The sequence below is a fragment of the Panthera leo genome, chromosome A1 (assembly GCF_018350215.1).
Source record: "Panthera leo isolate Ple1 chromosome A1, P.leo_Ple1_pat1.1, whole genome shotgun sequence".
Classification (NCBI taxonomy): Eukaryota; Metazoa; Chordata; class Mammalia; order Carnivora; family Felidae; genus Panthera; species Panthera leo.
In genome coordinates, this window is record NC_056679.1 from 229132336 (window position 1) to 229204424 (window position 72089).

Here is a 72089-nt window from a genome sequence, read left to right on the forward strand (position 1 = left end):
TGGGCACTCAACCAACTGAGCCACCCAGGCACCCTGAAATTCCTACTCTTTTAACCTGAATCAAAAACACGATGTGCCCGCTTGGAATACAGGTTGCCATTTGTTACTGAAGGATATCTGTAAGGGAAGGCACCACTAAGCAGAGGCAAGAAGCGGGTGGCTTGGAGACGGATAAAATTGGACCACATCCTGACTTCGTCACTTAAAATGTACAGAAAATCTTCATGTTGCAGAGCTTCAGTTTACTCATTTTTAAATATACTGATGATTATAATATCCATCTCAAGCGATTTCTATATTTAAAGACTGAAAACTGCTTTGCCAAGTGCCTGACCCACAACAGATGCTCAAATACATTAATTCTCCTCCCCCATTGAAATCAGGATAGAACCTGACTATCCACTTGCTATATATATTTTTTTTTAATTCAACAAAATTCTTGGGGACCACTGTGATAGGTATTATAGGAGATATAGGGATGAAACTGATAATGACCGTGGCCTTCTAGAACCTTAACAATTTGAGATGAGAACCAATCACATCATGTATATATAACTTCAAGAGAAGGTGAGCCATGGTAAGTGTAACGTTAAAGTGCAGGAAGCTGATGGAGAGTGAGATTAATCTAAGCTGGCTGAATCTCCAAAGGTATCTCTGAGAATATGTAGGGCATACACAGCCTGAAGCTTTGCATCTTATAGTAAGGTTTCCCTGGCCAGTGCAATCACTAGGGAAATTTCTCCTTTTTTTTTTTATCGTTTCATGTGTAGTGGACTTAACTCATTTACTGGACACACACACACACACACACACACACACACACACACACACAAATCTTAAAGTTAGTGACTTCATCACAGTGGTGAGGCCAGTGTTGATTCACACCATGGTATAAGTGTGTCAAGGGGGAAAGGGAGACAAATTCGTTTGGAATAAAAAGACCAGAAATTCAAAGAGTTGGTATGATGGGTTAACAAGATAGTATCTTTAGGACAGCATCCTAACTGCTAACTGTCAAACACAATAAAATGGAAATTATTTATATTATAAGTAGTAACTGTTGATTGGTTAAAACTTGTAATTATACTGCTTAGAAAAGGATTTTCTATTCTCTAAGTGAATCACTGAGACGTTTCATGGAGGGCATCTGAATGAATTTTTAACTTCCTGTTTAAAATCAGTCAACCACACAAGTGATATATCCAGACAATTCCTAGAGTTTATTGGACATATTAATATTTTCATATTAGTGTTAATAATATCTCAACTTTTGCTGTCGTAAAATGATGCAAAGCTTTGGTAGAATAAGAATGACAATCATATCTTAAATACTGTAGAAAAAAACTAAATTGAAAATTTTGAAAATGCAAGTTTTGATTGTCAAAGTAAACTGCGTTTCAGATTTTAGGGCGATAGCCTTGCAAATAAGCACAATTACTTTTTTTTCCCTATCGTTCCCTTATTCCTCTTAAGAAACACCACATCTGCTGTTCCTTCAGTTGGAAAATTTACAGTATCTCCATTAAAAATAATCTCATTTACTAATTGAGTTTTCTTTGATTTCACAGGTTTACTTTATTTAGACAAAGACAAACTCTACTTGAACAGGTGTACTTGAAATCTAGGCATATCACTACTAGACTATATTATCTGGGACATTTACACAATCATTCTGATTTCGATTGCTTTATCTTGAAAATGAAACTTAGTAATGGCATTTTTGTAGAAATTTCAAGTGTCAATGAGATTATATATTTTATACCATATTTTAAGTGTTCATTAAAAGGTATTATTTATATTTGGGATACCAAATTTTCAAGCTCCTTAAAAATTTGCATTCACATACAATTTTATATTAATGTTGGCCAAGAAAAACTACTTACATCTGTCTATTAATTTGCAAAATATGAAATATTTCTTTATTAAAACAAGACCTACCACAAAAGCCGTATTTAAAAACAATAAAAATTAGGTTTTAAAGTGTATTTTTGAAGCCCAACTTTGTGCTAAAACAAGCCTCTGCTAACTCATGGCTATTAATTTAAAAATAATTCATATTTTGGGGGGGCACCTGGGTGGCTCAGTCAGTTAAGCATCCGACTTCGGCTCAGATCATGATCTCGCATTTCATGAATTCAAGCCCCACATCGGGCTCTGTGCTGACATCTTAGAGGCTGGAGCGGGCTTCCCATTCTGTGTCTCCCTCTTTCTCTGCCCCACCCCACTCATGTGCTCTGTCTCTCTCTCAATAATAAATAAACATTTAAAATTTTTTAATTAAAAAATAAAAATTATTCATATTTTTGGGGTGCCTGGGTGGCTCAGTCGGTTAAGCATCCGACTCTTGATTTTGGCTCGTGTCAGGATCTCACAATTCCTGAGTTCGAGCCCCACATTGGGCTCTGCACTTACAGTGCAGAGCCTGCTTGAGATTCTCTCTCTCTCCTTCTCTCTCTGCCCCTCTCCACTTGTGTGTGAATGAGGATGCTCTCTCTCTCTCAAAATAAACACATAAACTTAATTTTTTTTTCATTTATATTTTTGTACTATTTCAGAATGCTTTCACAGCTATGTTCAACCTTTAAAATCTCAGGGGAAATGCCAAGTGTCTTCCTAAAAGAATGGCTACGTAAGAAATAAGTAAGAACCTCCATCAGGAACACAACAACCCTGGCTGTCTTCTCAATTCTGTCCTCCGCTCTGACACAGTCAACTGGAAACTTCAGGGTGACAGCCACCAGCCCTCTTCCAGAAAGCTCCTTTCCTCTATAAACATGACTTGATCGAACTAGATGATCTCTACATTTTGTCAGAGCTCAAAACCTTATTTCTTTAATTAACCAAGAAGGAATGATAATAAGGAAATAAGCCTTTATATATCAAATATAATTCAGTAGTAACAATTCCCAAGCATTCAAAATAAATTAATATAAAAACAATCAGGTGATTTTTGGAGCCCAATATTACATAGATAATTTTTAAAAAATGAGAATAAGTAATATTCACTTGAAAATATTATCATTTTAATTTAAAATAAATTTAATTAAAAATAAACCTTCCCTTATTTGGGTGGGGTGGGGGGGACTTTCCTACAGTATATGAAGTAAAAGATTGGAATTCACTTATTCTGTGCCTAGACAATGTTTCTACATCTTTCAAAGCTGTTTCACTTCTATAAATCCAATGTTTTCGCACATAAAATTCTAATATATATTCCATCATTTAATAATTCATAGCATACTTCCTTATATTTATCTCTAACAGCATTCTTTAAATATTTTGATGACACAGAAACCACTGAGATTAGAAAGGTGAGGCTGAATTATGCACATTGTTCACAAAGAAAGAAAAATTAGAGAATGTAATAGTAGACAGTGAAAAAATGCTAACTCTTGTAAGGATAGCTTTAAAATGTAAATCTACAAAGCTGTATATATGATTCCTTTCTTTCATGTCATTAAATACAGGATGTAGAAAATAACACTGTACAGATGCTAGAGAAAAATCCTGTCACACAGTCTGCACCCCTGAAAAGTTTTTGTCACATATTATAAATCTTATTTTTTGCATACGAAAGTGCAATAAGCTTTGTTTTTTTTTAATTTTTTTTTTAATGTTTATTTATTTTTGACAAAGAGAGAGGCAGAGCATGAGCGGGGAAGGGGCAGAGAGAGAGGGAGACACAGAATCTGAAACAGGCTCCAGGCTCTGAGCTGTCAGCACAGAGCCCAACACGGGGCTCGAACTCACCGACCGCGAGATCATGACCTGAGCCGAAGTCAGATGCTCAAACGACTGAGCCACCCAAGTGCCTCTCTATAAACTTTGTTTATTAAACGAGTTTATTTCCTATGTTGTTTATGCACCTATTTAAATTACACAAAAACAAAAGTTTAAATATTCTTTTAAAAACAAGAAAACAATGTCCACAAAAAAGAAAACCACGTCTAAGACCCCAATAGAATAGATACAAGTCATGAAGTAAACCCCTATTACTTAATTTTCTATTCATCTGTAATTATAAAATACATGGTTACATGGTTTTGTAACCAACAACATTGACCCCGAGTTATTGTGAGATCTTTAAAGATTTTAAAATCACATTAAGACCAGTGGGTATTATTTGAGTTATTTTTTATGTCTGTGAATTGAGTATTGCATTTATCAAGGTCCTACTCTGTGCTCAGGGATTCTATCCACACAACATTGTCTACAGATCCCTACTCCAGATTTACATCACTGCACCAGCCTCCCTCCCTCCTTGCCTATGGATCCTTACTAGTATACTCATAAGCACAGTGATCTTCACAAAATCCCAAACTGATCATTCAGATTCCCTGCTGACCACCCTTTATGGCTTCCTGCTATCAAGATAAAATAGGAGTGCCTGGGTGGCTTAGTCAGTTGGGCATCCAACTCTTGGTTTTGGCTCAGGTCATGATCTCACGGTTTGTGAGATCGAGCCCCATGTCCGGTTCTGCTCTGACAGCATGGAGCCTGCTTGGGATTCCCTCTCTCCCTCTCTCTCTGCCCTCCCCTGTTCATGCACTCTAGCTTGCTCTCTCTCTCTCTCTCTGTCTCAAAAATAAATCAACTTCAAAAAAAAAGATAAAATAAAATGTTCTCAACATTTCATGCAAACCCTTTTCCCCTGACTACTTAACCAACCTCATTTCTTCATATGCACACCCTAAACTCTGATGTTAACTACCTATTATTTCCTAAGCACAAATTCATTCTCACCTTTTGGCCTCTGTACATATACTTTGTAGTAAGGAAGGATCTGTGATTTTCTCTACTATTAAGCTGTGGTTTTTAGGGGTTTTTGTTTGTTTACTTTTTGTTTTAATCACAAAGGCTGTTGGATTTTGCTTCCTGTCTTTTCTGCATCAGTGGGGATGATCCTGTATTTTCCTCCTTAGGCTCTATCAATACGGTAAACTGCACTTTTACGTTTCCTAATGTTGAAACCACATTTTTACCCTTGGAGTAGTTTCCATCTGGTCCTGATGTCTTCTATTTTGAATGAACTGCTGAATCCTGTTTGCTAGTGTTTTAGACAAGACTTCTGAATTAACATTCAATTAAGGTCAGCATGTAGCTTTGCTGTTCAGTGCAATTTTTGTTGGGATTAAGAATCCAAGTTATTCTAGTTTCATAAATGATATTTTGATATTTGCCTTCCTAAGTCTTTACTCTGGGTCAATTGATGTTGCGTTATAATTATTTTCTCTTTGCTAGATTTGCTCCATGAGCTTTTCTGGGCTCGGAACTTGTTTGGAGGGGGTTCATAGAACATTTTATGGGGGAGCTCTGTAACCACTTCCTCTCTAGTATGCATTAACTTCTTTATTTCTTCTATGAAACTAGTCTATTTTGTTCTTGGATTTGAATTTAAAATTTTCTTAACTGTTATTCTATTTGGTTGTATTTTTTTTCATGACTCCCGAGGGATCATTTCGAAGCCACTGCTTGAAAGTTGAAGCTCTCTAATAAGTCCTTTTATTATTTTTTAATGTAATTTATTTATTCTAAGACAGAGAGAGAGAAAGCACGAGTGGGGGAGGGACAGAGAGAGAGGGAGAGAGAGAGAGAGAGAGAGAGAATCCCAAGGGGGGGGTGGGCTCGAACTCACAAACCATGAGGTCATGACCTGAGCTGAAGTCAGACACTTAACCCACTGAGCGACCCTAGGTGCTCCACAAGTAAAGTACTTTTCAATTGATAGTTAGATAAAAAAGAAAGGTTTCACACAGTCTCACCACAAAGTAGAACATTAAACAATATCAACACCATTCCAAAGCAAATAACTACCATTCAACTTTCCTCCGGTTCCATCCAGACCTATGTAACTAATTCTTCTTCTGATCTGGAGTCAGCAGCTCACCTCCTGAAATCCTCTGCTGCAGCAATAACCCTGACTCAGTCCCCATATGTGGGGTGTCCGCTCCAGAAGCAGTGCCATCTGGCGCTGGCCCTACTTCGGGTATCAATTGTCCAGAGTGCTTGCTACAACCCTTTCTGCCAACATTCGGAGAAACTGGTCTTATTTATCGTGTCTCCCAGGAGGTTTAATATTTGCTCCGTAACTTGTAGCAGGAGCTTAAGAAATAACAGGAGAATAATGCTGACACACTATTGAGAGACAATATAAGATCAGAATGGAGGAAGATAGAATTCCTTAGTGGGGCATAAAATATAACTATACCACATGGAGTCAGTTAACGCTTACTCTGAGGGTAAGACGACATTACAACCAGTGAGGGTATTTGCATACCTTCCAGACTTTCGAACCTATCCTACGAAGCATATGTTAAGATTTTCAACAGTGACAAGTATATTTTATTCCTAGAAACAAACTTTTCTTAAAAATAAGTTTGTTAACAAATACTGTGCTAGAGTTTTCACATGACTTATCAGAATATTCTTATATATTAGCTGTAAACGTAATATACAGGATATATATATTTATATTAAAATTATGGTCTTGGGGCACCTGGGTGGCTCAGTCGGTTGAGCATCTCACTCTTGATTTCAGCTCAGGTCATGATCTCTTGTCATGTGAGTTCAAGCCCCAAATCGGGCTCTGTGCTGACAGTGTGGAGCCTGCTTGGGATTCTCTCTCTCCCTCTATTTCTCTCTGCCCCTTTCCCACTCGCTCCCATGCATGTGCTCTCTCTCTTTCTCTCTCTCAAAATAAACATTAAAAAAATAAATAATAAATAAATATTTAAAAATAAAATAAAATAAAATATAATAAAATATAATAAAATAAAAATAAAATGATGGTCTTGATAAAAATACTTCTCAGGTGCCTGGGTGGCTTAGTTGGTAAGCCCCGACTCTTGAACTGGCTCAGGTCGTGATCTCATGGTTCATGGGATCGAGCACCAAGTAGGGCTCCACACTGACAGCCCAAAGCCTGCTTGGGATTCTTTCTCCCTCTCTCTCGGCCTCTCCCCACCCTCTCTCTAAAAAAAATAAATAAACATTTTAAAATATTACTTCTCATTGCCTTATTGAGCTCATTAAAAATATGGAAAATATCAATGTTTTCCAGACCTGCTGAATTCACTGTCCCTCCGTACTCATGCATACCTTCCCTCATGGTTACAAATTACTAGAGTGAGACTTTGGTGTTACCTCACAGCCACTTTTAATTTGGGACCTGATTTTAGAAAGCCAAATCAAAAAGGACTATCAGAGAAGAGTTATTATTACATCAATAGATGAGTATAAGTCAGAGGAACCTCAGGACAAGAAACCATTGCTGCCTTGTCCATACAATTAATATGTTAGACAATATTCTTCAAATTAAACAAACCCCCAATTATTATAGATTTGATTTTTCATGGAAGTCAGAACTTTTGTTCAAAACAATTCAAGAACATGATAAAATTAATATCAAAAGCACAATAAGTCAACAGTTGCTCAGGACATGAGAGTGTTCTGCTGAGAACCTCTGTTTTCTGGACAAATATAAGAACACTGATATTTGCTGTGTTTAAGAACAATTTTCTCCCGAAGGTTTTATTCCTTTCCCTTATTTATCAGTTACTTTGATTAATAATGACAATATACATATGCACATTCTTAAAATACATACACATGTAATAAAACATAACAGTAGCTTGAAGCATAGCAACTTTAAGCATATTATGAGTAACTCGTATAGCACACAGAATTTATCACTTTATTTATAATATACTATGTTTTTAAAGACAAGAAAAATACGCAAAACATTGCTTTGTGACTACTTTGATTTTCTCTCTTTATAGGCCTTAACCTCCCTTAGAAAATATCCAAACAATCAAAACTTAATCGATTTAAAACAATACAAAATGGGGGCACCTGGGTGGCTCAGTCAGTTAAGCCACCGACTTCAGCTCAGGTCATGATCTCACGGTCTGTGAGTTCGAGCCCCGCATCGGGCTCTGTGCTGACAGCCCAGAGCCCGGAGCCTGCTTCAGATTCTGTGTCTCCCTCTCTCTCTGCTCCTCCCCCACTCACGCACTCTCTCTCTCTTTCAAAAATGAATAAACGTTACAAAAAATTTAAAGCAATCCAAAATGGTGGAAATTCTATGTATTTTTTGATATCTCAGAGTAACACAATCACTGTTTGTAAAACGGCTGTCAGAGGGAGAAAACACTTACCGATCTTGCCTGGTCACTGACTTCCTCCAAAGGCCGATGAACATAGAGGATCAAGCAGTTTATTTGGGAGGTGAAGGAAACAGGGACAGAGGGTGGAGGAGGGACACCTGTTAGAGGAAGTCATCTGAGGGTCGTGACCACCCGCTGACCCACCAGCTGGGCCTGGGCAACGGGGCTTCCTCACCCCCTCCTTGTCCTTGGAATGCACGCTTGCTGGCTCTTCCCACGGTGGGAGCCCTTTTCCAGGATGCAGCCTTGAGAGAGCAGTGCGGGGTGGAGACCGTCTGGTGCAGGTTCCAAACTCTCTCCGGAGCTTTCTGTGTGAAATCTCCCATAGCTGGAGGGCAGGGAGAGAGGCAGGGCCTCCAGGCTGGTCGGTGGCAATTTTAATCAGCAAAGGAAACTTACAAATAAGGCTTGGGGGGGGGGGGGGGGGAGGGGGGAGGGCAGCAAGAGGAGTGGTTCCCCACACCTGCCCTCCAAACCTTAAAAGCTTGTAGAAAGGCCTTAACTGGGTGCGGTCACATATACCAAGCAGGTGTTCTCAGCATCACAAGGCTGTCTCGAGGCTGTGTCCTTGGAGCAGCCTCTGAGAGCAAGAAAGGCAAGCCGGAACTAAGTTCCAAAGATGGGGGGTTGGGGGGAGAAGCCTCCCGGTGCCGGGGTCCAGCCCAAGGGTCATCCCCTGGTTGTGTGGTTTCAGTGACCTTTCCCAACGTGCAACATGTGACTGAACTCTGCTAAAGCTTCTACACAGGGGCACCTGGGTGGCTCAGTCGGTTAAGCGTCCGACTTTGCTCAGGTCACGATCTCACAGTTTGTGAGTTCGCCCTTGGTCAGGCTTTGTGCTGACAGCTCAGAGCCTGGAGCCTGCTTCAGATTCTGTCTCCCCCTTCTCTGCTTCTCCCCCATTCTCTCTCTCTCTCTCTCTCTCTCTCTCTCTCTCTCTCTCTCTCAAAAATAAGTAAACATTAAAACATATTTTTAAAAGCTTCTATGTAAACTTTGAAAATTCTATCTGGCAGGTGCGGGGACCTACTTGTCTTGCAGCGGAAGGACACAAGCCTTGTAAATAGATCCCCTTGCTTGTTAAACTTGCCTACCTACCCATCTAGGGTGGCCTGCCTCTGTCTTCCCTCTCTCCTTGCCCTCTGTGTACTGGGCAGTTGCAGATTCCTCCTGAGAACCACCAAGGTTGCAAGCCAACAAAAGAGGGAAGGTAAGACAATTAACAAACTGCTTTATCAAGCCAGGTATCACCCTGGCTCAATGCAGCTTAAATTCTGCATATTAATTTCTGGGAGTCGGTGGAGAGCACATACCTCTGTGTTACCACACCCAAAGGGTATTAAGTCATATCTAGTGGGTGAATTACGTGTGGCTGATCTTGGTGGGATCTCCAAGTTTTCTATAAGAAAAAAAGGAATAACAAGAAGTTAAATCTCTACTTACAATAAGATATAGGAGTGAGTCCAATTTAAAGAACCATGAGCTTCCAGAATAGAAAAGGAAGGCAAATTATCTTAATTCAGATTATTGTATGGTAGTTGAAATTTTTGACTGGGTAATACTGGTTTCATTAAAAAGCAGACTGTTTTGGAGGGGTGCCTGGGTGACTCAGTTGGTTGAGCCTCTGACTTCTAGTCAAGCCGTGATCTCACGATTGGTGAGTTCGAGACCAGCATCGGGCTCTTTGCTGACAGTTCAGAGCCTGGAGCCTGCTTCAGATTCTGTGCCTCCCTCTCTCTCTGCCCCTCCTCTGCTCATGCTCTGACTCTCTCTCCTTCAAAAATAAATTAACATTTAAAAAAATGAAAAAAAAGGAAACCTATCATGGTATATTTCAAAATGCACAGCTTTCAGGATGCTGCTGTTATTCAGACTTTCAGAAAACTCTTGTTACTTGTGACTTAGTGTATCTCAGAATGCAAAGTTTTTAGAAATATGTTTTCTGAATTACAATATATACTAATAGTGTCCAAATGGCTGGGGGAAAGGAAAATATATTAATTTTTCTCTACTATTTTCTTAATGATGACAATATTTTCAAATGAGAAAATATAGTAATTGACATGTAATAGAAAATATTTACATGCTCTAATCTTCTGTCACAGCATATATTTTTAAATATTTCAAGTATGATGAAAGATTAACATTTAGGTCAATATGTAATGCTGAAATGGCAATATCCATGAAAATAACTCATTCGGGTGATTACAGGATGAACAAATAATATTTATAAAAAGCTACTTTGCTTGTGGCTAAATTAGCTCGTGCACGAGCCCTGAGAAGTATTGGCAAATAACTATTCCTCTGTCTGCTAAATAATAAATGTATTTTGCAATTACAAGAGTACACTGGATTTAAGATAAAGTAAAATGTTAAAGAGAAAAATAAAACAAAAATGTACTCAGGAAAAATCTAGAAAACATGCTTCCCAATGCACCAAGAATATTTAAATTCTAGGTTTCACACACAGTGATTCCCTAGGTACTGTATTATCTTCCAAGTCCTCAGATGGTCTCAAAAATTTTACTACACGTAGGTTTCTTAACTATAAGCAGTAAAAAAGGGATTAACTCCAATGTCAGGCCTGCTCTTGTTTTGGTAAATTAATTTTTATGGGAACACATCCATACCCATTCACTAATGTTTGCCTATGACTGCTTTTGTGATACAATGGCAGGCTTGAGTAGTTGTGATAAGGACTGCAAGCCCAGAAACCTAAAATATTTCCCATATGGCCCATTACAGAAAAAGCTTTCTGATTCCAATTCCGTGTTAATGATAACAATTTTAAAACTGGTATAGACCATAGTAGGGCTGATTGAGAATGTCTAAGAAAAACTCATCCTCAGCTATTTATTTATTTACTTACTTACTTTTCTTCTCTGAAGGTCAAACAATATTACTTTATTTATACACTAAGATTTATGTTGCATAGGAGCCAGACTTTAAACTTTAATACCAACTGTTGTTCCAATGAGCTATTTTGATTATATATGAAATTACTTCTAAGTTTTAATATAGACGTATTAATTAGCTATTGCTGTGTAATAAACCCCCTGAAAACTCAGTGGCATACAAACATAAGCATAGTTAGGGGTCTGTAGGTCAGATGGCAGGGGTGCACATTGGGGTACATCTATGGATCTTTGGTGAATTTATGCATGTACTCGTAGGCAGGTGCAGGTCAGCTGGGTAATGGGTAGGCGAGGATGACCCCACCTTCTCCTGAGTATGGGCTCTCATCCCATCGCTTCTCATTGTTTGGCAGAGATCCCAGAGGCAACAGACACGTGAAAAGCCTCTTGATACCTTAGTTCAGAATTGAGGGTAAATTAGAGAATTGGAGAACTTTTGCAATCAATCTACCATACATGTTAACCATTACAACTAAAAGATTTTTGTAACATTCTGGGGGGGAGCAAAAAATGTACAAAATGTACAAAGTACGTGCCAGGCAAAGAGTGTTAGAGAATTTGGACCATTTTTGTAATCAACCTACTACCAATGTCATAACTTACACCTGAATAATTTTATATCACTTTTTTTCTGGAGTAAGTAAATGTTTCACATTTCCTCATGACCTTGTTTCCCTTGAAATACTATGGTATTTTTGGAAATTCTGAACTAAATGTTTAGGATATTTGTTAATGGTTTTAATTCATAGATTTATTTTTTCCTTCTGTGATTTGAAAGGTAAGATTTTTATGCCACAGGTGAAACTTTTTAGAATTCAAGCTGCAGATAAAATTTGTCAAAACCATAGCTATCCACACCTTCAATCAAAATCTATCCCTTTAGCATGCTTAGGAAGCTGGGGTATTTCTAAAACAAGCAGATTATTGGGTTCTAGCCATGGAATTTTTATTTATTATGTCTAAAATGGAATCCTGCTTTTGCTTAAGAGCCATGACTCTAGAAGTCTAATATGTCTGAGTACTTCATTTAGTTCAGAATAAAACTGTATTCAAGAAACATAAAACTTATTAGAGAACTTGCTGGTGGTACTCTGCTTTATATAAACCATTTCAAATCAGGGTCACTGTGTCAACCAAAAAACATCAACCGCAGAAATCATGGGGGTATATCTAGAAACCACAGCAATTTATTTTGGAGCACTGCCTCTTTAATTAATATGGCATTGATATTAAAATGCAATCAGACTTATCCCTAGGTGGCAGTGCAGAAGATACTCTTTTCTATCGGAGACAGAAGGTAGTATTTTCTATCAGAGAAAGCTAGTGTCAGGGGCCAGAGCTCAGCAGGCAATGGGCGAACAGGAAGGGAACTTTGCCTAAATAACAGGATAATGGAATATGACAGCATGAGCAACAAAATTTGAATAGGATTTTATATTTCATTTAAAAGTTATTTCCTCATTTGTTCTTTTAAGTTTGCCTTATTTATTTATTTTGAGAGAGAGAGAGAGAGAGAGAGAGAGAGAGAGAGAGAGAGACACAGAGCAAAAGAGAATCCCAAGCAGGCTGCACATTGTCAGTACATAGCCCAACATGGGGCTCAAACCCAGGAACCACGGGATTATGACCTAAGCTAAAATCAAGAGTCAGACACTCAACTGATTGAGTCACCCAGGCACCCCAAAAATTGTCTTCACATTTGATACTCAAAACAACACAAATGAAATAGTTGCTATTGTATTTTCACATAACAGATGGGGACTCTAAGATCACAGTGTTTCCAGTAAGTGCTTGCCCAAGGTTCCACAGTAGGAAAAAAATGCTCAAGACAACACTCATCTTCAGATTCTGATTGGCTGAATTATATTGTGCCTGTAGTAAAAACCATAAGTGAACACATAAACAAAGTCAGGTTTATTTATTTAGCTTCGGCAAGGTTGAACACAATCCAGTGGAAATTGGAGCATCTCAGTAAGAGGGACTGAGAAAGGCATTCATAGAGGGTTGTCTGCCTAGCTCAGTTGATGGAGCTTGCAAATCTTGGTCTCAGGGTTGTGGGTTTGAGCCCCATGTTGGGTATAGAGATTACTTTAAAAAATCTTCAAAAAAAAAAGGCATTTGTAATAAATTTGGGCCTATGCTAGATAATTCTATGGAAAGTGGTTTAAGGAAGCAGGAGCCAGTCCTGGACTAAAGTTATCAAAAGGAGAAGCAGGGTTACAGTAATAATAACACAAATAATGATGCAATCAGTTATGTGTCATAGAATTGATATATTACTACACATACATATGCCATAAATGTATGTATGATTCTATAAATAAAATTATATATTCATTATATATTTTAATGTGTATTTTCTATAAATGATGTACACTACATAAAATATGTCACTATTATAGAATATATTATGCATATTATAACATATAATATTAAAGTAGTATCATGGTTAATATGTTATTATTACTAACATAATTTTTACTAATATTTATCCCGGATGCTGAAGGAATAAAGTGAGGCTAGCAAGGTCATTGGTAACAAAACAAACATCATTCATGTCAGACAGAAGAAGGAGATATTTGGGCATCTCTGTGGTTATGAAATGACCTCTTTGTCTCATTCCGTGTACTCGCAGAGTCATTTCTGTCTGCCTTGTTGATGCTGTGTTCAAGATCACTTGAGGAATATAAAGGTTTAGCTGCCATTTAATGCAAGCTGAGTAGTTTTTACAGATTCTTAATGGGTAAAGTACTTAAAGAGCTTTCTAACAATAAACAAATGCAATAATAGAACCATTTTTATAAGGTAACAAAATACACCGGTTAACAGAACTCAATCAGATACAAATTATTTCGAGGAAGAAAAATTCTATGTACTACCTATCTTTTTTTGTTATCCGAGTGTAATTAACATATAGTGTGACATTAGTTTCAGGCGTATGATACAGTGATTCAACAATTCTATACATTATTCAGTGCTCATCATGATAAGGATACTCTTAATCGCATTCACCCATTTAACCCATTCTCCATATGCACCTCCCATCCAGTAACCACTAGTTCTCCATATTTAAGAGTCTGTTTGTTTTTTGTTTGTCTCTCTTTTTCTTTGTTTTGTTTCTTAAATTTCATGTATGCGTGAAATCATACGGCATTTACCTTTGACTGACTTACTTCATCTAGCATTATACCCTCTACATCCATCCATGTTCCTTGCAAATGGCAAGATCTCATTTTTTTTATGGCTGAGTAATATTCTGAGAGAGAGAGAGAGAGGGAGAGACATAGATATATACATAGATAGATCACATCTTCTTCACCCATTCTTCTACAGATGTACACTTGGGTTGCTTCCATATCTTGGCTATTATAAATAACACTGCAATAAACATAAGGGTGCATGTATCTTTTCAAATTAGTATTTTGTTTCTCTTTGTGTAAATGCCCAGTAGTGGAATTACTAGATCATAGGTAGTTCTGTTTTTAACTTTTTGAGGAAACTGCCTACTGTTTTCCACAGTGGTTGCACCAAACTGTATTCCCAACAGTGCATGGGGGTTTCTTTTCCTCCATATCCTCACCAACCCTCTTACTTCTTGTGTTTTTTATTTTAGCCATTATAACAGGTGTGAGGTAATATCTCATTGTGGTTTTGATTCGCATTTCCCTGATGATGAGTGATGTTGAACATCTTTTCATGTATGTTTGTCATCTCTGTGTCTTCTTTGGAAAAATGTCTTTTCATGTCCTCTACCCATTTTTAAGTGGCTTATCTGGGTTTTTTTTATGTTGACTTGTAGAATTTATTTATATATTTTGCATATTAACCCTTTATGGGTTATATCATTTGCAAATATCTCCTCCCATTTTGTGGATTCGGGTCTCCCATTTAGGTCTTTAATCTATTTTTAGTTTATTTTTGTGAATGGTGAGAAAAAGTGATCCAGTTCATTCTTTTGCGTGTAGTTGTCCAGTTTTCCCAACAGCATTTGTTGTTTGCCTCCTTTATCATAGATTAATTGGCCATAAAAGCATGGATTTACCTCTTGACTCCATTCTGTTCCTTTGAACTATGTGTCTATTTTTGTGCCATGTACTACTTATCTTTAATGAAAGCATAGTAGTTTATATAGTTAGACCAAAACTTAATTGATTTTCATTGTAGCCAAGTACTTTGTGTTGTTGTTTTTGTCGTTTTATTGACACACATAGTCAAAGCAGATGCAAAGATGTCAGGGCCTGGATACCGGAAATAAGTAAATAAATCAAGGCTCTGTGGGGATGCCAATAAATTGTGAAGTTAAGAGTTTTTAAAAGGATGTTGTTAATGTTATCAAAGAGAGCAACATGACAGATACAAGTCAGAAAATCAGGAGCTTAAAATGAATGAACACTAAGCTAAGGCAAACAACATATGATGAGATGTTTCTTAAATTTAAAATTAACCATCTCACACTGAACATGATCAAAAAACAAAAACAATTATTATTTATAAAGACAAGCAAGAAAGTTGGCAACTGTACAAGAGAAACACGGTTCATAAAGAAGAAATTAATCTAATCAAAAGATCACCCACAAACACTCCTCATTCTTTGTATTATTCAACATACTAGACAGTTTGGAAAATTCTATTGTAATATCCAGATGTAAGATATTCTAGTGTTTCATGTCCCTGAAAGCTAGACTTTACTTTTTGATATCCTTCATCTTGCTCAGTTTCACACAAACTTTGATTTCTCTAAATAAAAACATTATAACGCATCAAATTAATCAAATCAAATAATTGAATCACTCAGAACTCTAATTACTTTGATTAGACCCTTAAATTATAAGGTAGCTTTTCATTATCTAATCAATTAATGTCACCTGTCTACAAAAACAAATAAATATGGAAGGGCGTTTTAGTAAGTTCATTTTACTAAATGTATTATTGTATATTCATTAAATGATAATTAGAAAATTTCCTACGAAAACAACATTATGTTTAAAGTCTAGAATTTTTGTGGAAAATGATCTTTCTTATTCTCTTTGGCCCAATACATTTTTGCTGACACTTGAAGAATCCGCATTTAGAAATAGTAACACCTAAGATAAAAACAAATGCTTAGGAGGCCAGTATTCCTTTATTTTAAGGAAAATAATATTGAAACATCCTGAAGCAAGTCTTGATGGTCTATGTTACAGGATATTTGACTTGTATACAAGAATAAAATTTGTAAGATGTGTTCTGTAGAATATAGAATAGCCTGATCTGCTACATCATCACAATATGAAATGCTTTTCAATTAAAAAAAGTCTCTATATTTTTACCAAAGAACATATGAAAGTTGCAACTAATAAAGAGTGGCTCACAGCCCTAGCTTCACATAAGATCCACCTGTAATAATACTAATGCCCCACCCCACACACACACACAAAAAAATGTTCCCAGGGGAACTCTGTCCCTTCCTAATTAATTTTGAAGAATGGAAGTGCATGTTATTCCTGATTTCCTGGTATTGACAATGGAGGGTTAGAAGCTGAGTTCTAAGGCATTAATTAGTCCATATTCTAATGTCAAAGGATCAGCTAGTGTGGCACCTGACAGCAGTCCAGGGGCTGTTGATACTTGTCATTTCAAGCAGGACCAGAGATAAAAACCCCACGTCACCCTCCTCACCTCTGCCAACCTCTGTATCAATCGACTGTTGTTCAACCTTGCTGTTTCTCCTTTACTTTTTGGGGTATCATATGCTATATTTCTTTATATTTTCTCCACCTATTTAATGCACATATTATTAAAATGTAATTTAAATCAAATTATGGCTTTATCCATCACTTTTGCTCTTGCTTCTATTCAATCAATGTTAGCTGAGTCTTACTCTATATTTTAGAAATGTCTTTGTTTACCCTTCCTCCTTTTTATTGGAAACTATCCATTTTCCCTCCTGTCTGGGGAGGGTAGTTAGTGGTAAATTCTATTCTGTTATCTAAAAATGTCCTTATCTTCCTTCTTTCCTAAAAGATCTTTTATCGGGAATAGAATTCTAGATAAACAGATATTTTTTTCGCTAATTCAATATAGATGTAATTCTATTATGTTCTACCTTCCCCGTTGCTATTGAGAGGCTGTTAGTCTATCCATACTCTGAAAATGACCACATCTCCAAACTTATCCACCAGCTTAACATCTTCTCTTTGGCTTTGCTCCTCTACAGTTTCTCTGGGATGTATCTAGGCTAAGATTTGTCTGTGTATGTGTGTGTGTGTGTGTGTGTGTGTGTGTGTGTGTGTGTGTGTGTGTGATTCTGAAGTTTTAGCTTCTTCATTCCTTTAATTTTCTAGATCGTTCTAGATGTCCAGAGATCCAGATCACCCTGCTTCTTTTTCACCTTATTTGCTTCACTATATTAAGCAAACTCTAAATGTTATCACTGCCATATATGGTACAATTGACCATAACGTCAGAATTCAAGGTTTCTGGAGTGTGGCAGAAACCCTCTGAGTGAAAGTTAGTTCTGGCACTTGCTTTCCTCCCAGGGATTTTGCTTTCACTGTGTTTTGGATCTGAAAATTTCTTATTTTAATGCCCACTGATCAGTACACTCTTCTTCTTTAAATGTATTTTATCCCATATATTACTTGTTTTAATTTTCAGGGTCACTGAAAATATCAAATACAACAATGCATAGATATTTGAGAACCAGGAGACCTGACTCTTTATAAAGAGGATTATGATAAAGAGGAAGTTAGGGACTCCCTATGTGAGGAGGCAGAGCTTGCAGGGTGTTTAAAGCTCCCTTCCCCTTTGCTCCTATTTCCCTCCATGGGCAGATAAGAGACAGGGCAAGGTGCTGTGTTAGACTTGTTCTCCTTCATTCAAAGTCCTGACTTAACGATGTTAAGTCTCCTGTAGGATAACGATGGTTCAGAACAAAACCAACAAGAAGGAATGTTCAATCACACCATATAAGTAGAGTCCATTGTTTTCATTTTTCCCTTCCCAAAATACAACCCTAGGAGAAGTCAACAGAGAAGAAGCCTGTGTGTGAGATACATGAATCCACATCCCCACCTCTACTGCATCACAGTCTCTCCAAACCATGAATCACAGAGGCACCTTTGAATTAAAAGTGAGACTGAATAAAAATGCATTAAAATTGAATCAAAAGTAAAATGGAATCTCCTAATAATTAAACTACCTAAAACTGTGAGATTGAACTGAGCTGTTGCCTCCTATCATTTGGTTTCTCAGAGTTCATTTCATATTTCTGTGTGCACATCATCGGGCTGACTTGGATTAGGTGCCTATCCCATGGTCAAGGTGCAGCGAGCATTGACACTGATTCTCCTACCAGGAGTACATGATGTGGGGAAGGGGTATTTCAGTAAGGGGATAGCACCATAGCCACAAAAGACAAAGGGAAAGAGATCATGGCAGACAGGAGCACCACATGTCCATGACAGATCACATTAAATTAAGATGTTACTGGAATATGGAAAAGGACGGTAAAGTTTGTTATATAGAAACAAATATAGATATAGATATGATATGATGGGGGAGTAATATGGCTGTACACAAAAGGGACTCCAAGATACTAGGGACTTATAAATTTAAACATGAAAGTAACTTGGACAAAATTGTGAATAGACTAGTTTGAAAAAAGGCAAAGTCCAGATTTTTTAATTTATTTATATTTTTTAATGTTTAATTATTTAGAGAGAGAGAGAGAGAGAGAGAGAGAGAGAAATCCCAAGTAGGTTCTGCGCTGTCAGCGCAGAGCCTAACGCGAGGTTGGAACCTGTGAACTGTGAGATCATGACCTGAGCCACAACTCTCAAAGGTGCCCCTCAAAGGTCCAGATTTTATATGGGATGTTAAATTTGTGATGAGTACATTAAGAAAAAGAAACAAATGCATCTTTGGGGATAAAAAATGCAAAAGTTGGGACACCTAGGTGGCTCAGTCAGTTAGACTTGGTACTGGCTCGGGTCATGATCTCACGGGCTCATGAGTTCCAGCCCTGCGTCAGGCTCTGGAATGACAGTGCAGAGCTTGCTTGGGATTCTGTCTCTCCCTCTTTTTCTGCTCCTCCCCCACTCATTTTCTCTCTTCTCTCTCTCTCTCTCTCTCTCTCTCTCTCAAAATAAATAAACTTTAAAAATGCAAAAATTAAAATGGCTATCTATCTTACTGTCTTTAAAATCACATAAATAATGACAGTAGTTTGGTTTTTTTAATATGACATTTATTGTCAAATTGACTTCCATACAACGCCCAGTGCTCATCCCAACAGGTGTCCTCTTCAATGCCCATCACAAATGCCAGTAGTTTGAATAACTATATTATACACAGGCATATACACAAATGTGTGTTTCTGTGTTTTTAAGTTAGGATTACACATTTCCTATGATAAAATACAACTTTCTTAGAAGCAAAGAAATTATTTATCCTGAATAAGTAAATAAATATTTCAATGCCATAGCTATTAATAAATAAATTGATTAATTAACGTTAAATTGTGTAGGAGTTCTGATTTGACCTTTTTAAGCAGGTATGATCAGTGTTCTAGAAAACTGGTCATTGGTAAATAACCAGAAAATAGAAAAGAGTACTTTGAAACCCATTGTATTTTGTTTATTTTATTTGATTGTCTCCTTCCCACTCTTCTAAGGCAGAACGGAAGAGCTCTTTCCCAATGTCAGCCAATAGCAGGCATTTTGCCAGACAGGCAAAGTGGAGGTAATATCATAAAGGGTAATGACTAAATTTATTCTAGAGCCTCTGCTTCTATAGCTTTGGAAAGAAAGTGATTCATAGCTGAGAAATCAGAATAATGCAATCAAAAATCCCTGTGGTACCATTCTTGACCTTTAAAGCCAGTACACATTTGCAGAATGGAAAATTGAGCAGGAAGCATGCTATCAAACACTTGCCTAGTGGTGGTTGGTGCTTCACCAGCTAGACAGTGTTCCTTATTAATATTTCAGAACCTGATGGAGCAGGTGCCCTTTGTAACCAAAGATCATATCAAGAACAAGAAAACAGAGTGCCTTGAAGGAAGTCAACCCAAAAGTACTCACCTAGTTACCACAGAATATTTTTTAAAAAACCCAACTTGGAAATATTTTTGAGAAACGTTTCAGAAAAAAACTTTTCAAATGGTGGATTTAACTCAGAAGCTTCAAAAGCTATCATGTATTAGGTATTGAACTGCAAGAACAGAAAGACATTGATGCTGATATATGTACAGAAGTTTCTTTTGTGCAGATAGATGATCTTACGAATACTTGAGAAACTAGAAAACATGCTCTTCCAAGGTGCACGCATCTGGAACTAGAAAGTTAGAAACCGAAGCCATCCTTTCTTTCAATTTCTACTTCTCACTGGATCATCTAATGAACTCTCCTAATTCTCGCCAAACACAAACTTGATGAGCTTTGCCTTTGCTTATCTCCAATGTTTCAGCAGGCCATCACATCCACTCTGGCTTTGTATCTAAAAGACCCTCAACACTTAATATAACCTAATTAGCCTAGACTCTAAGGTTTCTAGCCCGAATCCTTGCAGAGTCAGAAAGATTCACCCATCATACCATATAGATTAGGTTTCTTGGGTCAAAACTCCACTCCTATTATGCTGTTAAAAGAGTTACATGCTTTAAAAAAGTGGTAAAAATAGGTGCAATTTCATTTGGCTACAGATTATATACTACAAAGGGAGTATAGATAGGGAAGCACTTGTCAGCTTCTCTGCTAAGCTTAGCAAAGTAAAGTAGATTTAGGGTAGAAAAGAGATGACTGGTTTACCAGTCTAAATCCAGTGAGGTAATTTATTTTACAAATCAATGAGGAGGTATGTTGTGATCTCCAAAGTAAACACTCTGAAAATTTGTATAGAAGAAGTATACTCCCTTGACTTTTTGTCTTTTTTAAGGATTATGAAAAAGAAAAGGAAAAAAGGTGGAAGGTGGCCCAATCACTTTCGTAGAGTCCCTAGTCAAATTAGCAAATCCTTTGGAGAAAGGAAAAGCATCGTGGATCATCAGGAAAGACATGCTTTCTGAATGTAGATACAAGTAACAAGACCTTCAAAAGCAGAGTCTGATTGTCTTAGAGATCCACAGATTTTAATAATTCTCACAAACTAAGTCAATATTCCTGAGTGGGCCTCCAAAGTCCTCCCCACCATCTGGCCTCCACGAACTTTCCAACTTCAACCTCAGCCTTCTCCTCCTGACTGCCTGCTACACTGACTCGTTGTTGGTCCCTGTACGTAACATGTTCTTCATGCCTCCCTGGCCTGGAACACCCTGCCCTTCCCCTTCTATGTGATGAACCCCTGCTCATCTGGTCAACAGAAGATCAAACCTTCCTTTCTATAGGAAACATTCCCTGACTCCCACAGAAAAGCCTAGATGTTTCTTCATCCATGATTGCCACAGTGCATTTCACATAGCATTTATAAAACAACGATGTATTTCTTTCTTTTGTCTTTATGTCTCCCTATAAAAAAATTTCAAAGTCATTGTATAATTTACAGCCGACCATAATAACCAAAAATAATGAAAATATTAAAATAATGGTTCAGGTCTTCATCATTCCCCAAAATAGCTGTCTTTTTAAAAAACGTCTTCTCAATTCTTGAACAACTTGTTATCAAATAAATAAATAGAGCATACAGTATGTGTTCAACTGATGTCAAAACAGTGACCCCTGTTCTTTATCCCTACCCATGCCCTCTCACCCTGAGCAACCTGACTTTAGAATGACCCTGTGACCTGCCTTAGCCCTTAGTGTTCATTTCTGCTGTCTCTCTTGGACCCCTGCCTGTAATGAGAAATAAACCGGGGCTAACTTTCTAGGGCCTGAGGAACCATATGGAGCTGAGCAAAGGGAAGTAGGCCCAGCCTAGGTACTCCCAGACCAGTGAGCTCCTACGAATCCAGGCACAGACTCATGACAAGCCCAGCCCAATCATAAAACCATCAAACCAAAGTAGGCACATGTGTGATACTAACTTTTTATGTTTGGAGCCCCTAAATTGGGGGGTGATTTATTGCTCAAAATAACTGACACAAAACACTGCAGAATTTTAAAAAGAAAACTATCCCCTTACCTTACGATAGGGAACACATGCAGCAAAGATCAAAATTGTATTTAAATATTTTATATAGAATAACAGATAAAAGAATCAATATAAACCGGTATCTAAACTAGGTTAAAAATCATATATTCTTTTTTATGGAAATATTTTTGTCACATTATTTCGTGAAAAACAGTTATCACTACATCGGGGTTTTACGTTCACATAAAAATAATCAAGTGTCATAATAAAAGTACTTTCTTCATAAGAGCGTAAACACTTATATCAATATCCCATTTTTTTATACTGCCATCCAGAATCCAATTTTCTTGTAAAGTTATATTTAGGCTCACAAAAATGATTGAAAATGTATCTTCCTCATTTGATTGCCTGGCTTTGCCATTTCTAAAAATGAAAACTAAAACATTAGCATTGTTCTGCTCCTTTATCCTATTTTTTCTTTTCAATCTCTTGGATGAAGGACTTATTCAGATCAATATCCATGATTTATAAAGCTATTTCATTATCTGTAGTATTATTTGAAGATTAATAATCCTTCTCTTAAAATATTACTATCTAGAAACAAAGGTGAGGAAAAATCTGTTTATCTTATAATAGTAAATGTCACCACGCATAGCTAAAAAGAGTTCATTTGAATCATGCTTTCTATTTCAGAGACTATAAAAGTCACATTTACTTTGTACTGTATGGGGACTTCAGTATTAATTTGATTAACTCCCTGCATTAGTCTTTTGTTTTTTAAATAAATCATAATGCATCTCCTTTTTCCTAAAGGAAAAGGGCAGAGATTCAAGGGCCTTGGCAAGTTTTTTAAGATTGGAAAGTTTAGGGGCGCCTGGGTGGCTCAGTCGGTTAAGCGGCCGACTTCGACTCAGGTCATGATCTCACGGTCCATGAGTTCGAGCCCCGCATCGGGCTCTGTGCTGACAGCTCAGAGCCTGGAGCCTGTTTCCGATTCTGTGTCTCCCTCTCTCTCTGGCCCTCCCCCGTTCATGCTCTGTCTCTCTCTGTCTCAAAAATAAATAAAATGTTAAAAAAAAATTAAAAAAAAAGATTGGAAAGTTTTAAAGTGTAAGGACGTCAAACTAGATATTTCTGAATAATAATATTTATGTAGTAGGTGGAATTTGGAAAACTCAGAGCCAGGTATGAAAGAAAAAATGTGTAACTATAGAAGGTTTTACACTGCACTTAACTTATCCTTAAGGCTTCAATCACAGACTGCAATGATTATCACTTATCCATGGGATCTAAAAAAGCCAAACTCAGAAACAGAGAGTGCAATGGTGGTAACCAGTAGGCAGGGGTAGGAGAACTGGGGAGATGAGTACAAACTTGTGGGCGCATGGATGGCTCAGTCACTTAAGCGATCGACCCTAGATTTCGGCTCAGGTCATGATCTCACAGTTGGTGAGTTCAAGCCCCGCACTGGGCTCCACATCGACAGTACAGTCTGCTTGGCTCTCTCTCCTCCTGTCACTGCTCCTGTTTGTGTTCTCTCCCCCTGCCCCCCGCTCTCTCAAAATAAATAAATAAACTTTTTAAAAATCACGTAACTTAAAAAGAGCACAAATTTGTAACTACTAGATAAATAAGTCTGGAGATCGAGGCACAGCTTGGTGATTATAATCAATAATACTGTATTATAAACTTCAGAGTCACTAAGAGACTAGGTCTTCATGGTTCTCACCAGAAAAAAAGAAACGATAATTATTGATGTCATAAAGGTGTTCTCTAATGCTAAGGTAGTAATCACCTTGCGATATGTAAATATCAAATCAAAACCTTGTACACCTTAAACTTACTCAATGTTTTATGTCTATTATATCTCAATTTTAAAAATTGTCAGTCCAGCTCTGATCTCTTTACTGAGCTTTAAACCCAAGCATCTAATTATCCACCAATCATGAGTACACCAATTTGAGTACACTACAGATCAAACAAACCAAACCTTCCTCTTCCCCACAAGCCTTAATTCTGTGAGCAACATCGTGATTCTGTTCAAACACTCTGTTCATACCACAAACCTGGGAAGTAGCCTTGACTGTTGTTTTCATCAGCGTCTACCTCCTCTGTTTGAAGTCCTGCTATGTGTATCTCATAATTACTTCTCAAACTTGTTTGCTTCGCAATTTCATTGATCTAATTTAGGCTAAAATCATATCACCGAAATTCAAGCCACAGTTCTCCAAATGACCACTTGACTTTTATTGTAACCAAATCTGAATTCCACCATTTCCAGACCAGTGGATTTGGTGTTTTAACAAAATCCACCAGGGCCTGCATATTCCATGTCCTGATAACTCTCCATGTCCTTAACTCTCAGGGCACTGTGTTAAGCTACTCGCAAGTTCCATAATTCTGTCTCCTATGCGGGACTTTGCAAATTCAGTTTCTTCTTACTGGAACACTCTCACATACTCCTTCGTTCCTTGGAAAAATCCTACTTGGTTCCAGATACCACGTCCTCCCGGAAGTCTTCCTTCATGCATGAGATTGCATACGGACCTTCGCATTGTCCCCAGAGCGTCCTGTGTTTCTCTCACATCACATCCCCACTCTCTTGCTTCCTTAACTGTATCTCCAATTAAGTCTTAGAGACTACAACTTTTTATCATCCAGCATATTAATAGCATGGTAATATCTCTAATGCTCGGCAAAGTTCCTGGCTCATAATGAAAGAAAAAGTCAAGTTGGATAAATCAAATAATGAATAAAAAATATAATAATTTAAGTGGATAACCCTGATTTGTCCACTGAGTATTACATTCCCTGTGTCAGTTTGTTACACTGAGTATTTTTCTTAATAAACCCTACAAGATTAAGTATACTGGGTGAACCAATAAGACAGATTGTTATAGTAGAAAGAATCCTGAATCAAGTCAGGATAGAGGAGATCCAGTTTTGAGATATGTTTACAGCTGTGAAACCATCACCATAATCAAGACAGTGAACTTGCCCAAACCTTATCAAATTGTACACTTAAAGTAGTGTAGTTTAACGTATATCATACATACTTCAATAAGGTGTTTTTTAAGAATACCATTAAATTGGTCAACGGAAAACAGTGAATACATGGGAGCTTTAAATATGATACATCAATATATAACATGCATTCATTCATAGAGACAATCAGATGGCAACGGCATAACAGAAGAGTTGAATTGTTAAAAATACCACTCACCTTGATTGAGTACACGGTATGTTTCTTTCCACCATATACTCTTCTGTCCATCCTCTCCTGTAAAAGGTATCATAGCAATGCAGAGAAAGACACTTAATGTTTTCTTTGCTACCAAAGAACATGTTGTAAGCCACTCCATGTGGTCAATCATGTATTCCATTAAAATTAATTAAAAATAAGGAAATAGTGAAATTGCACTTTAGACTTTTGGAGCCGAAGAGAACCTCACAGACAATCTGGTTCAGAGTCCTAATGTCACAGATGAGCAATCTGAGATCCGGAAATTGCCTCAGCTCTAAAAGGCCACACAGTGGGCAGTTGGAAATAACATTCATATCACCCATTTCAGAATTCCCCTGTAGAAGGGCTCCTGGCTGACTCAGTAAAGCATGTGACTCTTGACCTTGTGGTTGTAAATTCGAGCTCCAAACTGGGTGTAGAGATTACTTAAAGAAATAAAATCTTTTAAAAAATAACAAATTCACCAGTAGAACACATTGTCAGAGTTCTTTTTTTGTCGTTCTGAGTAGTTTTTTGATACAATTCCTTTTAGGGGGGAGCAGGCAAGGGCAGAGGGAGAGAGAAAGTCTTAAGTAGGCTCCACACCCAGCACAGAGCCCAACATGGGGCCCGATCCCAGGACCCTGGGATCATGACCTGAGATGAAATCAAAAGTCGGTCACCTAACCGACTGAGCCACCCAGGTGCTCCTCAATACTGTTTACCATTTAATCAAATTCTGTATCGGCCATCTTCTCCAAAAAAAGAATACAAATAATATATCACATGAGGAATTTAATTCTCTCCACTTAGGTGAAAATTAAGGCTACTTCTTGCTGCACACATCCATTTTCACCACTGCCTTACAGTTTCTCTCAGCCCCACCAATAGAATTACCCTGCTGAACTTGTATTCTTCTGTAAATGTAAATTATTATATTAACATGGTAGGTGATTGGCCAGTAGAAATATACATAATGAAATTTTGGATTAGGAGAAGTCTGCCTGAGAAATCTATTTTTTACTGAAACACTTACAGAAAAGCAACCACAGAGGGTAATCTCAGTATTATATTTTCCATCAGCACTCTGAAAGTTTACTTATTGCCAACGACTTATTTGAGGCCCAGGCATTGAGATTACGGTTCATTTAAAGATAAAAACTTGACAGTGGCTCACCTTAAATTTACAATGTATAAGCTTTCCATCGTTAGGCAATATTCTTCTATGGTAATAGAATATCTGCCTGCAAAAAGTTTTTGCATTAATCATTGCTTTGACTCTTTCATTTATATGAGCACTAAAGCTACACTTTGTAAGACTGAAAGGCATCTCAAAGAAGGAAAATGCTCTTGACTGCTATGCTGACTGGTATTGTTTCCTTATTTATAAAACCACAAAAATAAGTCATTTTCTCTTTTCTTCTTTCTTTACTTTTTTTTAGGGAGAGGATTATTGTTGCTGTTGTTATTGCTTTTGACCAGTAGGGAAAAAAGACGGACAAGGAAAAAACAGAAAAGATTGTTTTACTTTTTCCCAGTTACTCAAAGAGCTGCATAAGGCATTCTATAACAGTATCTATGCTATGATTCTCATAAAGTCACAGCCCTAGATAAGGGAACTAATTGTCAGATTTTCCTTTTCACACAAAGCAGCTATTGTATTCATAGCTTTTAATTATCACATTATCTTTAATTATCTTTCAATTAAGTTATGCAAAAAAACACAACGCGAGTTTGGCAATATTTAGAAGCATACAGGGTGGTTTCTGTTAACCACTAGAAATGATTGTAGTTCCCTTCCACATCTGAGTATCCCACTCAAAATGCAAGGATTTTTGTGATTATCACAAAGTTGTTTGTACTCATTTAAAATAATTCACTCAGCTCAGACAACGATTCATGAATTCACACAATCTGCTTGTTTCCAGTAAGTACCCAACTGGTCTGCTTTAGTTTCAGTAGGGGTTAAAGCAGTTAACTCGGTGAACTCCCATATAGCCGAGTTACGTAGCATGACGTTACCAAACACACGCTGCCCATTAATCAGGATTCTACTTGAACACCATACGCCAAACTAGCTAGACAGCTCATGGGACACCTGTGTGTATATTACATGAGCATAGCTCAACAGATTTTCACAAAGCGAACACACTCATGAAACCAGCACCCAGATCAAAAACAGACATTTTCACAATTCCAGAGACACATCTCTCCTTCTGGGCATTATCCGTACCCACAAGGCAACCACTAGACCCTTGTAAGCATGGTGTGATTTTGACTCTCTCATAAATGGAATCGTATAGAATGTTTGCTTTTTTGTCTCACTTCCTTTGCTCAACATTAGTTTGATGATAGTTATCCATCTTGGTGTATATAGTTGCAGTACCTTCTCATTGCCAATTAGTGTTTTAACCGGGCAGGCTTTTTAAGAGTTGAAAGTCAACGTAGCTTATATATAATAAATATATTTTGTTCTATATGTGACAGTGTAAATGTATCTGCCAACTGGCAAGCTTTTAAAATAAAAATAAAAATGTGCTGCATTTTCCTGTATGTACCACTATTTCCTTACAACGTTTTCCCTTTGTCTTTTGATTAGCTAGAGAAAATTATAGACAAAGAGGTAGCGTGAAAGAAAAATAGGAAATCTCTGTTAACCCTCCTCCACAGCAAATATTAAAAGTGCTATATACAAAATAATTACTTTTCAAATTTATAACATTCCTTGGTTTGCATTATGTCTACTCTCTTCTGTGTAAGGAGGTTTTACATTTGCATCATGCTTGAGAATAAAGCTTTTTTTTTTTTCATTTATATTCCACAGAACTCTGTTAGAAAGGGCAGTTATCTCTTAAGTACCTCTTATGTCTTGTACAACACTAACTATGGTGTGATATTTTTAGAAAGCAAACATCAGCAACTACAAAAAATACTGTCATAGTTATTGTGCTTAAGGAAAATATTGGGGAGCTGAATATTACCAAGGCACCAGAAGGTGCAGGGCTAAGAAAGAGTAATCACATTGGGAGGAAGCAATAGTCGGGTTTTCACCACAACTTTCATTCTCTGTCTTCATTTTGAAAGTGTCATTTTCACATCCCAGCTTTTCTTATCCCTTCTCCCTCACCGTCCCCCAAATGGGACTTTGTGGTTGAAATTGAACATGACGTGGGGAAGAATGAGACCTATTAGAAAATTATAGAAAACAACTTTCAGGCAGATAGCTAAACCCAGAGATAAATTTATCAAAGGTAAATAAATATCCCTAGACTGTAAATCATCTGTGGAATCCCCTTAGCTGGTAATGAAGAGCCACATCCTCATCCAGGAGGGCTAGTCCTGGCCCCATACAGATCCACAGAGGCAGGAAGTCCTTCTTGGAAGAGCAGGCTCCCCAAGCAGTTGGTTGGTGGCTGATGTGTAAGAGTCTGGAGACAAGTAGTATGATTTGTCCATGAGGGATGAGAATCATGGGTCCCTCCATAGGCTGTGCGAAGTTTGTGATAGGAGAGGACCAGAAGGGAGAAAGTCAGGACCAATATCCTAAAGGACATCACCCAGGGAAATAAGGATCTGATGTATATAATGGGCAAAAGTCACCCAGTCATTGATTATTACAATGAACAAAGCAGGGACCTGGTAACAAGGTAAAATCAGCTGTCAGTGGATGGATATTCAAAATTTCAGCATTAGAAAATCTGGTTTCAATATGAATTATTTAGCACTTATTCTAGGATTCCTTATACATATGCTGGCTGGGGATACAGTTGGCTTTGGGCCTGCAATACTGCTGATGTAAGACTTATAGCATTTGACAGCCACTGTTGGAGGGTAGCAGCTTAACATAACATCATTCAACTGTTCTTTCACTCCCTTCCTCTCTATAAACCTGGAAGGTTGAGTAAGATCATCTCTAAGGTATTTTCGTGGTCTGCAACTCTCCATTTTTTCATCTTTTTATCATTTTTTCACATAATCCTTTTAGAGGTTAGCACCTCTTAAGGTCATCTGAACCATATGATTCTGAAAATTCAGACTCATTGAAATAGCAGAATTAATCTAGCCATAAAAATAGACAGAGGTCAGCACAGTATCTGAGGCCAAAAGGAAAAGGCAGGAAAGACTGTGATGAGAAAATTATGCTCGACCTCACCTTTCTATTTCCTTTGGCTTTGGCTTTTATTGGATGCTATATTTCTGGGGGAACCATTCCCGTTTGCTGCAGGTAAATGGTTGTGTTCTGAATTTATTGAGACGGGCAGCAGAAGGTCAAGGTATAGGCCAAGGGTAACTAAAACAGGGAAAGAGAACATTTGAGAATGATGTAGACAAATGCAAACTTTGTGGATTAGGCATGTGTTGGGTGGAGAGTGGTGAGCATTTACAGAAAAATAGAACAGGCCTGCTTTTAAGCAGATCAAGCAAAAGAAAGCCCCAAGCCAATTTATTTTATTCATTTCTTCCATCCCTGAAGTTGGCCTGGGATGCTACAAATAATTCCAGAGAAAGAAAGTCCTTAAAATCATAAGCCATTGTCTGTAGAATGTTTGCATTATTCATATACTTAACTAGTTTAAAGAGAAAAAAACAGCTTATAATTTTTACATAATACTAATTTAGTCTCTGGATTTTTAGGAAATAAGTAGGTAGCTGATCCAAATAGATGACACTTTTTTTCCGCTAATGTAAATGGTCAATGATATCTTCCATTTAAAAATGATTCTAGGAGCGCCTGGGTGGCTCAATTGGTTAAGCACCCAACTCCTGATTTCAGCTCAGGTCATGATTTCACGGTTCATAGGATCAAGCCTTGCATCAGGCTCTGCACGGAGAACACAGAGCCTGCTTGGGATTCTCTCTCTTCCCCTCTCCCTGCCTCTTCCCCACTCACTCTTTCTCTCTTTTGCTCTCTCTCTCAAATACAAATAAATATTTTTTTAAAAATTTTTTAAATCAAATAAAAACATTCTAATGGGTTTAACTGAGCCCAGATATTCTTATGAAAAACAAGCAAAAAGGAAATAAAAAGTTTCAAACTCACCATATATTATAGTTTCCTTTACAACAGATACACTGTTATCACATATTAAATAGCATAGGAATGCTTTCCTTCTTAATAAATATTAAAAGCATTCAATTGGAATACTCTTTTAATTTCATATATAAAACATGTAACTTTTTCTACTAGATTCCAGATTGGTTAAAGCAAGAAACCTAATAGATGGTGTTTAGATAAAAGCCAAATAAACTTTTGAATATGAGTTCATAATTTAAGTGAGATGCTATTACAAATGTATATATAAGTATTGACTGGTCAGTAGCCTGCTAAAAGAATGCAGTTCATATGTGTGTGTAAAGCAAGGGGCTGCTGTTGAAGAAAAACAAAGTTGTATTCTCTTTAAACTTTTTAAATTTTGAGATAATTGTAGATTCACATGCAGTTGTAAGTACCAATATAGAGAGATCTCATGTATGCTTTACCAGTTTCTTCCAATGATAATATCTGGTGGGACCGTAATATAATATCACAACCATTATAATGACATTGGTGGAATCCACAGATTTTATTCAAATTTCACTTGTGCTTGTGTTTGTGTGTATTTAGTTCTATTCAGTTTTATCACACTTGTAGGTTTATGTACCCACCAGCACAGTCAAGATGCAGAACACTTCCATCATTTAAGGATCCCTATGTCACCCTTTTATAGCTGTGAATCATTTTCATTTCCCAAATGATGGAAGTCAAAATGAAAATGAAAGAAAAAGACTTTAAGGAAAATGAAAAAGGTAACAAACTAGGAGGAGAATTAGTAAGACACAAAAGAAGACAACAGGAAAGAAACATAGATAATGAATGCCTTGGCCTGGTTTTCTCCCAGAAAGCAGAGCCTTGAACAAAAACTCATATATAAGTCATTAATTTGGGGAACTGCTACCAAGGAATCAGAATAAGATACTGGGAAGACTAAGACACCGAAGGTGGAAAAGTCAATTGAACTGTCTGACTTTCAAGCAGATCGCCACTGAGGGTAAATGGAGTTTGATCCTGCTGGGACCATCATTAAAAGGAATGATGTAGAATGCCCCCACAGGATTCACCAGCAACGGGACAGAAGGGTGAGTCCCCCACTGGCCAAAGGCTGGCTCACGGGGCATCAATTCCGTACTTCTAGATACTCACATGCCACGGTCAGAGCCAAGCAGATCCCACGGAGAGCCCGTGCCACAGCATCTGAGAAGGTCCAGGACAACTATTCACACGTGGTGCTGCCGAGAACGATACAGCAGAGTTAATCTTTGAGAAACTGGTTGACAGAGTGAAGGATGCAGCATATAGTGGACTGAGCAGAGCTGAGGTGGCGTGAGAAGCGTCGGACACCCCGAGTTTCATAGATGAAACAAGACAGCCACGGCTTATAAGCAAACTCCTCTCAGACGGGACCCCAATCACACTTCAGTGACTTCCATCAAGTGACTCGGAACGTCTCTGATAAATTCCTCTAAAGTGTCTCCCTTAAGGAATTGTTCAAGTAGACTTTACTGTAGATTCTCCTTTCTGGAAAGAAATCAACATGAAACAATTAAAAGTGAATAAGCGTGAAGCTCTGTTTTGTCGGTAGTTTGTAAAATGCTTTTAAAAGGACCAGCAGTTTTGGGGCGCCTGGGTGGCTCAGTCAGTTGAGCTTCCGACTCCGGCTCAGGTCACAGTCTCACGGTTTGTGAGTTCGAGCCCTGCATCAGGCTTTGTGTTAACAGGTCGGAGCCAGGAGCCTGCTTCGGATTCTGTGTCTCCTTCTCTCTCTTTCTCTGTCTCTGTCTCTCTCTCTGCTCCTCCCCAGCTTGTGCTCTCTCGCTCTCTCAGAAATGAAGAAACATTAAAAAAATTTTTTTAAAGGACCAATAGTTTTTTAATGGAGGAAAAGACGACAGAACTGATTTCAAAATCTTCTTGAGGTCAAACCAAATTATTAGAGTCTCCTGTCACCGAATAATTTAAATTATTTGGTTTTATGTTTTTGCCTAACAAACAACTATTATGAGACAATTAAACTAAATAAAATCAAATTTAAAATTATCAAGAGGTTGGTTGGTTGGTCAGTCATGAATTTTAAGGCTCCTCAGGACACGTATCACAGTGTGAACTAAAATTTTACTGAATTACTTACGTTGGCAATGGTTGGGGTGTGGAGGGGCTGTTTGTGCTGAGGTCAAATAGAGGCAACTGATTGAGGGTTTCGCTTGATATATTAGATTCAGGTAGTTCTGGCCCTTGAAGTCAGTTAAAGAATCAGGCTGTTTTTGAGCACAATAGAATTTCAAAGACTTCAGAGTGCAAATACTACCAAATTGAAGTTTCTCTGTACTACTTTTCATGCTCTAATCATAAATTCTTCCTTATTTACAAATAGTGTGAGTAGACTGATCAGTAGGTGACCATATAACTTCCCATCACCCTGGATCCTTTAGAGGGTAAAAAGGGAAATAAATAATTCTAATTATTCTAAGGAAACAACTGTAAGCTGGTACTGTTCTGGGTAAACTAAATGTGTTACCCTACTTAGAAAGGCTCTGAGAGAATCTTTAAAAGCAGCTCTCTTGTTTGTCTTTTCTAAGCCATAAGACAAGTAAGAATCATAATAATCACCATTATTGACAACGGTATTAATGGTTGAACCTAAGAGATGCTGAGTTAGATGTTGAGCTGACAGATGCTAGTGGCAGATAATTACAAATAAACCAAAATGAACACTGTTTACCTGGGTAATGCTGAACATTCACAAGGCCCTTAGGAACCCCAAAGAAACTGCAAGACTGCCTCACTGGAAGCTTTGTCTGATAGAAACCAAAGTAGCTTGAATGTCAAGTACTCAGACAAAGCTAGGACCTAAGAGCCAATGAATCCAAAGAATTGAGAGACCTTGTGATTCCTGCAGCACTGGAAGGTTATAGAATTATGCTTCCTGACATGGTATCCTTCTAATCAGTAGAACCTTAGACAGTGGGGTTGAGAGACCAAAGAAGTCACAGCTCGGGTCAAATAACTCGGGCATTGAACTAGGGCATTGTTCAAGGAACTCATTATTCCTGCTCCAGGCTAAGACATGTGAGTGTGCCGAACAGGCCATTAATTTGGTGCCCTTTTATTATGACTATTATAGTCAAAAAAGAAAAAGACAAGAAAGAAAAAGAAAGAAAACAACCAAACAACAACACATGAGATTTATTCAAAAACATTTTAAGTGCACAGCAGAATATTGTTAACAGTAAGCCCAATACAATATATCATATCTCTAGAACTTTATCTTGCATGACCCAAACTGTATTCCCATTGAATAGCAACTCCCTATTATTCGTCCTCACAGCTCCAACAGCCACCATTTCTGCTTTCTGTTTCGATGAATTTGAATTTAGATCCCTCATTTAAATGATTATTTCAAACTATTGTTCAACAGGTGTTTAGAATGAAAACTAAATGATGAATGAAAGAAACACAAAGAAAGAGGAACCTCTTGTTCTCTGCCTACCTCCCTGTGGTAGACTGAATAACCTGCCCCCGAGTGTCCGTGTCCTAATCCCACAACCTGTGAGTATGTTATTTTTACATGGCAAAAGGCACTTAGCAGATCTATCTAAGGAGAGGATTTTAAGAGTATTTCTGCATTATTCAGACGGGCTCAATGTAATCACGAGAGGGAAGCAGGAGTGTCAATCAGAGAACGGGATACAACAAAGGGAGAGGAGATGCGGTGACAGAGCAGGGGTTGGAATGTCGCCATTGCTGGCATCTGGCAATTGGAAAAGGCGAGGAAACAGACTGTCCTCCAGACACAATTAATACAGCCCTGCCAACCAATTTTAAACTTCTGACGCCCAGAACAATAAGATACCATATCTGTTCTATTTGAAGTCACCAAGTCTGTAGTCATTTGCTACAGCAGCAGGAACAGCAGCAAACTTTAGCGAGACTGACCCCAAATTTGAAAACCTCACTCAGCAAAACTAACTACCTGCGGTTACTAGTATTGAAAAGATCCAATACAGCATCTTAATCTCAGCTGAGCACTCTGACCTCACCAGATCTGGTGAGACTACTGACCTCTCCACGTTATCAAAGTTGACATCATTAAATGTACAGACTTCTCATGAAAAGAGTGATTTGAACACATTTGCTATTTCTCCCAACATTCCTGGTGGTATTTTAGAACCCAGTTGTGTTTCCACGCCCCCAGGAAACTTAGGCAATGCCAGGTGGATCTGATCCTTAAACTTCCAGGGTTGCAAAGTTACTGGGTAGCCTATGCTTCCTGCCAGAGTATTTTTTTTTTCTACTTTATGACATATGCTATGAAACAGAAGAAGATTTCTCAAAAATCAAAGATAGAGGTTCTTATTTATCATCACCTCCTCCTCTCCTAAACAGGGTAATCATTGCAGAGGTTGTTAGACAGGGTCAGATCAGAACTAGAGAGGAACTCAAAGGCCATCTTCTCAATGAGTCTTGCACCGATACTCTTGTTTATACATTTCAACTCCTGTGTCCCTTGCCTTGTTTTACTTTTTCTGTGTGCCTTGGCACATCCGCCCTTCCAACTCACTACATATTTTTTCATTTATTGTGCTTGTGGAGTATTTTCCATCTTCCCATGCTAGAACATAATGCACTAGATCAAGATGTTTATCAAGGATCATTGATGTACCCAAAGACCTATACAGTCTAGTCTGTACAGTAACTGTGGCCTGTATGCTGACTGTTCTGCTTCACCTCTGAATACAATACCTAAAGGTAACTTGGTATTGTGAACCCTTTTGGGTGAGGGTAAGTAAAGGTGACTCTGGGTCCCTGTTACTGGATTTTTCCAGAAAGGCTTCTCTGAAGCTGTTTAATCTTGCTGCCGGCCCAAACAGGAGTAAGCATGTATATATAGACGATTGACAGCTGTCTGAGAGTTAACTCTCCCAGTCTACAAAGTCTCTGCCCCACTCACAACACAGTCTGAGGTTGACCTATGCAGGATGTACCTGCTTTGGTAGCACATGGGCTCTGGGCCTAGGCCACTGCATGATTAGTCAGAGAAGGGAAATTAGCTCAGGGATGGTCTGAGAGAAATGTTTCTTAATAGAGGAAATCTATACTGAATATTGCCTGACCAGCCCAATTTTTAAGAAACAATGATTATCAAACAAATGGGGGAAATTTTTAGAAAACGAAGTAGAGAAACAACAAAAGGACGCTCATAGGCAAAGCAATAAGTAGGATCACGAAGCAGACAGAAGAGAAGTCACAACGATTGGCAAAAGCTATCAAAGCAGAAATTGGAGTGTTTAGTAACCATGAATTTGAAACACCAGAGCATGGGTTAGGAGAGCCTTACCACTGAAGGAGTAGTTTCCAGAGCTATGATTGTGTCTGTCAGGTTACTGTTAGCTACTATATCCTGGATGATGGTGCTCTGGAAAGCTCTCTATGAGGCTGCTCAGGTTGACTTCTGTCTCCATTCTCTTTGTTCTTACTAACAAGTATGCAGCTTAGGACAAAAACTCAAGTAGAATTTTTAATTACTGTTTATAATAACTGAGGTTATTTCTATTTCTAGCCTCCATTTGGTTGGATGGTGGAAATTTCAACCAAGTCAATTTCTAATCCTCATCCACACTCTTTCCCTGGGGTTGCATCAAATTCCAGGAAGCTTATGTGAAGCAAAGATCTTGGCAACACTCGGTGTGGGTGCATAAATGATAACAGTGAAGGGTGGATAGGAACTCACCTTCACTAACTTAGGCTGAAAAACATGTATGTGTGCATGTACAGAGAGCATGTATATGTACATGTGTTTTTGTGCATGTATAGAGATCCTTGGATCCCGGATCCACAATATCTTGAATCCCAAGATCTTTTCACATCTCTCAGCTACTTCTAGGCATCTTTCACTCCTCAAGCCTTGGGTGCCAAGGCCACATTCTTAGATTCATCATAAGTCTTTTATCATTACAGTCTCTCTACAATGTTGAGGCTCTACCTTGGAGAGGTGGTACATTTTCTTTCTGCTCTTACATTCTCTAAATGCATAAAGGCATTTGACTGCACCTTCCCTCACCAATCCTGGGCCTGACTACTTTACAGGGGAGAGGGGTGATGATTTCAGTGCCTGTTTCCAGAAAACCACAGCATCTTTTCCATATTCACAACTGTCTGCCTTAGTCCTGCTAACCCAGGGCATCATTTTCCTGATTCAAGCACAGGAAGCCTTCATCAAAATAGACCCTAAAATATGTTATTCAAGCTCAGAAACTTATCCATAACTCCCTTCCTCCATGGACATTAGAGTTTAAAGCAAAGACCAGTAAGAACTGGCTCTATATTCTGATATGTCGTCCCTTCCCAGAGATGATGGAGGTAGAAAAACCCAATTACCTGAATGAGACAAAGGATACAACAATGCTAAAGGAAGAACTTTGATAAATATTTCAGGATAATATGCTGAAATATTCATATTAAAATATGGAAAACTAGGTAACCTGAATACTGTGAGTTTCCTAATATAAAAAAGGCTCAACCAATCTCAGATGAAATAAGTTTGCCCTGTAAATCTCTGTAGAAATTTCAGTGTGCACGGTATATTATTATGTCTGTTTTTAATATGGGTATGCAATTTTTCACATAAGGCTTCCAAAACCGGATCAGTTATACATGCATACTTAATCTCAAAAAGCAAATTAATATGTATTTAGTACCAAAAATAAAGTGTATCAAGGTCATGAATAATTGCATAACTATTTAATATTATCTTACACTTGCATCTGTGACGATAATTTTTGCAGGCAATATAACCCTCTCACATTCCAGAGTTTGAGAAATCATTAAAATAACTTCAATGAAATATTAACATTGTACATTGGCATTTACAAAGCACTCCTTAGTATATTGCTGCAGTCAAATTTTATAGGAGAAATTGACTGGGAACTTTAAGTGAATCAATTTTAAAGTGTTAAATCTTTCTTCTTCCCTAAAATGAAGGATGTACATGGGAGTATGAGCTTGGTGCCCCAGTGCTCGCTGCAGTAGTAACTTTACAGCAACTAAACCGTTAGAGTAATTTCTGAAGCTACAGAGATTTACCTTTCACCTTGCAAGACTTATTTGATATACCAGCATCAAATCCTGTCTTGATTCTACTCCAGAGGCAGCTATATTTCAATCTGTGGACTGTTTTAGCAATCTTTGGTGGGCTTACACATATGATCTGGAGAACTGTTTATTGCATGTGAAAATATTCATTTTTTAGTGGTTTCCGCTATGATTGGTTTTTCAAGTAATACTTCTATTGGAGTCAGAGATTTCCTATCTTCTCTTTGTTGATGCTTTTTTTAATATGGCTGCAGCATTACTTTGTATTCCAAGAAAACATTCAGTTTCTCTAGAGTTTTCCTCTTTCTCCCTAGTTACATGGCAACCATATTCAAAACTTAAACACTTCATCAAGACTCTAACACCTTGCCAATCCAGGTCTGGAGAGGCAACCATGTTTTGTTTCTTTGTTTTTTAAAGCTTATTTATTTTGAGAGACAGAGCAGAGGAGAGGCAGAGAGAGAGGAAGAAGAGAAAGAGAATCTCAGGCAGACTCTGTGCTGTCACCACGGAGCCCGATGCGGTGCTCAAACTCACAAACCATGAGATCATGACCTGAGCCAAAGTCAGACGCTTAACTGGCTGAGCCACCCAGGTGCCCCTAGCAGCCATGTTTAAATCAACAAAATCTAAAGTGAAAAAAGAAAAGGAAAGGAAAGGAAAGGAAAGGAAAGGAAAGGAAAGGAAAGGAAAAACAGACTTTACCTACCCCAGAGATTTGTTGTGTATCTTCTTTCTTAAAACACAACTTCTTTCTGTAACTCCAGAATTACAGGTTAACTGAGAAATATATTAGTCTAATAACTATCATGATGATATTTTTTTATAAAGGGAGTTGCAATTTGTACACTGTTTTTAGTGCTAATATCAATGAAAGAAATTCATTTTGTATTCATGACCATGAAATATGGCTATTCAGGTGTATTTATGGCATAATTGTTTCTCTAAAATTAAAATGTTATCTATCTCATTAAATCTAATGAATCACTATAATGAATATTTCCATATATAATTATAATGGAGAGGACAAAGAGAATAGAAAAAATAAAGAAATGAAGGTAGTTTACTTTCTTCTACAGCTAATTTCTTTCCTTACCCTACATTGTCTTATTGTTTTGTATTATTTCCTTTTTTTATGGTGTTAACCATAATACTAGATTCACTTCATTCTTGTTTTGTTTTTTGTTGTTGTTTTTCTTTCTTTTTTTTTGTGATTCTCTGTCTCCTCTATGTGCATGTGTGTTCTTGTGGGGGTGATGGGGAGACAGAGAGCCAAAGATATATTTGACCTAGATACTGAATGCTCATTCTCAAAGAATGGGGCCAGTATGAGGGAATTCTCTCATGTCCCATGATTTTAGAGCAGATTTGAAAGTGACAGGAGTGTAAGGAAGTTTTATTGTACCCCAAAATAACCATTTTTTATTGTGTGAAAATTTCATATTATATATGATAATGTTATTCAACCTATGACAATAACCTAAAATGTTCCTCATATACATTAGTATAGATCCTATCAGGCTCTCAAAAACGTAATTTGGTGAGAGCAGCAGGTGTACAAAATAACCGTGCTCCCAAGAGCAACCAAACTGGCCGTGAGGGTAGAAATTGAGATAATTCCTGCAGCGTGAATGAAGGGAATGTAGCAATGCTCATATGCCTAAGGGTCTGGTTGGGCACTGAGGTGAGTTGAGAATATTAATTTGCTGTTGGCCTTGTCCAGTTTATTTGCATTTTGCTAAACAACCAAGTAGGAATATCAAACAAATTAGTACATGCAGGTGAATAAGAATCTGATAAAAGCTTCCACTGGAGATCCACCTATTCATGGTCTTAGAAGCAATTCCTTAGAACAATCCCAGGAATGTGGGAACTAGGATCCACTCTGCTGAGTCCACCATCCATCCAGTGTGCCCCTCCTCTAGTGACAGGTTCTAATGTGTTTCCATTTCAGTGTATTTCCTGCCCTTTTCAGGGTCTAAGATTGGTCATACATTCCCAATTTACTGTTCAAATCTAGCTAGTTGCTCTGAAAGTAGCTCATCTTGTCCTAAAGTAGCTTAATGGCCTGAGGGTTATACTCAATCTGAAGGGTTAACAGGATAGGGTAGAAAGATGGGGGGCTCGTGGACTCAGGACACCCTGATCTTTAGCCTTATTCTGATGTCTTGTCTTTGGACACAGTCTTCTTTGGTGTTCTTTTGCCTTTAGCTACCTTTTCTAATGTGTATGCTACCATCACTTTAACCATATTTAAGAGTGATGGCAATGGGTTCAAAAGTCATAATTTATATTAAAAATGTGTTGGACTTTTAACTACATTTTTCAAATAAAAAACGTGTAAGCAAAAAAAAAATGCGCTAAGGAGGTATTGCTTTCCGCGGAATTTCTTTTCCTTGGACCTAGTGTTGAAGCTAGTAATTCATAATTGCGCTTACAATTTCAAAGGTGACAAAAGTTGAGTATTAGAGTAATATGTTGGTATACTAAGGTGAATTACTAGCTTTAACACTAGGTATGCAAAAGAAATTCCATGGAAAGCAATGCCTCTATTATCTCATCCACTTTTGTACATACATACATACATACATACATACGGTATATTTGTTTTCCGTGTCACAGTAAAATCAAGGAAATATCATATATTTTATATTTGAAGTTGATACATATTTAAATCCCCATTTAAAAACAGTAGCTCCCCAAACTAAAATTTGAGGATAAGTTTTTTACTTGACAAAGACCGTCCTACTGTCCATACTTTATGGCATGTAGAATTCAAAAATTGCAAGCCAATGGTAGATATGCTGCCTGGTCAAGAAACAGACTGAGTCAATGGAACAGAATCCATATCTTATTTTTTTTTTCTTTTAGAGACTCAAAGCTATTGTGACACCTCCCTAATTGAAATAGTTCCGAGCAAGATCAATAGTCTGGGAATTCATTTACAAGTGGTTTTGAGGGAGTGCAGAGGCCGGAGAAAGGAAATACTTTTTACTGCACTCAAGTTTCTAGCTTTGGTAACTAGGTGAATGAAGCAATTAGATTATATAGAGAATGACAGAGGAGCCAAATGAGAAATTCAGAGTGGAGGGTAATTCAGCCTGAAAATTTCAAGTCCAAGTGAAAGATGAAAGTTGGTATTTATGATAAACTGCTATAGATTTAGATCTAGAATGTAACAGGTAATTGTTGGTACTCTATATTTTTTGGAGAAGCATGCAGTTAAGAGTTCACAAATGCTTTTTAGAACAAATTTTAAGAAATATGTTCATATCCTTTAGTTATAAACTATGATTACATTATTATGATCACATGTTTAGAAATAAAATCATGTCTTAAGGTCTAAATCTGTATTATCCAATATTTTGAAATTTCTTATTCTTTACATTTTAGGTTCTTCCAATCTGATAAGACTACCCTACAACTAGAGCACCTGCTCCATTTGTAATTAACTAACTTCTTTTTTGGCTATTAATTTACCTTTCTTTTTTAATTTTTTTATTACATTTATTTTTTTATTACATTTTATTACATTTATTTTTGAGAGGCAGAGAGAGACAGAGCATGGCGGGGGAGGGGCAGAGAGAGAGGGAGACACAGAATCCAAAGCAGGCTTCAGGCTCCGAGCTGCCAGCACAGAGCCCGACGTGGGGCTCGACCCCATGAACTGTGAGATCATGACCTGAGCCGAAGTCAGACACTCAACCGACTGAGCCACCCAGGCGCCCCACCTTTCTTTTTTTTTTTTAATGTTTGTTTATTTACTTTTGAAAGAGAGAGAGAGAGAAAGAGCAAGAGGGAGAGGGGCAGAAAGAGAGGGAGACAGAGAATCCCAAGCAGGCTCCACCTTGCCAGCATAGAGCTTAATGTGGGGCTCGAACTGAGCACCAAACCGTGAGATCATGACCTGAGCTGAAATCAAGAGTAGAATGCTCAACTGACTGAGCCACCCAGGCATGCCTCACCTTTCTTTCTCTTAATCTTGCCTTTCTCTCCTGTTCTCTGTTCTTTCTTGCACTTCTCTTGGTTTGATTATTTTTCAACATCCTGTTTTACTCTCCTGTTAGGCTGGTAGATTTACAAATTTTATAGGATTGTGAGATTCGTTTATTATGCTTTTAAGAGATTACCCAGAAATTATAACATACGTCCTTGATCAATCAAATCAGACAGTGATCTTTAACCCTTTAATTCCATTTATCTTTCTCCTGACTCATATTCTACCTGTCGTGTGATTGAATCCTCTTTTAGTCCCCCAAGATGTTGTCGACATAGTCTTTAACAGACAGTATATTCATTCATATTTGTTGATATATCTGCCATTTCCAATGTTCTTCTTTCAAACTTGCATCTTCAACCTTTCATTGATTACTATTGTTATTCCCTCTTAAAAATATAGTTCTTTAATATGGTTCTGCTAACGACAAATCGTCTTCGATTTTATTTTCCTGAAAATGTCTCTTCTTTAATTTTCACATTTTTAATGATATTTTGATGGGCTCAGAATTCTCAGCTGGCAGATTTGGCTTTTTACCCTTTGAAGACATCATTCTGCTGTCTCCTAGCTTCCCCTGCTTCTGGAAGGGATTCCATGTAATCTTCCTGTTGTGCCTTTGAAAGTATTGTGCCTTTTTGCTCTGGCCTCTTTTAAGATTTCTTAAAGTGGACATGTTTTACACATCTTGAGTGCATGCTTTCTAGTTCATAACTAATTTGGGGAAGAGTAAAACAAAGGCTTTTAGTTGATTCTTAGCAATAATGTCTTGTTTTCAATAAATGAGAGAGATCAACCTAAAGTCATGATATTCCCATGATATACCCAGAAGTACCAGGCTGATTCCTAACAGCACTGTTCTCTGGCCACCAGACTGTTTGTATTTTCTATCCTCTTTTATCATATTTATGGAAGGAGTTTATGCAGAGTTACTGTATCATTATTCATACCAACACGATTTCATCATGTCATTATTTATCATTATTTACATCAACATTATTTATATTAACAATTATTACACCTGGACAAGGCTTCTCTCAAATGAAATGTATTGAACATTTTCTCAAATAATATTGGTCAAATAAATCAAAATATATGTTTTCTCTTTTAGATATGTTTTTTTACAAATTCTGGTCATTGTTTATAATTTAAAAAATTTTTGAGAGAGAGAGAGAGAGAGAGAGATAGAGTGCAAGGGAGGGGCAGAGGGAGAGGGAGAGAGAGAATCTTAAGCAGCCTCCACACTCAGTACTGAGTCTGAGGTGGGGCTCTATCCCATGACCCTGGGATCATGACCTGAACCCAAGTCAAAAGTTGAATGCTCAACCAACTGAGCCACCCAGGTACCCCAATTAAATTATCTTCAATTAAATATGAGCCCTTCCTATATGCCTTCTAGGTTATTATAACTTAAGTCTCTGATTATAAAACAATTCATACATGAAATACCCAACTTGCTGAAGGGTGTTCATTACCAACTATTTGAGAAGGAAGGAATGGGATTTTGAGCATGTTCATGATCTGACTTTCCTCTGTACCCTCTGTGTGCTTTGTTATATAGGTGAGCCCTTACCTGTATGTGGTGTGTGTTAGTTTCTAATAAATATTTAAAAGGTTTTTTGAGAATTCTGCCATAAACTTTAGCTTCCCTGGTATAAAGGACATGTAGGAACCAAGTTAAACTGTCAGTGTGTAATACAGTCACTTCAACATACATTTGACTTAACCATATAGACATGTTTATTAAAGATAATTCCTTAATATGTTTATATAATGTATATATGTTATTCAAACACAAAGAAAATAATTAGATGTATAGAAGCACAGGCCTACAGAGTTGACTCAAATATAAATTGTAAAGACCCACCTTTTACTCCATCTGTCTTCAATGCTAGACTTTCCTCTATAATGAATCAAGTCCAATAAGCAAATACTAACTGATACATAACAACAATTATCATATATTTAATACCTACATCTAACATTTTTTTCTTCTAAATCCTTAGGTCCTGATGTCTGGCAGTCTGAATCTTAATGTGCCCCGTTGCGAGGTTTATGACATCTCCCAGAACTTCCCTACGGGTGATTATTTTCTAACCATTGATTTCACTACAGTAACTATAATTATCATATTTGGCATGTCAATCCCCAGCCAAGAGCTGTCCACACTGATTTTTCTTACAGCTTTCCTTTTTTTAAATGACTATCTCCCTTACCATTTCTATCACCATAGGGCCATATTCTAAACTGAGATAACCGAAATAGTTTTTCCAATCTATTCTTGCTAGTTTATCACATATACTATAGCTTTTTCATAGATTGTCAATTTTTTGTTTGGGTTAAAACAAAGTTCTGCCACAATAGAAGTGCATAATGCTTGACAGAGTAAGTATTTAGGTCTCAGAGAATGGGAGAACTCTTTCTAGATCAAGAGATCATGTACCGCATGCCCTAAATATTTGTTTTAGGTGAGCAGGAAAAGGTAACCTTTATTTCCAAAATTGTTTCTCTGACATGAGGAATTCTTCACCCAAGAAGAGTACAGTTTATTCATTATTTTAAAATAGCTTATTTTTTCCCCATGCTTGCTCAGTTTTTAGATCTTGTGTGCCTGATGTAATTAAATATAAATTATATTAATTTTAATAAGTTTTTTGGGCTTGAGCATCAGTTTAGAAGCATGAACTATCCGGTGTTCTTGAGTTTAGTCACTAAGAATTTCCAGCAGTATTATAGGAAATCACTGACATGCACATTTCTCAAAGACCAGAGCCTTATTGTTAGTTAACATTTAACTCAGCAAAATGTTGGTACTTCAATTATGTAAAAAATCATTGATCGAGAAATGATGAATTGGAGTCAGAAACATAAGTATGTGTGTAGTCACTATTAAGCAGTTACTGAATATCTTATCTAAATGTTAAGGGCTTTTTTTGTATAATGATTACAAATTTAGAAAGGTTACTAGTGAACTCTAAGATCTAAAAAACAGTTCCATTAAAAGGAATAAGGACTTCGTAGAATACATGGGTACAATACCTGGAATTTTGTTAAATTATGGAAACAGTATCAGCCTCAGCCTCTCCCCAGGAGACACCATATAATGTCTGTTTCCTAGTGACAAACAAAATGTTTCCAGACATTTGTAAATGTCTCCTGGAGGGCAACACCATCCCAGATTGAGATGCATTGCTTTTAGATAAAAGTCAAGAAATGTTTTCTAAGTCCCTAGCATGTGGTTGAGTTTAACTTGTTAGCTTATCTAATATTAAGATACTTGACATAGTGTAGGTTTAACTAGTGCCTATATCTGCCTTTCAAAACAGGGAATTTTCTACAATGAGTGTCTGTCTAACTGTAAAATTCAGCTAATCCTTCCTGCCTGGACTAGTTCCTGTTCCAACAATTATCACATACCAGGAACACCAATCAATCTCTCCAGTGGCGGTTGGCCTTCTGCTTAACATCATATCCAGGTGTTACTTATTCTGCCCATTGCCAAAAACATCTCCTTAAAGCTCACTCACCTCCCTGAACACTTCTTACTCCATATGCCACCTCCAGGTATTTCTGCAACTTTCACAGTGCTTTCTCCCTTCCATTTTCTCCCTTATCCCTGAGTTTATACCTGTCAGGCAAGATTCACCACAACTGTGAACAAATGTGTTATCATCTTAGCCGGGCTGTAATTTATTTGAAGATAGCGATCGTTGGGTATTCAGTAATATGTCTTTCAATGCCTATCACATACATTAGGAAATTGTTTCTCTAATAAACAAATGAAAGAGAAGCATTTCAGGGAGAGAAATAAAAACCCCGGACAACTCTGCACCTTCCATTACTCCATAAATTAGTCCTAAACTCACCTTCTGTTCTAATTCAAGACCAACCCCAGTCAATGAGTAAGCTAAAACACCCTCAGAATCACTATTTCTCAAGGGTATCCTTTCTTCCAAGCTGATGCAACCTGGAGCCGGGCTCCCTGGCTTGGTCTATATGAGTTCAGTTCCCACAGACCACGCAGACTTGCCAGGTGCCTTTGTGGAGAATGGAAACTGAACAACCATGGTCTGAGACCTTCTACACCCCACATAGAGGCCAAGGAGAACCATAGCTTGTCTTATTTATCTCCGTCATCACATTTTTGAAATTGTGCTATTTGATTGAGGCTATATGCCATTCATCTTCTTTTAAATATTCCACTTTAGTGGGGTAAAGTCCCACTTATAAGCATGACATAGTCATAATGACTTAAAACATTTTAATTTTGCATTATTTATTAAATGAAATCTCTTCATTACTCCAGGTGTATGCAATAATATATCAAAACTCACTTTAGATTATAGAACCATGTTAGCTGAAGATCTGATGTGCAAATCAATTCAAAACATAACCAAAAACATTTTTTTTATTTTAATGTTTTTTTTTTTTTTATTTATTTTTGAGAGAGACAGAGACAGAATGTGAGTTGGGGAGGGGCAGAGAGAGAGGGAGACACAGAATCTGAAGCGGACTCCAGGCTCTGAGCTGTCAGCACAGACCCCATAGAGGGACTTGAACTCAACAAGCCATGAGATCATGACCTGAGCAGAGGATGGACACTTAACCAACTGAGCCACCCAGGCGCCCCTCAAACACATTTTTTATCTTTGCTTTACTTGTTTTGGTTTAAGCCAAAAGATGTCATAATCTTCTGGAAATGTTATGAAATCAGAAGGAATAAAATGCATAATATACATACTATGTGATATCCATGAAGACTTACAATCTGGGTTTTAAAACATATTTAAATATCAAAGTGATATCAATTTTGAATAAATACAAAATCACCTTCTGTTTTTAAAAGTTCCAGGTAGTAATTTAATTGACTGTAGCTGAATTTATGATACTCAGCACACAACAATCTTAAGGGTGGTAAGGGTGTTCCTGTTGTGATATACTTTGATAATGATAATGGGAAGTGTTGACTCTCATAATAATCACTATTTCGATTCTGAAAAGCAATTCTCCAAAGGGACTTCCATTGTGACTTTATATTTTCTTTACATGTAGATTTATATTTATTTTGATTATGACATAGTTGGTGAAACCTGGGACTTCCAAATGGTTCTTCTGAACATATGCAAGACTTGACACATATCTGCAAAAGCCTCCACTATGTGACGAGTGAGTAATAGCCCTTTAATGCAGACATGTTCCTCTTAGTCGAAAAAATATTTGGATCAGTTGGTAATTTGAGAACTTATAATTTCCTACACTTGAATAATTTAATAATTTGAAAGTTCACTTCTAATTACCATAACTTGTCAAATAACTGGCACTTTGCATAAAATGAGCTAAAGCCTAGAGTGTCACTCCTGAGTCACTGGCTGTGATCAGGAATGCCTAGTGAGGCTTTGAGTCCTGAAGTATATCAGTAATAGGAACACGACCAAGGGGCGCCTGGGCAGCTCAGTTGGTTAAGCCTCTGCCTTCAACTCAAGTCATGATCTCATAGTTTGTGAGTGTGAGCCCTGCGTCAGGCTCTCTGCTGACAGCTCAGAGCCTGAAACGTGCTTCAGATTCTATGTCTCTGCCCTTCCCCCACTCGTGCGCGCGCGCGCGCGCGCGCGCGCTCTCTCTCTCTCTCTCTCTCTCTCTCTCTCTTTCAAAGTTAAATCAACATTTAAAAATTTTAAATAAAAAGAACACGACTGAGAAGGGAGAATTTTATTAGCAGGCCACCAAGTCACTTCCTTCAATCAACAAGCCTGGATCCTGCATGAACACCACATTCCTTCTCACCTTTGTAATTAAGAGCTGGGTAGGCATCTGCCTGTGATTCCTTTTTTGGGAGACAACGCTCCCCACATGCCTTTATGTGGTTAGAGCTTCCTAAGAATAGGAAATTCCTGCCAGGCCCTGCCTTACCCTAGCACCAAAGGAAGATGCACGAGAGTAGAGAGTCACCATAAGACATCAGTGCCCTTCTCCAGTTGTGCTTACATAAATCCCAGACTCCTCTCAAGAAAAGGTCCTACCCTCTGCTGCAATAATCCCTTTAGATTTTTACAAAATTTATTTTGTTCAGGAACTTAATCAAAATTCTTGATTTTTCAGGATAAAGTGAAGGGGGGATATAGCACAGGTCCTTAGATTTCTTGGGTATGCAAAAGAAAGGGACTATCTAAAATCCATGTAAACTTTGATATAGATATCTATTAATAGGCTCCTAATATGAGCTTCTGGACCATAAAGTAGGGTTTTTAACTGATGGCTCAACAAAAAGACCACCAAAATAGCACACAACACACACACACACACACACACACACACACACACACACTATGTATGTGTGTGTATACACACACACACACACACACACACAGGCTTTCTGCTGACAGCTCAGAGCCTGAAACCTGCTTCTGATTCTGTGTCTCTGATATAAATAAATAAATAAATTATATGTACGTATAATTTATTTATAAATATATATATTTATTTATAAATAAATTTGTTTATGAATCTATATTTATATTTCAATATCTCTATATAAATGTGTTTGTGTGGTGTGTATCTAAATTCAAGTTCATTAGACTTACTGCAGTAAAGAAGAAAACTTATAGACAGACATCAGTAGTGTGTAAGAGAGGTACTTACAGTGAAGAGTCATTTATATATTTGGGGAGTCTGGGTCTATGTGGCTTAAGGAAGAATTTTCAAGGTGGAGAACAGATTGTGATTAAATAACACTTGTGACCTAATAATGTAGGTTTGGTAAACACAGAAAAGCTAGATTCTTGTAGGAAGTTCTGATTGTTGCCTCATGAGTCAACTGTTTGCCCAGGTGAACAATGTATTAATTTCATTGTGAGAGCTCTTGGCCCAGATGAACTGACTCTTTGCCCAAATAAATTGGATTGCGAGAACTTCCTGAAACAGAACACAATTTTTGTGTTATTTAAATTGGTTTAATGATTTTCTGGGCAATGGTTTCCTGAAACAGATAATTCATATTTATATCTCTTTTCTACCTCAGTCTGTAGAGCCAGACTTTTCCTTTTGTACACTAAAACAACCAAACTAAAGTCAAGATTTTGGGACTTGCAGCAGAGACTACAGTATTATCTATTTGAAAACAATTCCTTAATTTTTTTTGTTCAAATATCATCCTCATATTGTAGAGGGGAGCAAATTGTCCAATTAAAAACCATACTCCATAAAATCCCAAAATGTACCTTCCCATTCAATCCACACTCACTCCTATCACAGGTGACAATTATCCTAATTTGTAACAATATAAATTAGTATTCTGTGGCTTTGAAATTTATATAATGGAGTCATATTATTCTCTTGTGTCTGGCTTCTTTAATTCAACATATTTGTGAGATCCACTTACATTGTTGTATGTAGTAATGGTTTATTCATTGTTACTTCTATACAGTGTCCCATTTCATGAATTAAAACAATATGTCTATTCATTATATTGCTTAATGTCTTTTCAGTTCAGGAAGGTCCTCAGCCTTTATCTCATCAAATAATTTCCCCTCCTCCTCCCCCCACTCTCTCTCTCCTAGTTCTCAGATTCCAAGTATATGGACATTACATCTTTGAATATTTCCTCCTCCCATGTCTCTTATGCTCTGCTATGTTCTCCTGATTATTATGTTTTTCTCTCTCTTCATATGTCTAGTAAGTTTTATGGTATGCTAGACATTGTATATCAACTAATCATAAAGCTTGAGATGATATTTTTTCCCCAAAGGGTTTCTCCTTTTATTAGGTAGATATGGTAGAGACAATTACCTCTAGCTGACCACGTATTAATCTGAGTCCAATAAGCACTGAACTTTTCTTAAGATCAGTCCACATCTACATCACTCTTATTCTTCAAGCATGGCACTATCAGGCTTTTGATTGATTGTATAAGACTCTGTTCATTAAGTTATGAGTTTTTAAAGCTTTGATCTTTAGTCTTTAGCCTCCTTCCTGTGGAAGGTTCAAAACTTGGTAGACATCTTAAGGAATGATGCTCTGTAGGTTTATGTTAGGCCCTTCCCATAGCAGGTCTTTGATTCTTAAACAATGCAAGACTGTGAAAGATTTACCTCTTCTTTTGGCCCGGGTCTAGTCTCCTTGCCCATTCCAGACCCTCAGAAATGTTCCACGGTGAAAAATAATCTTGTTTTTGAAGTTCGTTTTGATTTCAGTCCAGCTCCATACAACTTCCAAAAGTCCTCTGGTTTCTCTTCCTCCAACAGAGACTCTGCCTGAGCCAAAGCTGATCCTCAGCCCTCATTTAAAATTGCCAAATGCAAAAAATAAAAAATAAAATAAAATAAAATTGCCAAATGCTACCAAGAACCAAAATGGTCAGCCACTATCAGTTTATCTTTAAAAAGCTTTTTCTTTGGTGAATTTTATTATTAATTCATCTATTCATTGTTTCCACAATTCTCCATGTCTTTAAAATATTATCTTAACAGTTTATCCTTTTATTTTTTTCTAATTGTTGCAGCAGGAATAATGGCCACCTGTGTTCTACTGCATGCTACTGCAAGAAGTCCATCGTGAACTTTGATATTTTACCATTAAAATTCAGTCCAATGTATTTTGGATTACTATTTCTGTTCTGCTTTGGTCCTAGAGATTTTACAAATGTTTTGCATAAGTTTCCTACATAAAGCAATTTTCAAATTATCTGTTTACTCCTGATTTTTAGCTTAATTCCACTGTAGTTGGAGAAAATATTCTGTACGGTTTCAAGACTTTAAAGTTTTGAGCAATACTTTATGTGCCAGTATAGGGTCGATCTTGATAAATGTTCCACGCACAGTTGAAAAGAGTTGCATTCTGCAGTTGTTGAAGGAAGATTTCTATATATGCCAATTTTATCACATTTGCAAATATTGTTACAAATCTTTAGTATACTTGCTAATTTTTCTGTTTCATAAGATATTGAGAGAGATATGTTAATGGTATTTTTAGATTTACCAGTGTCTCTTTTGTCATCCTTTATGTATCTGAAGGTGTGTTTATTAGGTTCGTACAAAATTGGAATTGCATTATTTTGGTACAATAGTTAACACTATGATCTGTCCCTCTCTTTGCTTCTTTTTAATGTCTATTTTGTATTATATTACTATGGCTTTACTTTTTTTTCTTTTGCAAATGTTATCTTTTTCCATTCTTTGAATTTTAGTCTGTTTCTGTGCTTATTTTAAAGGTATATATCACTTAAGCATCCATGTTTTAACCAATTCTGATCATCGTTTGTTTTTTATTTAGATTACTTGATTATTTGCACTTTTTAGGATATTAATTCTATTTTAGATTTACAAATGTATTCTTTATATTGTATTTGACCCAGAACTGCTTTTTTTTAAGTTTACTTATTTATTTTGAGAGAGACAGAGACAGCGCAAGTGGGGAAGGAGCAGAGAGAGCGGGAGAGAGAGAGAATCCCAAGCAGGATCCATGCTGTAAGCGCAGAGGCTGATATGGGGCTTAAGCCCACGAAACCGAAACCGCAAGATCATGACCTGAGCCAAAACCAAGAGTCGGATGCTTAACAGACTGAGCTACCCAGGTATCCCTTGGACCCTCAACTGTGTTATATTGTTGTTTTCTGTCTTCTTCTCTTCTTTAGGATTATTTATTGACCTTTAATGATTCAATGAACCTTTTATGTTTTTGTTAATGACTATTTTGCTATTCTTATAGTGGTTATTCTAGAGCAATACCGTCCAGTATAAATTTCTACAATGATGGAAATATTCTACATCTGTGCAGAGTGTAAAATAGTAGCCATAGCCACATATTTCTCTTGTACACTTAAAATGTGGCTAGTCTGACTCAGGAACATAATTTTTAATTTAACTTTAAAGTTAAATAGACACATATGGCTAATGGCCACCACATTGGACAGTCCAGTTTAGAGATTACTAATTGAACCCCTGACATACCAAAGTCTAATATTTATAATATGCTTGTTTGTCATTTCCTGAATAAAGAGAATTTAACTCATTCATTGCCTTCTCACATCATTTTATTGAGGTACGGTATAGTAATATATTAATTATATTATATGTTATATTAATAATATTGAGGTATAATTAAATGGTATTTAATTCCATTTGGATTTCAACAAAACAGGATATTTTGGTTATTTCTTTATGTACTCATATTCAATTAGAATCCCACATACTTACCTTTTGCAATCCTTCATTTTTTCTTATTTTCTACATGGCCGTCTGTGATTAGTTCCTTTTGTCTTAATAATGACCTTTCATTTCTTTTATTATGGCTTTGCTAGTGTTTAATTACATCATGGTTTGCTATTCTGAAGAATCTTCACCACACCTTCATATTTAAAATATATATTTGCTGGGTATAAAACATTGGTACTTGTATTACTTCAGTGTTTTCAAGATATTCCATTGTCTCTGGATTTCTTTGCTTTGAGATGCTTGTGATTAATCCTATTATAGTTTCTTTGATGGTAATATACCTTTTTTTTTTTCTCTCTCTCTCTCTTTATCTTCTGGATGCTTTAAGTTTACATTTCTCACATTAGTTTTTGGCAGTTATACCATGGTGTGCCCAGTGTTATTTTATAGCATCAATTATATTTGGGTTTTAAATGGCTTTTTGCTTTTGTGGTTTTTGTCTCCTATTTTAAAAAAATAGTAATTATGTCATCAAATATTTCTTCTGTCAGTTCAATTCCATGTATGTTAGAACTTTTTCTGTATTCCATGTATCTCTTATACTCTATTACAAGTTTTGCACTTATTTTACTTCTCTGTGCTTCAGTCTAGAATATTTTCTTCTGAACTAACTTTCAGGACACTAATTATTTTTCAATAAGTCTAATGTGTTGTGAAGTTCACCTAATAAATTCCTAATTTTCAGACATTGTAGGTTTTAGTTCTATGATTTTAATTTGACATTTTGTATAGTTTCCAATTTGCTGATTTTTCAAAATTTCGTAATCACTTTAACTATATTGTTTATAGTTAAACACTTTAACTATATTGTATATAGTTAAAATCACTATATCACTAAAATCACTAAATCACTTTAACTATATTGTATATCTGGGGGAGGGAGGGATGAATAGGCAAAGAGATTTTTAGGGCAGTGAAAATAATTTCTATGAAACTATAGTGGAAGATACATGTTATACATTTTTCCAAGCTCATAGACTGTCCAATACCAATCAATTTATTTAACTCAGTTAATGTACAGTGTAGTGTGGGTTTCAGGAGTAGAACCCAGTGATTCATAACTTCCACATAACACCCAGTGCTAATCCCAGCAAGTGCCCTCCTTAATGCCCATCACCCATTTAGCCCATTCCCCCACCCACCTCCCCTCCAGCAACCCTCAGTTTATTCTCTGTATTTAAGAGTCTCTTACAGTTTGCTTCCTTCTCTGTTTTTACCTTATTTTATTTTTCCTTCCCTTCCCCTGTGTTCATCTGTTTTGTTTCTTAAATTCCACAAATGAGTGAAATCATATGGTATTTGTCTTTCTGTGATTTATTTCACTTAGGATAATATACTCTAGTTCCATCCACGTTGTTGCAAATGGCAAGATTTCATTCTTTTTGATCACCGAGTAATATTCCATTGTGTGTGTGTGTGTGTGTGTGTGTGTGTGTGTGTGTGTGTGTGTGAATACATCTTCTTTATCCATTCATCTCCTTTATCCATTGATCAGTTGGTGGACATTTGGGCTCTTTCCATAATTTGGCTATTGTTGATAGCATTGCTATAAACATTGGGGTGCATGTACCTCTTCATTTTTTTAATGTTTATTTTTGAGAGAGAGAGAGAGAAAGAGACAAAGTGTGAGTGGGGGAGAAGCAGAGACAGAGGGAGCTACAGAATCAGAAGCAGGCTCCAGGCTCTGAGCTGTCATCACGGAGCCCAATGTGGGGCTCAAACCCATAAACTGTGGGATCATGACCCGAGCTGAAGCCTGACACTTAACTGACTGAGCCACCCAAATGCCTCTACATGTGCCCCTTCAAATCAGCATTTTTGTATCCTTTGGATAAATACCTAGTAGTGCAATTGCTGGGTCTCAGGCTAGTTCTATTTTTAGCTTTTTGAAGAACCTCAGTAGTCTTTTCCAGAGTGACTGCACCAGTTTGCATTCCCACCAACAGTGCAAAATTGTTCCCCTTTCTTCACATCTTTGTCAACACCTGTTGTTTCTAAGTTTCTTTTAAAATATAAATAGTTGTGTTTTATTTCTCTAAAAGGTAATAATTACTTCATATATCAAATGAGGATTAGATATTTTAATAATAAGCAAAAATTAAGTTTTATTAAGAAATTGCTATTTGTAAAACTTTTTCTACATACTTTAGGTGATTCACCTTATTTCAGAACAACCTCACTGAGTAGCTACTGTGACTGTCCTTACTGTACAGCTACAGAAAAAGGAAGGAGACAAATGATAAACAAATTTCCCCAGGTCATATTGCTGGTAAGTGACAGAGCCTGGATTCCAAATAATGCAGCCTGTCTCCATAATTCTCCCCTTAACCTCTAGAGTATACCAAGTGGCACATAAAATAATACTGTGACATGGGTAACCGTCAAGTTTATCTCATGTTAACAAATTAAGGGACATAATAGCAACAGATTATTAAGGAATAGTGACTAGCTGACCACCAAGTGAGAGTAATTTTGTAGATACATTTTCCTGAATTGATGAATATGATGGAACCATCTCACTTGCAAACTGTGCATAACACATAATTTTTCAGTTAAATTGAGCAAACATTTTTACACATCATGAATTTCTAGTTTTCAAAAATAAGTAACTTATTTCTACTCTTTGTGAAAGTTTCACTATGACAGACCTTCCATATGCATATATCCAGCAATGAAAATCAATATTTAATGCTTTAATCATCTATTAGGGTTGATTTAGAACCCCTAAAAAAGAGCCCCTAAAAATTCTATCCCCTATTCACCTGGGTGGCTCAGTCGGTTGAGCGTCTGACCCCAGCTCAGCTCATGGTCTCTCGGTTTGTGAATTTGAGCCCCGCATCGGGCTCTGTGTTGACGGTTCAGAGCCTGGAGCCTGTTTCAGATTCTCTGTCTCCCTCTTTCCCTGCCCCTCCCCTGCTTGCACTCTGTCTGGCTCTCTCTCTCAAAAATAAAACTTAAAAAAAAATTCTATCCCCTATTACTCCAGAATGTGGTCTTGTTTGGGAAAAGAGTCCTTGCAGATATAATTAAATGAGTTAAAATAAGTTCACACTGGAGTAGAGAGGAACCTTAATCCAATGTGACTGGTATCCTTATAAGAGGAAAATTTGGACACATACATACAGAGGGAGAGAGAGAGAGCACTATGTGAGAGAAGATCATATGAAGACAGCAGCAGGATTGAAGTCATGTTGCCACAAACCAAGGAACACCTGAGCCTATAGAAGCTGGAAGATGTGAAGAAAGATTCTAGCCCAGACACTACTGAGGGAGGGTGGCCCAGCCAATATCTTGAGTCTGGACATCCAGCTTCCAGAACTGTAAAATAATCAATTTTTGTTATTTTAAGCCACTCAGTTAATGGTACTTTATGACAGACCCAGGAAAGAAATATACCATTCCAAACAATTCATTACTGACCTAATATTTAGAATAATCCTTCCTTAAAAAGCAGGTTTCCAGATTAATATTAGAAAATGTAATTTTTTGACTGATTCAACAAATTGTAACTTGTTAAAGGAATTTTCTTCATATCATAGAGTCAACATGCATCACAATCTTTAGCTCTTAATTATGGATAAATTATGTCAGGCAATTTAGAGTCTGAGGCACGACCACTTGCAAGCGAGTCCAAAAAGACTTTGTACTAAGTGGTCAAAGATGATATGCAGTGCGTCTTCCCCCTCAAGAGCAGTAATGGCTGACCACATACAGGTCCTTTTGGTTCCTCCAGGGCCATTTTCTAGGCTTCCCATGAACCTACAAGGACACAAATGACTGCCAATGGATAGCAGAAAGCCAAGAGCTCCTCATCTCCCCTTCATATGAGGACTAATAGGTATTCAATGTACTTTGAAGTATTAATCAAGGAACATGGAAAGAATTTAGTGTATATTGGGGCTGCTATAATGGAGATATTTATGAGAAAAAAATATTCTCTTTATTCAATTAATGCAAGTAAAAACATCAGAAACTTTATTATCTTTTCCCTTGGAAATGTATAGTAGAGATAATAACTTAATTTTTTCTAAGGGCAGTATCACATGAAAAATTAAAAGGTTCCTGTACATAGATCATTCCTAAGGCTAAACCAAAATATTTCAGATCTCAAACTAGCGGCTTTGGCATTCCCAATCCAAAGCATCTCCTAAATAGTACGCTGATATAAAGCTTTTCAACATCTGTGCCAATATCGTTAAATAGCTCAGCAATTTGTTGTACGTGTTATATACCAATGTTGTTTATTATTATGTCATTGCCTACACAAAACTGTTATTGAATGGCAATATATTAACTTGGATGTACAAATGACATTCTAACCTTTTTTAAAGGTTAAAAGTACTTTAAACATGCACAGAAAAAATTAAATTGTCTAAAAATATAACCTTGGCAAAATGCAACCATCCAAATACTCGGACAAAAATTAACTGAAATGCACTATCTTGACCTCGCATTTCCATGAAAATGCACTTAATGGGCTTGTGATCAGGGATTTAGAAGTAGGAAAATGCTATCTGACCAAAGATTTTACTTACTACAATCATGTGAAAAGATGAAGAGCACATTGTAATTTTAGATAACGATGATTTAAGACAAAAAAATACTAAGACAAATGGAATTTTTTAAATGGATGATCATTATAATATCCATTTATAACATTCAACTGTAGGGATGTGTTTGGTGTTTAGATTCCTAGTTAGATAATCTTAGACTTTAATTTAATGAAAGTCAAATGGCTGGTGAATAATAAGTAAGGACTAGAAGTAATATGTTCAGACTTTTAAGTGATTGTGTTTAATTTTGTAGAAAAGAATTTCACCTTAGATAAAGAAATATTGTATCAAAGTATCAAGCCTTAGGTTAATAATTTATTGATGTGTAGAAATACTGCTAGATTTTGAGCAAGAGGATTAACTAAACTGAGGCTTGGAAAATAAAAGTATATCTTTAGTTTTGTTGGCAGATATCTGTGTGTGCGTGAGAGAGAGAGAGAGAGACAGAGAGAGAGAGACAGGAACAGAGAGAAACAAAGAGCGAATTATATATTTCCTCCTCATTGTAACTACTCAACTAAAAAACTACCATAGGTTTATAATTTCCTTTAAAAGTGATCAGCCAGGGGCACCTGGGTGGCTCAGTCAATTGAGCAATTGAGTGGCTGACTCTTGATTTCAGTTCAGGTCATGATCTCATGGTTCCTGAGATCCAGCCCCATGTAAGGCTCAGTACTGACAGCAACAGAACCTGTTTAGGATTCTTGCTCTCCCTCGCTCTCTGCCCCTCCACCACTCACACACTCGTGCACATTCTTTCTCTTTCTCTCAAAATAAATAAACTTTCAAAAAAATAAAATTATAAAATAATGATTAGCCAAGTTAATATATGGATGGATAATGCAAGGTACAAAGACAACACTGCATTCTGGGAAACCAACTGGGAGTCTCCATAGTTCCATATATGCACAGTTCCATATAGACCAAAGATGGTGGCTTGGACCAGGATGCTGGTGGAAATGTAGATAAGTGAGAAGTAGTGAAACAAATTTAGGTGGAAGAATCAAAAGACACTGATGATCAATGAAGGAGACAAAAGGATCAAGATTGACTTCTCATTTCTGGCTGGTGCAACCAGATAGACAGTGATGTCATTCACTGAAATGAAGAACACTGAAAACTTGAATCACCAATTATTACATGTACAGTTCTTGACATAGCCTTATAATAAGAGAAGTGCAGTGGCACCTGGGTGGCTCAATCAGTTAAGCATCCTACTCTTAATTTTGGCTCAGGTCATGATCTCATGGTTCATGGGTTCGAGCCCCATGTCAGGTTCTGTGTTGATAGTGGGGAGTCTGGTTGGGGTTCTCTCTTCCTCTCACTCTGCTCCTCTCCCTTTCTCAAAAATAAATAAATAAGCCTTTAAAAAGAAAGAGAAATGCAGATTAACGGGAAAATGAGTTATCCCATAACTACTAACATCCAACACCTAACCATTTGTTGGTGGTGGTGAGGGGAAGGGGACACTAATATACAGTTGGTGAAAATATTAATTGATAAAACCTCCTCAGAGAGCAATTTGACAGCACTTAATAAATCTTAAGATACCAATACCCTGGGACTAAGCAATCCAGCAGTGTGTGCCAGAAAAATGCTCACACATTTGCCAAGGAGACACATCCACCCATCTTTACTGCAGCACTGTTTGCTGTAGCAATGCAGGGAACCTGCATAATTTCTCCTCAGGAATTATAGCCACTGTAATTTTTTTCAAACAATGGAATATTCTATAGCAGAAAAAAGAAACTGGACTGATATGTACTAACATGGATAAATAACTAAGATGTGAAGTTAAGTCTAAAAGTTGCAAAAGGGTATGTATATCATAGCACTGCTTCTGTAAGTTCTAAAAGCACAAAACAATACTACACATTGTTTTTATAGTAGCACAAATTACAAAATGATATCGAGGAATGATAAGCACCATTTTACGGTAGTGATTACCACCAGGGAATAAAGGTATGGGGAGCTTTATGTATGCAAACAAAACATACCAAGGAATTCAAAATAATAACTTCTGGTGGGTGAAATTATGAGCGAATTTTATTTCCTTTATTACACTTTTCTGTATTTTTTGTATTTTAATGAGAAGTTTAATAATTAATAAAAGTATTCACTAAAAATTAACTGAAACTATTCTATTAGATCATAACTATTGCCATCCTTTATACTGAAATCATTTGAACATGGTATTTTCAAAAATGCAACATTTATTGTTTCAACATACATACGTACTTTGGCGCCAACATAGGCAAGAGCAGGTAATTATTAGCTCACCAATATCAAACATGCTATTAACTAAACATAATCTGAAAACCAGAGAAAATCAGCCAAATCTCAGGCAAAGCAGTCTACAGTTGGACTAGAGTCTCCTTTTTACTCACCTTCCATAAGAGGTCTTAAAATAAAAACAGTGTTTTCGTACAATGAGTATTTATTTAGTACCATGCAATCTCTCACTCAATTTTTCATTATTTCCCCTCTTTAGATTTCCTTTCCACCCCCACCCCCAAGCCCCAATAAATGTTAGTTTGGAGATGTGGCTGGTGGAGAAATTACACTTAAGAAAGAAAAGACTTTTATTAACTACAAATTGTTTTGCCCCAGGAACCTAGAATCATAAGACTTGCTCTAAGATTAAAGTGTATGTATGCTTGAGTACTGAGGTGTATTGAGGTTAGATCAAGGACACTTGACTGGTAACTATTTGCTGAATAGCAAATACTGTGGGGAAACTCAAATGACTACGGTGGAAATATTTTTTAATGATTGAATGCTGTCTTAAGGTTTTCTTTGTAGGAATATATGCCCTAAACACTTGCAAAATTGTAGACCTCCCAAAATCACCATAGCTCATTCCATGTGTATATTTTGAGAACCTTTTTACCTTGTGTTTTGCCTCCAAAAATCTGTGAATTTTTTAACATTAGATCAATATAAGTGTCTGTGAAATAAATGTTTATAATTTATTTTCATAATTTCTAAGCAAACAAATTCTGCTCTAGGGTAGACACAGTGATAAATTTCATTTTCCTAGAGAATACTGGTAATTTAAGTTCTCTGCACTCTGAAGTTCTTTATTGATTTTACTTAACCCTCAGGATCCAATTTAAGATGAAATCTTTGCCTCCAATGGAGATATGGAAAGAGTTTTGGAGTAAAGGAATCATGGTAGCACATGCCCAAATATTATTTCATTTTCATTTTCATTTCTCTCTACTCTTTCCTTCATTTTGGGCAGGAACCAAGGCCAGGTGCCATCTTAAGGATTTTGAAAGAATTAGAACTGACCTGGGGGAGCCCACTCTGTCCCTGAATTTCAATCCCGATTTCTCTGGGCTTCAGTAACTCTCAAGAAGATGAAAAATCTAAGAAAAGTAAGTACATTTGGGGTGCCCTTAGGACTAAAGTTATTTCTAGGTGAGGAGGAAAATCTTTGTTGATTCCTCTTAATACTGAAATTTATCCTTTGAATTTGAATCACATTTTCCCCCCACAATACCTTTTATTTGTTTGTTTAGCAAAGACTGTACAGGCACTCTTCTAAGTGCTTTACATAAAAGAACAACTTGGTTACCACATTGGTGAGCTAGGCACTACTATATACCAATTTTTACAGCTTAAAAACGTGAGGAGCAGAGAGACTGCGTAACCACCCCTTGGGTTATATAGCAAGTTAGAATGAAGTCCGCACAGTTGACCCTTAGAACACACTCCCGTGCTGCTTGTGATGCTAAAAGAGAAGCAGGATCTGCCTTGAGCCTTTGGTGCATGACATTGTCTACCATACTGGAATTATTGGAATGATCTAAGAATTAAAGTACCCTCCATGTTTTACAAATTTTTTAAATTTTACTTAATTTCATCTCATTTATAATAGGGTTTTTTTCTTATTTATTAAGAATACGGTCATCTGCCTCCCTGTCTTTCTGAGCTAATAACACTATCAGCCCTGCTTGCCTTTCCCTATCCTTCTTCATGATCAGAGCACAGGAAATAATGATGCCTGTTCCTCTATGAGGTATTCAGAATGACTTCGCATTTATTCTTGCTATGCAGTATTAGCTCTATTCATTTTATTTTTCTGCTAGTCAAGTCTCCCTTCATCTATCATGGCTCACTCTTGTTTAAAGACAATTTGAAATACCAATGCTTGGTTCCTTCTCGCTTCAGAAAAATGATGGATTTTTTTGACAGAAGCCTGTAACACATCTATCTACTGCTATTCTTTTTTTTTTTTAATTTTTTTTAATGTCTATTTATTTTTGACACAGAGAGAGAAACAGAGCATGAGCGGGGGAGGGGCAGAGAGAGAGGGAGACACAGAATCTGAAAACAGGCTCCGGGCTCTGAGCCATCAGCACAGAGCCCAATTCTGGGCTGGAACTCACGGACTGCGAGATCATGACCTGACTGAAGTCGGACACTCAACCGACTGAGCCACCCACATGCCCCGGTATCTCCTGCTGTGCTTAGTGCTGATCCTGATGAAGACAATATGCTGTATAAAGAAGGCTTTTCCTTGAGACCCCTACTCCCTGAAACAAACCTGCTGCACTGAAAACCCAGTAAGCTAAACATGGTTTTCTTTTTTTTCACCATCCCAACTTACTTGGCTGTTGTCCGACCTTGACAAACCATTCACTTTTTAGCTTGCTTTCAAACTAATTCAAGAAACCAACCTCGGGAATGTATAAACGGCCGTAAAACTTACACCCTGTCTAACCCAAATAGGCCTACCCTCTGACTTTCTCATTTCTCATAATGATGTCATAAACATCCAAAGTTAGAGAATTCTGAGCCACTTTGAGACATTGTTCCTTTCTCTTAATGTATATTTAATTGCTACTTCATAAAGTGTGCATTTAGAATCCATCTCAAGCCTGTTTCCAGATTTTATCATGTCTCTTCTGCACTACTGTAATGGTTTTTAGCCAACTTATTTGAAGACCTCCTATTCCTATCCAGTCATTTAATATTTTAACAAATATTTTAAACACCTGTTCACTGCTTGTATCTAAACAAAACTCTAGTAAAGCAAAATCAAATAATACATTGTTCCTCTCCTTTATAAAGTGTGATAGCCTTAGTGTGTGTGTATGTGTGTATTCATTTTTCAATCCTTCATACCGTAACAACATTCACATTCCTGAAACATAGATTTGATTATTGTATCTCCCTACTTAAAATGTTAACTCATACAAATGCCATCAATTAATCTTAGACAACAGTGCCAAGGATACGCAATGGGGAAAGCATGATGTCTTCAGTAAATGGTGTGGGGAAAACTGGACAGCCAAACGTAAAAGAATGAAATTGAACCTTATCTTATACCATACGCAAAAATTAACAAAATGGATTAAAGGATTGAATGTAAGACCTTAAAACATAAAAATCCTAGAAGAAGATATGGGAGAACAACTTCTTGACATTGGACTTGGCAATGACTTTTTGGATTTGACACCAAAAGCACAGACTTCAAAAGCAAAAATAGACAAGGAAAACTACATCAAACTCAACAGTGTCTGCACAGTAAGGGAAATAGCCAACACAGTGTAAAGCAAACTATGGAATTAGAAAAAAAAATATCCACAAAATATGTTCAATTAGGGGTTAATGTCCAAAATATATAAGGAGCTCATACAACTCAAGAGACAGAAAAAAAAAAAAACTGACTTAAAAATGAGCAAAAGTTGTGAATATACAGTTTTACAAAAAAAAAAAAAAGACATAAAATGGTCAACAGGTATATAAAAAGGTGCTCAGCATCACTAATCATCAAGAAACGTGAATCAAAATCACAATGAGATATCATCTCACCCGATGTAGTGGTAATTATCAAAAAGTCAAAAGATAAGTATCAAGTAGGATGTGGAAAAAAGAGAACTCTTACATACTGTTGGTGAGAATGTAAACTGGTATAGTCATCATTAAAAACAATATGGAGTTTTCTCAAAAAATTAAAAATAGGGATGCCTGGTGGCCCAGTTGGTTAAGCATCTGACTTCGGCTCAGGTCATGATGTCACGGTTTCTGAGTTCAATCCCCTCATCAGGCTTTGTGCTGACAAGTGTGAAGCCTGGAGCCTGCTTCGGATTCCATGTCTCCCTCTCCTTCTGCCCCTCGGCTGCTCACATTCTGTCTTTCTCTCTCTCAAAAACAAAGATGAAAAAAATAGAAAAATAAAAATAGAACTACCATATGATCCAGCAATCCCACTTCTGGGTATATATTCAAAGGAAATGAAGAGACCTGCACCTCCAACTTCCCAGCATTATTATTCATGGTAGCCAAGACATAGAAACCATTTGATTGCCCATCAAAGATAAATGGATAAAGAATTTTCACTTATATGTGGAATCTAAATCAATAGATCAATCAACAAGTTGAGCTCTTACTGACAGAAAACAGATAGAATGGTAGTTCCCAAGGGCTGGAGTTTAGGGAAATGGGGAGATATTGATCAAAGTATACAAACTTTCAGTTATAAGATGAATAAGTTCAGGAAACCTAATGTTCAGTGTGGTGACTGTAGCTAATAATACTGTATTGTATCCCTGATATTTGCTGAAAGGATAGATCTCATGGGTTCTCATCACACACATACAAAAGGTAACTATGTGAGGTGATGAGTGTGTTAATTAGCTTGACTGTAGTAATCATTTCACAAGGTACATCAAAATATACTGTATGACGTAAATATATACAAATTTTGTTAATTACAAGTTTTTGTTATAATTTTTGGAGGGTTATGAGGTGGAGGGCAAAGGATACCTGCAGGCACCACAATAGAGAAGAGATCAATCACACCCCCTCCCAGGGCCGGGGTCCACAGTCAGGTGGCTAGACCTGGCAAAAATATACAAAAATGTGGAATCAAGTTTGTAATTGTTAACATCTTGGAATGAGCATTCTAAGTATGACACATGACTGCATTTGCAGTTAAAGTGACAATTGGGCTTTTCATTACCAAAGAAGGAACAGGCAAGTGAGGGTGCCAACATGCGTTTTCATTCTTGGGAAGGGGAAGATTTCATTGCTAAATTTAAAAAATAAGTAAAGGTTCACTTTGATTGCATCTCTTATGATTGTTCAATACGCTACTTACATTCATATCATGAGCCCCCTTGTGCCTAACAGCAGCCACACTGTAGTCCTCTCTTCTCAGTTTGTAGCCAGGCCCAAATTCGCTGCTTTTAGGAGCCACACACTCAGATAGTAGGCCCTGGAAGAGGTGAACTGTATGAACCCTTCTAGACTGTAAAGGCACAAAAATGCAGCTTTGTATTTCTTATCTGCCCCCCAAGGGCTGCCTGCAAAATCCAAGGTTTTTGAAGTGGTACTATTTACTACTACCTTCTCCTCTATCTCAGTAAAAAGCTTTTATTTGGGAACAACTCAAAAGGGAAAAGTAACAGACCCGCAATCTAAGGATACAGTTTTAAAAGTCCTATTGTAAATGACACCAGACTCAGTCACTATACCGCTCTATGGCATGAGGAAAGAAACGTTCAATTTAGAGAGGAAGGAAACAGAGGAAGGAAACAAGAGACCCTTATAACTTTTCAGAGGACCTGATTCCATCAGAGACAATGAGCATTCATGGGCAGGATTACCAGCTGCCAGGGGGAAAGGCCCACCTGAACTGCTCCCTCTCTAATGTCTTCATGTGACACTTTGTGGAAAAGTCATCAGTGCTTATCTGATAGAGTCTCCTTAATCATTGAAATGCAATTCCCTGCGAAGGCTCATCTCTCTTTCCTTTCATACACGCTGGCCCTCTGCCCAACCTGCCTCTTAAAATTCTGTGAATGTTGATTTGCATTATATGTATAAAATCCCAAGAAAAAAATTATGCTTGAGCTAAAATGCTCATGTAATCGGAAATAAAATCCAATACATAATTCTAAGAGGAAATGTATGTCAGAATTTCTGGCATGTATTTGTGGATATAACACCAGTTTCCCATACTTCCTTTTAATAGACAACCATCCCCAACTCTACCTCCCACCTCCTGCATGCACTCACTCATAAGCACGAACACACACACACAGACACGCACAAATGTATACACACGTGCACACAAAACGTGTTTGGATTAGACCTAGGGACTAAAAGCACTAAAGATTACATAACATATGCCTGGTAACTTACTATTGATCGTCCATTTCTGGATTGTACGTGGGTAAATCACAAGGCTCTCCATAACCCATGGAGGACACTCATGGGTCATTAAGAAGTACATGCATTTTTTTTAACAATCATAATTGCAAGTCATTTATATAGACACATCCATTTAAAATTTTGCTTCTATTTCCTGCATAATTTTTTTAAAAACATTTACCATCTCCTTGAAAATAACCAACTAGATGTATATTTGAAAAGAAAGAGACTATTAATCACATTTCTGAGAATAAGAGGCCAGCTGTATTTTTTGGTTGCAGAACCAAACGAGTAGTTTCTTGTGGATTCAAACCATCCCTCCAGCACCAGAGACTGGAGGTAACAGTTTTTTAAATTCATTCGACCATAAAAGGCACAGAATCTTTACCACTGAGAAGGTTAATGCAGACCAATCTTCCCACTTTAAGGCAAAAAAAAAAAAAAAAAAAAAAAAAAAAAACACCTGTGAAATTCAGAGACTGTGGTTACTCAGTTCAAATGAAATTGAATCTAGGATACCTGGCTTTCTTTTCCAAAAGTAGTTAATATTCTTACAAGATTAGATACACATTGAGACTGATTCATACACATTGCTATGCTCTGCATAATTATTAAATTACTTTATGAAGGTGTTTTTGATGTATATATACTTTGAGCCTGTGAATCCAGGAACTGAAGTGTTGAAACAATAGTTTTCGACAAGTATGATCAGAGATTTCCTCTACAATCTGCTACCAACATGGCAGCTCGGAATTTACAAGGTCTGTATCTTTTTTCCAACTTACTGAAATTTACTCAGTTGAATATGGATAGTGAAACATCAAGCAGGCTTTTAAAACCAAGACATCTTTTCTCAGAATTTTTAAATTTTCTATCTTCAAAGCAAAAGTGCTTTCATTGTTATAATGTGAAATGTCCTAGTTATATAAATACGTTACTAAAATAATTTTATCCATACGGAGTCACTTAGAAAATAAATTATGATTAAAAGTCAGGTGAATCGTTTGCACTGGGGGTAGATAGAAAAATGTTAGTTGTGGCTTTGTAATAATTACAAAGGAAATAAATGCAAGTTAAAAACAAAACAAAACTAAGTGCACTGGGGTGCCTGAGTGGCTCAGTGGGTTGAGCACCCGACTTTAGCTCAGGTCGTGATCTCACGGTTTGTGAGTTCCAGCCCCCAATCAGGCTCTCTGCTGTCAGCACAGAGCATGCTTGGGATCCTCTGCCCCCCTTTCTCTGCCCCTTCCACACTCGGCTCTGTCTCTTAAAAATAAATAAGCATTAAGGAACAAACTAAGCGCACTAAAAAAGAAGCACTAAACCAAAAATTAATTATCAATATAGAGAATAGGTATATGGATAGAGACAAGTGTTCCACATGTGTTTGATCAATTACCTACTGGCTTGTAGAGACTTGTGCAAACTTTTAATGGGGAAGGAGTTGAAAAGGATATTGTGCTAGTTTCCTATATATTTTGTAACAGATTACCACCAATTTGGTGGCTCCAAACAGAATAAATCTATTCTCTTCCAATTCTCCAGGCCAGAAGTCTGAAATCACTTTCACTGAGGTAAAGTGAGGCTCTCAACAAGCCTGCTATTGTTTAGAGGCTCTAGAGGTGAATCTGTCCCTTGTCTCTTCCATTTCTAGGGGTTGCCCATGTTCCTTGACTCCTGGCTTCATGATGACAATCTCCATTGTCATAGTCAGACTGTCTTCTCCTCCACTGTTTCCAGGCAGGCCTCCCTCTGGCTCTCTCTTTTAAGGACATTTGGAGTTGCGTTTTAGAGTCTGATCAGATAAGCCAGGATAACCATCCCATCTCAAGATACTTAATCTCATCTACAAAATCCCTTTGTCACATGAAGTAATACTTCTAGATTCCAGAGATTAGGATGTGGATGTCTTTGGGGTTATTATTTAATCTACCACAGAAATGCTGGGGTTATTCCCAATGAACAGTTTAGAAAATGCAGTTAGAATTCCCTAAAATTACTAAACTAGTAGGGAGTTGAAGTTTTTCTGTCCTCATGAGTCCTCAATAGCATGGGTAATGTTGGGAAATGTTTCCTCAAGTTTACATCAATGATTTATTGAACCTGTACCATCACTAGAAACAATTTTTGTCTGGAAAATAGTAGATTATTTATCTGTGAATCTTTTCCTAGGCAAGCCCTTGGGAGGGACTTTTAAACTACATTAAGAGGATGCTAATAACATTGATCTTTGAAGCTATTCATTAGTGAACTCATTATTGGCATGTAACCATTCCCTTATTGAAATGATAACCCCTAAATGCTGGGCAAAAGTAACCATATGATAACAAAGACTGAGAGATTAACTCAGCTTTTGGATAAATAGATCAATGGCAGAAGTCTGATTACTCAGTTTTTTTTTTTTTTTAATTAAAACGTCAACTAATTATAATACTTGATTGTATGGATGGGTGAAAAATAAAGATGTTTATTTCACATGCTTATGGCCTTTAAAGTGAAGTATTTAAATAGAAAATTATTAGCAAATTAAGATTTTCATGACTACAAATGATTATTCCAAGAAAACAACAACTTTTATATCAATAGTATTTATTTTGCCTAATTTTGCTAAAATTCTTACTTCCTCACAGAGGCACAGCTTCAAGCAAGACAGTGGGCTTTTCCCCAGATAGATAAGGGTCCGTTCACATACAGGTAAAGATCCTGCGTAAGTACTTTTCAAAGCTATCTGAGGGGTCCCATCGTACACCCACAAAATAGCTGTGTGGGGGGCGGTTCTGAGGACCCGCTCAACTAAACACTCACCTTTGATGACTCTAGCAGCCAAAACCCCAAAGGATGCCTTTTACCATGAGGATGGTGGACAACTCTCTACTGATTAATCAGAGTGACATATTTCTCATATTTCCCTGATGCTATGTTAATTTCTGAGGTGAGTCCCTCCAAAGTGTTCAGGTAAACCATTTCTATGCCTTTACTATGAAATATGTGCCTCTGTCAACACTAATAAAACAAAAATATCTCTCAATTACATCATCAAAGATAAACGCTCAGATCCCTTAAAAGTTAAAAAAAATAAGGGTAATATAAATAGTTTCCACAATTAACATTTTCTCCAAGCACACCACTTTATTAAATCTTATAGGTGAGGCATTAATTTAGAGACAAACTCTGGTAATCCAGATGTCTACATCTGTATTGTTAAATGTTCAGTTTTAAGTAATTGCAAATAACCAGAAAGTTCCAAATTACAACAGAATAATGTGAAATTCATATCACAGCCAAGGTATCACTCTGGTCATAGGGCTCCAAATAACTATTATCAAAAAAAAATTAATAATATGACTGGCTGTGCTTCAAAAGATCCCATTGCCTCCAGTTTAACAAATGAAATGTCGAATAATCTTGAAATAAAATGTACATGTCAGAAATAATTATAAACTACTAAAGTGTTATAAGTAGATTTGCATCCCACTTACAGTTTTCCCCTAGTGAATTGCCCCCAAGAACAATTAAATTCCACACTTTCTTGCACCTTAATTTAGGAAAAGGAAAATAGGCATTTTTTTCTCAATATCAAAAATTTCACAATAAAGATGAATTATATGTGTTTGCTTTTATTTCCTCTACTTACACTGATGAACATTGCATATATATGTGAAAACATACCCTCATCTAATTTCTGTCCCAAAGTGGCTAGTATAACCTTCCTTTTATCCTACAGAAATTAGGGTTCCCATGGTTCTTGAGAGCATTAAATTAATTGTTGGTAAAGTACTTAGAAGATAAAAAGCCCATAAGTGCTAACTATTAATTAGTATTTCTATTATAGGTATGACCTTGAAAGATGAAAACTGTAGTTCACACAATTAAATATTAGCTAAACTTAGCAGCTATAAATACATCTCAGTGAAGAATCAGATTTTAGATTGAACAAAGATAAAATATGTTATCTAAATACATTCCATATTCAGCTTGAGAAAAAGCAAACTATCCTATATGTATGATACACATATAATATCATACACATACATACACACACAGCATTTCAGCCATGGTAGTTAATATTCTAAAGACCTGATCTAAAGACAGAGCTATACCTAACCAACTTGTAATAAAAATGGGAAAAAAGATATAACTTGCCACAAAACAACTATTCATTCACAGAGTCATCTCTACAAAGGTATTATTTCATAATTTTCCACAACAACCTCAAGTTGTATTTGATCCCTATCTTACCGGGTGGGAGAAACATAATTTTAGTCAATTTATATTCTTCCCATCTGGTTGAAGTTCTGGAATACATAACAACTGCGAAGCAGAATGCTGTGTGTGTGTGTGTGTGTGTGCCCGCGCGCACTATGTTTTTCTGTTCCTAACCCTTCAACACTGGCACCATTGTTATCATTTGATCTCTACAGGCTTCTTTCGAACTTGCTTATTGCCACTGCATGTTTCTTATTCTTGACAACAGAACACAGAGCTTGTCTTCTCTGGGAATCACCAACACCTTTTTTATCCAACTACTATTTCAAACAGTCACGTGAGACTTTTGCTCTGAGAAAATTAAGAAACATTAAAAAACAGCACAAAAGTAGTAAAAACTCCTAAATACCAACAATCCCAAATTTATATTTGTTCACATTTTGTTATGTTATTTTTTCAATTTTCTAATGTTTATTTTTTGAGAGAGAGACAGAGAGAGAGGAAGGAGCAGAGAGAGAGGGAGACACAAAATCCAAAGTAAGCTCCAGACTCTGAGCTGTCAGCGCAGAGCCCTACACAGGGCTCGAACTCACAAGCTGTGAGATCATGACCTGAGCCCAAAGTCAGACACTTAACCAACTGAGCCACCTAGGTGCCCCTGTTATATTATCTTTTTTTTTTTTTAAATAAAAACACCTCTTTAAATTTTTTATAGAAAACATTAAAGTTGAAATCATTTTATCCCCACTCGCCAATTTCATTTTGCTCCCCACTTTGCAGACACAAACTTTGCAGTTCAAGTTGATATGCTTACACACAGAGGAACATAAAAATTAAAGAAATGTTTATTATTGCTTTTATTTTTACACTATATAAACGCTATCTGCTCTTTGCATCATTCTGCAAATCACCTGTTTTTACCAAAGACATGTCCTGGATTATATATAGATTCATTCATGTTAACGACCATGCAATCTTCCCTCATATTAATATAGCACCATTTACATATCTGTATCCTTTTCCATATTAACGGCCATTTAGCCATTTCTCATTTCTGTTGTTATCACAAACAGTTTTATAATAAATGCCACACACAGAAGTTCTATTTTGTTTATCTCAAATATATCAAGCTTTTCCTTTAAAGTTTATGCTTCATATGCTGTGTTTAGGAAATCTTTTCAACCTTAAGATTTAAAAAAATAAGCTTCTATATTTTCTTTGAGATATTTAAAATGTTAGATATCTTTTCAGTTGGGACTTTCTGTATGTGTGTATATAGGTAAGGTAGAAATTTTGTTTACTTTTTTCCTGTACACAGCAAATTATTCCAGTACTCACTGTTGGACAGGTGATCGTCTCACACCAATTTGTAGAACTGCCTCCGTTATATGTGAAGTTCACAGACAAGCATGGATTTTTTTCTATAGTTTATTTTAGTTGATGCATTTGTCCTCATCTTTTTTGACTTTATTCTATTTTGCCATTACAGCTGTTCTTTCATTTTTACTTTCTTTTTATTTATTTCTTTATTCCAGAGGCAGAGTGTGTGCATGAACAGGGAGAGGAACAGAGGGAGAGAGAGAGAATCTTAAGCAGGCTTCACCCTCAGTGCAAAGCCCTACATGGGGCTTGATCCCATGACCCTGGGATCATAACCTGAGCCAAAATCAAAAGTCAGACACTAAACGGAGGGAGCCATCCAGAGGCCCCCCTAGAGATTTTCAGTATGCCTTGAAATCTGAAATGACAAGTTCCATACCCCCAAGATACCTATATTCCTGATGATTTCCAACAAATCTTAGAATTCATTGTTGAAGTCCCACAAAATATTCTATTGTGATTTGCCTAAAAACTTCATTTAATTTATAGACTCATCTAGAAAAAATTTACATCCTTAAAATTGCACATCTTTCCATCTTCTTTTTTTTAAGTTTATATTATTTATTTTGAGAGAGAGAGAGAGGGAGAGAGAGAGAATCCCAAGCAGGCTCCAAGATCTCCCCAGAGAGCCTGACATGAGACTTGATCTCACGAACCATGAGATCATGACCTAAGCAGAAATCAACAGTCAGAGGCTCAACTAACTGGGCCACCCAGGCACCCCTCCACCTTTTTTTTTTACTGTTCATTCGCTTTTTGAGAGAGAGAGGGAGAGAGAGTGAGAGACAGAGTACACGCAGGGAAGGGGCAGAAATAGAGAGAGACCCAGAATCCAAAGCAGACCCCAGGCTCTGAGCTGTCAGCACAGAGCCCGATGTGGAGCTCAAAGTCACAAACCATGAGATCATGACCTGAGCCAAAGTTGGACACAATTGACTGAGCCACCCAGGAGCCCCCCCCCTTTTTTTTTTCCACCTTCTTTAAAAACCTTGAGTAACAATACATTTTCAGCATAAAGCACATCCACATATGTTTTACACATATTTTGAGAGACCAGGTAGCTTTAACAAAAGAAAAATATTACTGCATTTTCTAACTGGTTATTTCTGGGATACAAACATTAATGAATTTTGTTTGCTATCCTGCTTCAATATACTCTTTGAAGTTTCTTATTGTTAGTATTTTGTAGAATTTCTTTATTTTTATGATTTTCTTGATTTTATATCACTTATAATTCCATTTTAATATTTAACTGACTTTATTATATTGTCTAATAACTTGTATCTTCTTCTGACCATATTATATTGCCTAATATCTCCAATAATGTTACATAATAGTTTAAAGTGTAATAATGTTACATTAAAATATTATTAAGATATAATCATAACAATATACATTAGGTGAGATTTCCTGTTGCTGACCCTAATGAGAAATGTTTGTATTTTTCTGTATAGTTATTAAAAATTCTTTTATGCAAATAAATTAATTCATGCAGACATAATTTTATCCTGTAGGATACTATCATCTTGAGGCCATTTTGCCAAGGAACCCCAGGCTCACCATTATACCTTTCTACCTTAGTGTTTGTATTTTAAGTTATTTATTTTGGAGCCATAGTCCCCTTGTTTATGAGATTCTTAGGGATGGTGAGAAAGAGAAGGGACATGGGACACCGTGGTTCAGTGGTTTGTAGCTCCTGCAAAGTCAGGACTGAGCTAGAGAGGAAGAAAAAAATTTTTTTTGAAAATTATTAGAATTATTTCCTTTTTTAAATATTGTATGTTCATGTGACTGCAATAAGCAGCTTGTATTATCATCTTAAGTAACAAACTGTTAATCAGAAATTCTAAATACTTTACATTTTTGCATTCATTTTCCCATTATTATCTAAAGTTAAATGTTAATCCTACTCAAAATGCATGTCAATATCCATTTAATACATTTCACTGACATAGTTCAATTGTACCTTTTCCCGATATTGTTGTGCCATAGACTTTTTTTCCAGATCATGTGAGATTTAATGAGCAAACAAATATCCTTCCTGTCTAATATTCTGTGCTAAAATGAGATGTTTTTTCAGATGACCTACTTCTAGAACTACAGTGA

General features: G+C 36.9%; 1 long non-coding RNA gene across 2 annotated transcripts; it reads right to left on the bottom strand.

The window, feature by feature from the left end:
- Nucleotides 1–8172: 8172 nt before the first annotated feature.
- On the bottom strand, nucleotides 8173–48143 carry LOC122202087. 2 transcript variants are annotated; one of them, XR_006194454.1, is made up of 6 exons: nucleotides 48110–48143; nucleotides 31531–31905; nucleotides 25350–25406; nucleotides 9479–9564; nucleotides 9264–9335; nucleotides 8173–8493 (listed from the first exon to the last, which is right to left on the bottom strand). It is a non-coding gene; the product is annotated as an uncharacterized LOC122202087 (long non-coding RNA). The 2 variants fall into 2 exon arrangements; XR_006194456.1 differs by lacking the exon at nucleotides 25350–25406.
- Between the last annotated feature and the right edge of the window lie 23946 nt (nucleotides 48144–72089).